The 72,089-nt window shown below is 42.9% G+C and overlaps 2 protein-coding genes across 3 annotated transcripts in view; both read right to left on the bottom strand.

The window, feature by feature from the left end:
• zgc:193593 (uncharacterized protein LOC564090 homolog) overlaps nt 1-1,890 on the bottom strand; it is a 2,004-nt gene extending 114 nt beyond the window's left edge. The window contains exons 1-2 of the mRNA XM_064926954.1: nt 1,715-1,890; nt 1-240 (exon numbers count right to left, since the gene is read on the bottom strand). The exon at nt 1-240 is cut by the window's left edge and continues 114 nt beyond it. Coding sequence (XP_064783026.1) covers nt 1-240; nt 1,715-1,765 — 291 coding nt within the window. The 5' untranslated portion in view covers nt 1,766-1,890. The remainder of the gene's footprint in view (nt 241-1,714) is intronic.
• A 13,885-nt stretch (nt 1,891-15,775) lies between these two features.
• Nucleotides 15,776-42,668, bottom strand: LOC135508355 (glutamate-rich protein 1). Of its 2 annotated transcripts, XR_010450784.1 has the most exons (7): nt 42,257-42,668; nt 41,662-41,802; nt 41,288-41,434; nt 23,696-24,076; nt 22,865-23,059; nt 17,127-17,206; nt 16,899-16,984 (listed from the first exon to the last, which is right to left on the bottom strand). XR_010450784.1 is itself a non-coding variant. In XM_064928479.1 (6 exons), the coding sequence occupies exons 1-6, from the start codon at nt 42,273-42,275 to the stop codon at nt 16,857-16,859; spliced, it is 1,011 nt and encodes a 336-aa protein (XP_064784551.1). In that variant the 5' UTR covers nt 42,276-42,667; the 3' UTR covers nt 15,776-16,856. The 2 variants fall into 2 exon arrangements, 1 of the variants encoding a protein (XP_064784551.1); XM_064928479.1 differs by lacking the exon at nt 17,127-17,206 and having other exon boundaries at nt 15,776-16,984; nt 42,257-42,667.
• Between the last annotated feature and the right edge of the window lie 29,421 nt (nt 42,669-72,089).

Raw genomic sequence — 72,089 nt, 5'->3', positions numbered from 1 at the left:
TGGAGGTGGGATGTCCTGACAGATGCTGTGGCTTTGAGACAGGTCCATGAAGGAAGGGGCTCTCCCCTTCACTGGGGTGCTCCCAACGTCTATCCAGGTCAGCACGCGGGCAGAGGGCCGGTGGTGCAGTGCCAGCTGCCTGGAGCTGTAGCCACACACCCCGATCCCCAAGGCCCCCAGGAGCATGGCCAGACGGGGTAGGTCCCCAGATCTCTGGGTCTCACTCGCCGTAGCCTGGGTCTGATGGGGAGACAAAGCAACATGACATGATGTGGTTCAAGGGGAAAGCAATCTTATTCATGAATAATGGTTTGGGAGATGGCATGGCATTGGCATCCATAGGATAATCATAATAGGCTTTCTAAACGGGCTCAACATTAACCACTGAGACTACGGCACTGACCAATGTCTGTGCATTGTGCTATATACTGATAGATAAGGGGATGTAGTGGGCTGCAGTCACATAAACAGAACATAACTCAAAAACAAAACCTTCCAGTCTCTTGCAACAAAATTCCCAATTTCCCAAAGTACCAAGTCAGCCACATTATGACCCTTCACCCCCACACCCCAATTGAAGAGATTAAAAACCCATCTTGCCACATTTGCCAAATTACCGTCTGTGACAAACAAAGGCTGTTATTTTGTGAGATGGACAATTTCCTCGCAGGCCCCTAGAGAATAATAAAGAGCAGAGAAGAGGAAATAATAGATCCCCAGCTATAATGGGGCTGGGACTCAGGCTGTTAAGCAGCCCTTCCTGATGCTCCCTCAGAGTTATTTTAATCATAATTCAACAAACCATGTCATGGATTTCTCCCTCACTAGCTAGCAGTAAACACTACTGAATAAGTCCAATAAAGTTGAGCTAAAACAAAAGACTTCCTCAAACTTGCAGCTGAGGAGTAAGACCGAGAATATATATTTTTTTTATGCAAGTAGAAGCGTAAACTGCACTGTGGTCTATCACACATTACAACACCACTGTGTTCTCGGTCATTCATAGCCTGCAGACACTCAAGTTTGAATAGAAAGGGGAACGGCAATCTTAACAAGCTGGCCACTGGTGTTAGTGAGAAACAGACACACAAACTGCCCAATGTTCTATCAAATTGCAAGGCCGCTGCACTTTCTTACAAGGACCTAAACATGAAACCATTTGAGACAAACTGCCCTACTTCAAGGTGCAATAGGTTAGTAATAAATGATAACATTAGGCTCAGTAAAGCAATGTCTGGCCAACGGGCATTAACCTGGAAGACATGCAGTACCTGTCCATCCATTCACAACTACAGGCAATACAGCATACATCAACACACTATCTCAAGTCCCAGGGACTCCCTCGAGACTCCTAAAGCCACAGAATGCCAAGGACCAAGTCATCTATACTAGAACATCAGCAGATATTGCAGGGCATTTATGTTTGAAAGGTCCTCAATCAAGGCAAGATCAGGCCAAACAAAGCAGAATCCACTGCCTCATGCTGACCAGTGTTGAAGACATACAGTTTCCAGTGATTTAGCCAGAATATAACTAATTTGGACCAGAGCTACTTGAGGTAGCAGACAGTTGAAACACCACTAATCCCCTTAGAGTAAGGAATGGCACAGAATAACATGCAGTACTTTGTGTACTCATAAGATTTGTCTAAAAGGACAAGCAAAAAAGGACAAGACTAAACAGTACAATTTTGTACACATCACTGGCCACTCACCTGTAGATACCGTAGGTATCCAGGAGATAGACTTGGGAGTCTGAACAACATCTTGCTGCGGGTCTCCAGGGTTTCAAACTTTTCCTTAGAGACTGATAGTGAAAATACAGCTCAGTTCCTCTCAAACTGTTTGCTCGCAGTCTTCCTAGACTCTCTTTCTCTCCAGTGAGAACCCCACTGTAAGAGGGCTCGTCAGAGGACCTGGACGTGGGGACCTGCTGTTGTCAACCTGGTGCGTGTCAGCCTCTGAAGCTCTTATATATCCTCTCCTCTTTACACAACTACAGTACAATATAGAACACAGGTGGTGTGTGAGTGGATTATGGGAGTTGCTGGCACAGAGACAATGACCTAGGAGTAAGACAGGGAGGAGGGGGGATTATACACAAGGTCATCAACAGGGAGACAAGTCAATCACTAGAGAGCCAGAAGAGAAGTCACATTGCTGAGATCAAGTATGTAAACACAGCATACATAGTAGCTGTACAGTAGTAATACATGGTTAGAAGTAACGCTATATGGTCAAGAATACTAACTGGTAGGCTACCTCCAATAAGATGAGCATTAGGACACATCAACACCAGTTGGTTAACTGCTCTCCACTTCCCAAAGGTAGAGCGAGTATTGTTAGTTGTGAGTTGAACCCGCAACAATAGACTCCTTCAAATCGGCCGAGTTGGGAGATCTGGATGTTTTTCTGATTATGTTGGCAGCAGTGTCTCCACTCTTTTTGCTAAGTCAGCACCTTCCTTGAGGTTTAATATCATTTTGTGTCATTGGGTCCATACTTGCCAGGGGGTGGTCTCCAGCTCAGAAGAATATTAATAATAAGGTTGTACGGTTGATAACATCATCAGTGGATAGGGAGAGAAGGAACAGTGTCACAGAGGAACCAGTAATGACCCTCCACTCAACAGAACCTCTGAACAGTGACTTGAACATTTCATACTCCCTCAACTAGGCAACTGAGCTTTCAGAGCATCCTTTCCCCAAAGTTAGTCCAAGTAGATTGTTACTCACAAAAAAAGGTATTTAATAAGATACGATGCATGTCCACATCACCCCAAAATATGACTGTCATAGTATGCAGGACAGTGTTAAGGCATGTCGTAAAGCAGTATGTAAGGCAGTGCGTGAGTTGAGGCATTCTTGTGAGACGTGCATTTAAAAACAACTTACCGAGAAAGATACTCCTGACTGGACATTCACATTGTATTACATGGTGTCAGAAGTGCGTGACAGGCTAACATCCTACTAAGAAAGTAGACTTCGGCGAAGTTTGAAGCGCCGCATAAATTTAACTTTGATAAACCGACGGAATGGAAACATTTTATGGGGTTCAGAACAACGACCAAGTTGGATCAGGAAGATAGCGATGTGCAAGTCCCTCATACATGACATGTGCAGCAAGGCAGAGGACGTTTTCAAATCGTTCACCTTTGCATCAGAGAATGAGAAAGTAGATTTTGGTATTGTCATGTGGAAATATGCTGAACAAAAATAACACATGTAAAGTGTTGGTCCCATGTTTCATGAGCTGAAATACGTTATCCCAGAAATGTTCCTATGCACAAAAAGCTTATTTCTCTCAAATTCTGCTAAAAAATGTGATATCATCTGTTAATGAGCATTTCTCCTTTGCCAAGATAATATACCCACATAGCAGGTGTGGCAAATCAAGAAGCTGATTAAACAGCATGATCATTACACAGGTGCACCTTGTACTGGGGACAAAATGTGCAGTTTTGTCAAACAACATCATTCCACAATTGTCTCAAGTTTTGAGGGAGTGTGCAATTGGTATGCTGGCTGCAGGCATGTCTACCAAAACTGTTGCCAGAAAATTTGTTAATTTCTCCGCCATAAATTCACTAATATGACGTTGCAGGCGGTTCGGCAGTACTTCCAACTGGCCTCACAACCGCAGACCATGTTTAACCACGCCAGCTCAGGACCTCTACATCAGACTTCTTCACCTACGGGATCGTCTGAGACCAGCCACCCGGACAGCAGATGAAACTGAAGAGTATTTTGGTCTGTAAAAACCCCTTTTGTGGGGAAAGAAATGTATTCTGATTGAAGAATACAGCTACCTGGGGAAAAGGAAGAGACATTTATCAGAGCACTTTATTCACAGCAGTCACAATGCTCTGAAAGCTCGTAGAGATTAGCATATTCAGGACTGGATAAAGGACGGTCTCGCAAACTGCAGTTGATGTCAGATCTCACATTAGCAACTACTATACAAACAGTCCTTCAGTCAGAGGTTAGCATGTGAGTAAGAGATTGCAAAATGGGGCACAAAACACAATGAGAACAGAGATTCAAGGGACACGGAGCGTGCAGAAGGAAAACGCAGCCGGTGTGGGAAAATGCAACACAAAAAGCAGGAAAGATGAACAGAAAACAGGACATTGGGAGAGAATGTGTCACACAAAATTGATTAGTGAAGTTACAGAAAATGACCAGGCGTCATATTTCTTGGGATCCGTTAGCAATGCCGATAAGAGTAATGACCAATGGACAGTGCAAATCCTCATTGGGGCAACACCTGGAAATAATGTATTGACACTGGAGCAGAAGCTAGTGTAATGTGTGAAAAGAGATTTGATATACACATTCCAGAGAGAACATTGCAGCCATCTACCATTACTCTGTGAAGTACCGGGGGCCACGAATTGTTTAGGGCAATTTCAAGCAAGCACCACTTACAACGAAAAACACTACTCCTTCCCACTATATGTCTTTCAGGGACAGCATGAACAACCTCGTCAGCCGGTCAACAGCAGCTAAGATGGGCCTGGTGAAACACATCGAAGAGTTCATGAGCGCATTAGAACATGGCTTGTTCAAAACAGAACCAGTGAGAACACAGCCATATGCAGTGCACACAGTGTCCAGAATCCCAATACCACTTATGCAGAAGGTGAAATAGGAGCTGTGCAGGATGGACGAAAATTACATTGTGGAGGTGACGCAGTCAACAGATCAGTGTGCACCCATGGTGCCCTGAAGAAAAATATATACACGCATATATACGCACGCACGCACGCACGCACGCACGCACGCACACACACACACGCATATATATATATATATATATATACACATATACGCATATATATACACATATACGCATATATATACACACACATATATATACACACATATACGCATATATATACACACATATATATATACACACATATATATACGCATATATATACACACATATATATACACATATACATACACATATATACACACACATTATATATATATATATATATATTTATTTGAAAAAGCTTAATTAAGCGGTGAAAAGAGAATGGTTCATCCTACCCTCCTCGGAAGAGATATTCACAAAGCTGAGTGGAACCAAAGTATTCTCACAATTTGATGTGTCAAGTGGGTTCTAGCAAATACCCCGCCTGCCGTTTGGGATCTCGAGCACTCCCAGGTGAAAATTACGGAGACTTCGCATTTTTTATGGATGACATTTTGGTATATCAAATCCAATTTTAATGTCACATACACGTTATTGCTGGGGTAGCAAAATGCTTGGGTTTCTAGCTCAAACAGTGCAGCAATATCTAACAATTCACAACAATAAGGAAGTAAGGAATATATAAATATTAGGATGAGCAATGTTGGAGCTGCATAGACTAAAATACAGTAGAATAGAATACAGTATATACACAGTGGCTTGCGAAAGTATTCATCCCCTTGGCATTTTTCATATTTTGTTGCCTTGCAACCTGGAATTAAAATAGATTTTTGGGGGGTTTGTATCATTTGATTTACACAACATGCCTACCACTTTGAAGATGCAAAAATAATTGCTCTTGTGAAACAAACAAGAAATAAGACAAAAAAACAGAACTTGACCGTGCAGAACTATTCACACTCCAAAGTCAATAAGCTTGGCACATCTAGCCACTGTTACCTTTGACCATTCAAGGCGAAACTGCTCCAGCCCCTTCAAGTTGGATGGGTTCTGTTAGTGTACAGCAATCTAAGTCATACCACAGATTCTCAATTGGATTGAGGTCTGGGCTTTGACTAGGCCATTCCAAGATATTTAAAAGTTTCCCCTTAAACCCCTTGAGTGTTGCTTTAGTAGCATGCTTAGGGTCATTGTCCTGCTGGAAGGTGAACCTCCATCCCAGTCTCAAATCTCTGGAAGACTGAAAACAGGTTTCCCCTCAATAATGTCCATGTATTTAGCGCCATCCATCATTTCTTAAATTCTGACCAGTTTCCCAGTCCCTGCCGATGAAAAACTTCCACCACCATGCTTCACTGTGGGGGATGGTGTTCTCGGGGTGATGAGAGGTGTTGGGTTTGCGCCAGACATAGCGTTTTCCTTGATGGCCAAAAAGCTCAATTTTAGTCACATCTTCCATATGTTTGGAGAGTCTCACACATGCCTTTTGGCAAACACCAAACGTGTTTGCATTTTTTTTTCTTTTAGCAATTGCTTTTTTCCAGACACTATTCCGTAATTCCCAGCTCTGTGGAGTTTACGGCTTAAAGTGGTCCCATGGACAGATACTCCAAACTCTGCTGTGGAGCTTTGCAGCTCCTTCAGGGATATCTTTGGTCTCTTTGTTGCCTCTCTGATTAATGCCCTCCTTGCCTGGTCCGTGAATTTTGGTGGGCGGCCCTCTCTTGGCAGGTTTGTTGTGGTGCCATATTCTTTCCAGTTTTTAATAATGGATTTAATGGTGCTCAGTGGGATGTTCAAAGTTTGACATTTTTTTATTACTCAATCCTGATCTGTACTTCTCCACAACTTTGTCCCTGACCTGTTTTGAGAGCTCCTTGGTCATCATGGTGCCGCTTGCTTGTCAGTTCCCCTTGCTTAGTGGTGTTCCAGACTCTGGGGCCTTTCAGAACAGGTGTATTATTTTTTTTTCACCTTTATTTAACCAGGTAGGCTAGTTGAGAACAAGTTCTCATTTGCAACTGCGACCTGGCCAAGATAAAGCATAGCAGTGTGAACAGACAACAGAGTCTATATACATTGTGTGCAAAAGGCATGAGGTAGGCGAATAATAAAAATTTGGCAGATTAACACTGGAGTGATAAATGATCAGATGGTCATGTACAGGTAGAGATATTGGTGTGCAAAAAAGCAGAAAAGTAAATAAATATAAACAGTATGGGGATGAGGTAGGTAAAATTGGGTTTGCTATTTACCGATAGACTATGTACAGCTGCAGCGATCGGTTAGCTGCTTAGATAGCACATGTTTGAAGTTGGTGAGGGAGATAAAAGTCTCCAACTTCAGCGGTTTTTGCAATTCGTTCCAGTTCTCTGCTGCCTGTGACTGGAACGAATTGCAAAAAAAAAAAAATCGCTTAAGTTGCAGACTTTTATCTCCCTCACCAACTTCAGGTGGCCAAATGAGGTGTTGGCTTTAGGGATGATCAGTGAGATACACCTGCTGGAGCGCGTGCTACGGGTGGGTGTTGCCATTGTGACCAGTGAACTGAGATAAGGCGGAGCTTTACCTAGCATGGACTTGTAGATGACCTGGAGCCAGTGGGTCTGGCGACGAATATGTAGCGAGGGCCAGCCGACTAGAGCATACAAGTCGCAGTGGTGGGTGGTATAAGGTGCTTTAGTGACAAAACGGATGGCACTGTGATAAACTGCATCCAGTTTGCTGAGTAGAGTGTTGGAAGCTATTTTGTAGATGACATCGCCGAAGTCGAGGATCCGTAGGATAGTCAGTTTTACTAGGGTAAGTTTGGCGGCGTGAGTGAAGGAGGCTTTGTTGCGGAATAGAAAGCCGACTCTAGATTTGATTTTAGATTGGAGATGTTTGATATGAGTCTGGAAGGAGAGTTTACAGTCTAGCCAGAAACCTAGGTACTTATAGATGTCCACATATTCTAGGTCGGAACCATCCAGGGTGGTGATGCTAGTCGGGCGTGCTGTTGCCGGCAGCAAACGTTTGAAAGGCATGCATTTGGTTTTACTAGCGTTTAAGAGCAGTTGGAGGCCAAGGAAGTAGTGCTGTATGGCATTGAAGCTCGTTTGGAGGTTAGATAGCACAGTGTCCAAGGACAGGCCGGAAGTATACAGAATGGTGTCGTCTGCGTAGAGGTGGATCAGGGAATCGCCCGCAGCAAGAGCAACATGATTGATATATACAGAGAAAAGAGTCGGCCCGAGAATTGAACCCTGTGGCACCCCCATAGAGACTGCCAGAGGACACACTGAACTCTGTCTGCAAAGTAGTTGGTGAACCAGGCAAGGCAGTCATCAGAAAAACCGAGGCTACTGAGTCTGCCGATAAGAATATGGTGATTGACAGAGTCGAAAGCCTTGGCAAGGTCGATGAAAACGGCTGCACAGTACTGTCTTTTATCGATGGCGGTTATGATATCGTTTAATACCTTGAGCGTGGCTGAGGTGCACCCGTGACCGGCTCGGAAACCAGATTGCACAGTGGAGAAAGTACGGTGGGATTCGAGATGGTCAGTGACCTGGCAGGGCAGGATGGATATAGGTCTGTAACAGTTTGGGTCCAGGGTGTCTCCCCCTTTGAAGAGGGGGATGACTGCGGCAGCTTTCCAATCCTTGGGGATCTCAGACGATATGAAAGAGAGGTTGAACAGGCTGGTAATAGGGGTTGCGACAATGGCGGCAGATAGTTTCAGAAATAGAGGGTCCAGATTGTCAAGCCCAGCTGGTTTGTACGGGTCCAGGTTTTGCAGCTCTTTCAGAACATCTGCTATCTGGATTTGGGTAAAGGAGAACCTGGAGAGGCTTGGGCGAGTAGCTGCGGGGGGGGGGGAGCTGTTGGCCGAGGTTGGAGTAGCCAGGAGGAAGGCATGGCCAGCCGTTGAGAAATGCTTGTTGAAGTTTTCGATAATCATGGATTTATCGGTGGTGACCGTGTTACCTTGCCTCAGTGCAGTGGGCAGCTGGGAGGTGGTGGTCTTGTTCTCCATGGACTTCACAGTGTCCCAGAACTTTTTGGAGTTAGAGCTACAGGATGCAAATTTCTGCCTGAAGAAGCTGGCCTTTGCTTCCCTGACTGACTGCGTGTATTGGTTCCTGACTTCCCTTAACAGTTGCATATCGCGGGGACTATTCGATGCTATTGCAGTCCGCCACAGAATGTTTTTGTGCTGGTCGAGGGCAGTCAGGTCTGGAGTGAACCAAGGGCTATATCTGTTCTTAGTTCTGCATTTTTTGAACGGAGCATGCTTATCTAAAATGGTGAGGAAGTTACTTTTAAAGAATGACCAGGCATCCTCAACTGACGGGATGAGGTCAATGTCCTTCCAGGATACCCGGGCCAGGTCAATTAGAAAGGCCTGCTCACAGAAATGTTTTAGGGAGTGTTTGACACTGATGAGGGGTGGTCGTTTGACTGCGGGTCCGTAGCGGATACAGGCAATGAGGCAGTGATCGCTGAGATCCTGGTTGAAGACAGCGGAGGTGTATTTGGAGGGCCAGTTGGTCAGGATGACTGCTATGAGGGTGCCCTTGTTTACAGATTTAGGGTTGTCCCTGGTGGGTTCCTTGATTTGTGTGAGATTGAGGGAATCTAGCTTAGATTGTAGGACTGCCGGGGTGTTAAGCATATCCCAGTTTAGGTCACCTAACAGAACCAACTCTGAAGCTAGATGGGGGGCAATCAATTCACAAATGGTGTCCAGGGCACAGCTGGGAGCTGAGGCGGGTCGATAGCAGGCGGCAACAGTGAGAGACTTATTTCTGGAGAGAGTAATTTTTAAAATTAGTAGTTTGAACTGTTTGGGTATGGACCTGGAAAGTATGACATTACTTTGCAGGCTATCTCTGCAACTCCGCCCCCTTTGGCAGTTCTATCTTGACGGAGAATGTTATAGTTGGGTATGGAAATCTCAGAATTTTTGGTGGCCTTCCTGAGCCAGGATTCAGACACGGCAAGGACATCAGGGTTAGCAGAGTGTGCTAAAGCAGTGAGTAAAACAAACTTAGGGAGGAGGCTTCTGATGTTGACCATGCATGAAACCAAGGCTTTTTCGATCACAGAAGTCAACAAATGAGGGTGCCTGGGGACATGCAGGGCCTGGGTTTACCTCCACATCACCCGCGGAACAGAGGAGGAGTAGTATGAGGGTGCGGCTAAAGGCTATCAAAACTGGTCGCTTGGAGCGTTGGCGACAAAGAATAAGAGGAGCAGATTTCTGGGCATGGTAGAATATATTCAGGGCATAATACGCAGACAGGGGTATGGTGGGGTGCGGGTACAGCGGAGGTAAGCCCAGACACTGGGTGATGATAAGAGAGGTTGTATCTCTGGACATGCTGGTTGTAATGGGTGAGGTCACCGCATGTGTGGGAGGTGGGAGAAAGGAGGTATTAGGGGTATGAAGAGTGGAACTAGGGGCTCCATTGTAAGCTAAAACAATGATAACTAACCTGAACAACAGTATACAAGGCATATTGACATTTGAGAGAGACATACAGCGAGGCATACAACCAGTAGGTGAGACAACAGCTAATCAGCTAGCACAACAACAGCAGGTAAAATGGTGTTGACTATGCAGGGAGGGTCAGATTAACTACACACAGAGCCTGAGTGCGGCCGACAGATAAAACAAACAAACAGAATGGAGTATCGTGATTAATGGACAGTGCAGAAGGCATCAGCTATGTAGCCAAGTGATCACTGTATCCAGGGGGCAGCGGTGGATGGGACAGGGAAGCTAGACTGGCGAGTATTATCCAGGCTAAAAATAAATAAAAACTGGCTGGCTGTGCAGAAGGTAAAAGCCGCTTGTAGTGCCTAACAATGACTAAATAGCTTGTAGCTAGTTAGCTGGTTGGCTTCTGGAGGTTCTTGAATGTGTTCTAAAAATTATAGCTATTCCGTATCACATTGGGTGAGGCAGGTTACCAGAAGGTATAATCTAATTAAAAATCAAAGAGAGATTGAAAGTAAATATGGGTCCAGTGAGTGGATTGGCTGGCTGGGGACGCGGCGATTCAGACAATTAGCAGGCCTGTGCTAACAAGCTAACAGTTAGTAGGCCGGGGCTAAACAAGCTAGCAGTTAGCAGGCCGAATTAGCAAGCAAGCAGATAGCAAGGGCTAGAAAGTTAGCCTTTGGGGGACGTCGCGATGGGGGTTGAGTCTGTTTATGCCTCTTCATGTGGTGACATCGATAGACCGGTCTAGGGGGCCGAATACTTTCGCAAGGCACTTTATCTCTGAGATCCCCGGCCACCATACTGAGGCGTTGGCCTTCTCTCTGCATTTAGTCAGACCTTGATGTCCATCGTGTATGACGGACATGTCTGCCCTCTGTCTGGTACTAGAATGCCTTTTCTCCAAGTGACTATACCGTTGTACTCTGACAGTTCACTTTTCACTGGGAGAAACTGACTGTGACTCTGGTTTTACTCACATGTTCAAGCCAGCCTTACGTGAAGTACTTGATCACTGTCTATAGTTTATCTGCTGCAGTGGCAACTCTGATGCTCTTCATTTTTGTCTGTATCAGGTATGTCGTTGATTACGGCTGTGATGCAACACTCCACGTCCGTGTGCGTGTGAACTGACTCCTTGACACACTGTCTGCCACAACCAAGGTTTTTGTCTTGTGCGAACTCCCACTGTGGCTTTGAACCTCACAAGCCGCATTATTATCCACGTTTTTTTTCCTTTCATTAGTGGGACCAAGGGCTTGTGGTCTGTCAGTAACTTGAAGTCCTCCAGGCCGTACAGATATTTCTTGATCTTCTAACACTCGCCAGACACTCCTTTTCGATCTGTGCGTATCTGGTTTCTGCCTTAGTGAGCCATCTGGAGCAGACCGCCACTGGCTTCCAGTCCTCTCCATGGAGCTGTAGTGTTACACCACCAAGCCCAAGCTGCTTGTGTCTGCTGAGACTGCAGTGGCTCTTTTGCTGTCATAGAACTTCAGGACTGGGGAAGTCGTCAGGAGTTCTTTGAGGCACCGGTCCCATGTCCATGCTGTCTTTGACTTGCAGTGGATGACCCACTGTGGAAAGGTTGGGGATGGTTAACTACCTAGGGAAGTATATCTCAAGAACTATCCTCAGTTCCTGCATTTTCTCTGGTGGGGAAAGCTGCCTGATGGCCTCTACTTTCTCTGGATCAGGCCTGACTCCTGAGGGGTAGATGAGGTATCCCACTAATTGTAGCTGTGTTTGCCTTAGGGGACACTTTCCTCTTTTCAACTTTAGTCCGGTTGACCGTGATCATCTGCAAGACTCTTTAGTTGCTTGTCGTGCTCCTCCAGGACACCTACAGCAACCAATGTCACAGGAAGGCCAAAAAGATCATTATTTTATTTACAGTGCCTTGCGAAAGTATTCGGCCCCCTTGAACTTTGCGACCTTTTGCCACATTTCAGGCTTCAAACATAAAGATATAAAACTGTATTTTTTTGTGAAGAATCAACAACAAGTGGGACACAATCATGAAGTGGAACGACATTTATTGGATAATCCAAATCCGGCTTTAAACTTCTTCACAACAGTATCTCGGACCTGCCTGGTGTGTTCCTTGTTCTTCATGATGCTCTCTGCGCTTTTAACAGACCTCTGAGACTATCACAGTGCAGGTGCATTTATACGGAGACTTGATTACACACAGGTGGATTGTATTTATCATCATGTCATTTAGGTCAACATTGGATCATTCAGAGATCCTCACTGAACTTCTGGAGAGAGTTTGCTGCACTGAAAGTAAAGGGGCTGAATAATTTTGCACGCCCAATTTTTCAGTTTTTGATTTGTTAAAAAAGTTTGAAATATCCAATAAATGTCGTTCCACTTCATGATTGTGTCCCACTTGTTGTTGATTCTTCACAAAAAAATAGTTTTATATCTTTATGTTTGAAGCCTGAAATGTGGCAAATGGTCGCAAAGTTCAAGGGGGCCGAATACTTTGTGAGCTTAGAAACACACAGCAAAAGGAGACTAATCTCAACACCGCTCCATCAGGCCATGGAAAATAATTGCTTTGGACCTATGTAAGCATAAAAAAAATACAAAAATCATAGACTATTACTCAAGGTTCATCGAGACACTACACATGCATACATATCTCAATTATATAGATCCGAGTTCCAAGAACTGGTGTTGAAGACCTGCTGGTTGCTCTCAAGTGCTACAGGTCAACCCCATGCACAACAGAAGCGAACCCAGCAGAGCTCCTTATGGGTAGAAAAATCAGAACTACACTCCCAACCTTGGAGAGAAACCTGCCACCTAAGTGACCTAACACAAAAACACACATCAGGTTAAAGGATGAAGCAGAAAAGAGGAAACAAGCCTTCTACTCCAACTAACATCATGGCGCGAGACTATTACAGTTGCTACTGCTGGGAGAAACCATGCTCACCAAGCCCGATCACCAAAAGGAGTGGATGACACCTGCAGTGGTACCAGGTGAAAGCACCACATCCAGGTCTTACGTCATCGAGATGCAGAAAGGAGGAACACTGATGAAACCGTTGCCACCTCCAGCAGTGCCTCACCCAACTAAAGGGTAGGAAAAGGTGGATACCTAGTCAGTTGTACAACTGAATGCATTCAACTGAAATGTGTCTTCAGAGGTGCGGGGGGCTGCCATACTCAACATTCACGTCTTCGGCACCCAGGGAACAGTGAGTTAACTGCCTTGCTCAGGGGCAGAACAACAGATTTTTTACATTGTCAGCTCGGGGATTCAATCCACCAACCTTTCAGTTACTGGCCCAACGCTCTAAGGCACTGCCTCTTCTGAAAGAAGATAAAACATTTCCACCAACCTCGAGTGACAGCACACAGGCTGCTGGTCAAGGACTTTTACTGTACCAGGTCTGGTAGGGTTAGCAAACCAGTTGTCAGACAGGACCTGTAAAGAACAACTATAGAAACAGAGGCATTGAAATGAGACACTACAGGTCAAGAGACTTCAGGGGAAAGTAGTGATAAAAAAGAAATGTTGCGTTGCTTGGTGCTTTCAAAACCTTTACAGTAACATTGTTACTGCTATTCGTTAGTACAGTTGTTTTCATTATGTTTACCATAATTTGTAGACATTAAAAAGAAAATGTGTATAAGTTAAAGGGGGAGATGTCACGACTGTTACAGAATGTCATAAAGCCGTGCGTGAGTTGAGGCATTCTTGTGAGACGGGCATTAAAAACAACTTACCTAAAAAGATACTCCTCTGAATGGACATTTACGTTATATTACAATGACATGTATGAATCTAAGTTGCTTGTAACTCATAAAAGTCTTACAAGACTTAAGATAATTTGTGATAGCCTATCCATGTCACATCCTCAAAAAGATGACAAGGCTGAATAAAAGTTTGAATTTTAGCAGAACCACCAGTCAAAGTGCTAATGGTGTGCCTCTAAAATTCACTGTTACAGCATGATGAGAATGTAGTGTTTGACCTCATCATCCCCTCTGGCTAATGACTCCAGAATGGGCTTTTTATGAATAGGGGCTACAGATGGTGGCCCTTGTGTTAATGGTTCACAACTGCTATGGTAGCTAGTTACTGATCCAGCCAGGACTATGCCTGATAAAGCCACTCATTTCTAAAATCAGCATCTAGAATGAAATTCATTCTAGATTAGAACGCTCAGTGCTAAAGTAAGATGCTGTGATGTCAGTGGATAATCTGTTGGCTCAGGGACAGTAGGTGATTATCAACTGAACTTCACTCACAAACAGAATGTCAGCAACATTGTGGGCGCATTCCTCTGCCCAGGCATTGCCGACGCAAGCCAGATCTTACAATGCATGGATAGGTATTTTACGGATCAGCAAACCAAATTATGTAATTGAAATCTGGTGCCCTACGGCACAGAACCATTGGTTGATGCATGCAGGAGAACGCAACCTGTGCATGAATGGAGACTATACACATGTAGATTTAGGGTGACTACCAATGTCTAAACAGGTCTTTGTCCCAAGGGCCAGGAATTTTTCCTATGTTCTGAACAGCAAGGGCTAGGGCTCAGTTCTCCTGGTCAGGTCTGATGAGCAAGAAAAAACACCTAGCCCGAAACCTATTACATGCTGAAGAATATCTCCCTTCCAAAACTTCGTTCGGACGTGATTAGTGAAGTAAATTGTCGCCAAGTTAGTTTAGTCAAACAGTGTATGTTCATTACATTGTACAGTAATCAAAAATATATCAAAACATTTTAATACACACAGACACTAATTGGTTTCCATTCATATCCACTCCTAATTAACAGCTTCACGTGTGCATTACATTTTTTTTAAATAAATGAAAGAGAAAAAAGTTTTATTTTTTAAAAGTGCTACGCACTAGGCTGCATTCAAAACAAACCCTGCACCGCATCCATTTACCCATAACATGGCAGACTCGCGCTTGAGCCTTTTACTTTGTTTTGGTCCACTAGCTTCAAACAGCTATAAAACATTTCTTGTTATTGAAAATGCATTTCACTGCAATTTAGATGGTATAATGATTCCTTACACTATTCAGTGCTTGTTTTATCTTAAACTGAAATTGAGAGTATAACTTTAGCGACCAAAAAATGAGTTATTTTTACATTGGCCGCATGATCCAATTTCCACTAGATATCACAGCCAAAGTCAGAACAGCTTTCCTGTTTTGACAGATGCCAGCCCGGCAGGATAAATCAATAGGCCGAATATCACAACCAGTCACAAGGTGGGACAGTAATACTATCATTCCACTACTACTGCAGATATTAGGGACATTTTCCAGAAATTACAATGCAAAAATTCTACAGGTATATCATGTCTTTACTATCATTAAATTGAAGACTTAGTTTTTATCCAAGATTCTCTGTAATTAGTATTACGCGATCAAACTGATTAATGTAACTGTAATTAACTAGGAAGTCAGGGCACCAAGGAAAATATTCAGATTACAAAACTATAATTTCCTAAAATAACTTTTCAAATATTTTATATCTGATCAAATAGTCTTGTGATTAATGAATTATTTACTTTACCTCACGTTAGTCGCATTCCAAATGTTGGTTATCTGCACGAACCCAGTCTTCACGATGAGTCATCCATACATCAATTGTCTTAAAAAAATGATTTATTACTAACTAAGTCAGAAATGCATAAACAAACAAAGTCAATATGATTACAAGAAATGATAAGGGAATGTGCCCTAGTGGGCTAAACCAGCATCGCGGCTTGGTGGACAAAACGGGGAGTCAGCTGAGAAGTCACCACAGAGTTGATCATTATAACAATTGAAATGCTAATCCTTTGCACATGAACGCTCACTCATTCGGGAACAATTGCAATCAATATATATCGAAGAATTCCTAGCTGCAGGCTAGTAATTAATAAAGACTTGTTCTTATTCTGTTGGTATCGATAGTCAGAGTTTAACCACGTGGTATGGTTAAAAGATTCAGCAATGGTCTACAACCTTTGTACCCTCGTAATGGAGGAAAACATGGTCTGGTGATAATTTCTCAAAGTTGGGTTTTATTTGAAATTGCAGAAAAGAGCTGCCCCAGGATGCCTGACCCTAACTGGGCTCAGGGGAAGTCCTCAGATTTAGTTAAACTCAAAAGGGAATTGGAGTTTCCTTCATTAAACAGTCCAAAATCACATCACACAATTTTACAAACAGTATCATACTCACTCATTCATCTTATACAACAATTAGATGTAAAACCTCATATCTGAGGCTATTCTATAAAGAGCGTTATGGCAATGTGGCCACACCGTCTCCCATGAGCTTCCCCAAAATGTAACAAACGGACTAGTTCGTAACTGGAATCTTCACCGATCTTTTATACCTTGTCCAGAACATGAAATTTGTTTCAGACCTCAAGTTCTGTGAGGTGGAAGAAATTCCTCTGTTCTCTATGAAAATTCACTCTGTCTCTTATACTGTGGCCATGAGGCAGGGACTTCAGGAATTTACCACCTCTCTCTGACCACAGCAGCCTAGTTGAAGGAGGCAGGGAGAGGGGGATGGGCTTGCTGTGCCCAAAGAGGGCAACGTCATGACAGGTAGCACCTTTAAGAACATTTTTATGCAGTGGTCTAATCAAACAGTTGTGGTTGTGGGCACACAATGTATGATTCAGATACATTTTCCATCAGTAGTATTGTTTAAAACCTTGAACGCCTAGGAAAGTCTAAGCTGTGTTGTTGGTTGGTTCAACTAGGAAGGTTGTGTTGTTGGTTGGCCTGACTTCCAGTCTCTGCAGGGGCAGGATGTCTGTGATCCAGTACTGAAATAAGGACACAACTGCAGTGGCCTCACCTGGAAAGACGAAACACACGTCACATTAGTTTGTTTGCAATTAGGAACAGTGAGTGGATTAACAGTTATTTAATGAGATCATTACTGTCATTCCATAGTGATGAGGACAACTAATTATCCTGGTCTTGGTCTAGTACTGTACCTGTCTTGACATTTTGCATACCACCCCAACGGGTCCACAAATGACACAATCTCATTGCATTTCACACTGCCATCTCCCACCTGGACAAGATGAGAAATAACAATGTGAGAATGCTGTTCATTGACTACAGCTCAGCGTTCAACACCATAGTCCCCCATAAGCTCATCACCAAGCGCGAGACTGAACATCTCCCTCTGCAACTGGATCCTGGACTTCCTAACAGGCCTGCCCGAGGTTGCGAGAGTAGCCAACAACACCTCCGCCACACTGACCTTCAACACGGGAGCCCCTCAGGGGTGTTTGCTTAGTCCCCTCCTGTAATCCCCGTTCACCCAAGACTGCGTGGCCATGCATGACTCCAACACCAAGTTAGCTGACGGTGGTAGGCCTGATCACGTACGTTGAGGAGACAGCCTACAGGGTGGAGGTCAGACAGTTGGCAGTGTGGTGACAGGAGAACAACCTCTCCCTCAATATCAGTAAGACAAAGGAGCTGATCGTAGACTACAGGTGAGAGGGGAGAGCACTTCCCCATTCACATCAGCAGGGGTGTAGTGGAGCAGGTCGAGAGCTTCAAGTTCCTTGGCGTCCACATCCCTAAGGACTTAACATGGTCCACACACACACGCAGAGTCGTGTAGAGGGCACGACAGCACCTCTTCCCCCTTAAGGAGGCTGAAAAGATTTGGCACGGGCCCTCAGATCCTCAAATTCTACAGCTGCACCATCAAGAGCATCTTGTCTGACGGCATCACTATTTGGTATGGCAAATGCACCGCCCTCGACCGTACTTGGTGCGGATGGCCCTGCACATCACTGGGGCGGAGCTCCCTGCCACCGAGGACATCCATGAGGCAGTGTTAGAGGAAGGCCTGAAAAAAATTGCAGAAGACTTCAGCCAACCAAGACTGTTCATTTTGCTACTGTCCATCAAACAGTACCGGAGCACCCGCTCTCAAACCAATAGGCTCTGAGACGGCTCCTATGCCCAAGCCATAAGACTTATATAACTATTTAGCAATGGTTACACGGACTATGCACACTCCAGACTATATCCATTGAGTAGACGCCGTTAGAAGAGCCTCAATTTGTCGAGGCATGAAATCTACAAGGTGTCAAAAGCATTCCACAGGGATGCTGGCCCATTTTGACTCCACTGTTGTGCCATGCTGGCTGGGTGGTGGACCATTCTTGATACACACGGGAAACTGCTGAGTGTGAAAAACCCAGCAGCATCGCAATTCTTGACACAAACCGGTGCGCCTGGCACCTACTGCCATACCCGTTTAAAGGAAATTAGATATTTTGTCCTCACCCTTTCAGGCTCTGAATGACACATACACAATCCATGTCTCAAGGCTTAAAAATTCTTCTTTAAACCGGCCTCCTCCCTTTCACCTACACTGATTGAAGTGGATTTAACAAGTGACATCAATAAGGGATCATAGCTTTCACGTGGACAGTCTGTCACGGACAGAGCAGGTGCTTTTAATGTTTTGTATATTAAGTGTATACACACAAAACCCACACAGAAAAGATTAGGCATGGGTCCTCAGATCCTCAAAAAGTTAAACAGCTGCACCATCGAGAGCATCCTGACTGGTTGCATCACATCCTGGGGCCAAGCTGCCTGCCATCCAGGACCTCTATACCAGACGTTGTCAGAGGAAAGCCCAAAAAATGACCAAAGACTCCAGTCACTCTAGTCACAGACTAGCGGTACCGGAGCGCCGAAGTCTTGGTAAAAAAGGTTTCTTACCAGCTTCTACCCCAAGCAATAAGACTCCTGCTAATCAAATGGCTAACCGGACTATTTGCATTGCCCCACCCTTCTACATTGCTGCTACTCTGTTATCTATGTGTAGGTTACTTTCTCTCCCTACATGTACATATTACCTGGACTAACCTGTGCCCCCGCACATTGGCTCCGTAACAGTACCCCCTGTATGCAGCCCTGCTACTGTTATTTTATTGTTGCTCCTTAAATTGTTTTCTATTTTTCTTTTACTTCACTTACTTTTTTGTAAATACTTGAACACTTGCTTTTTTATTAACTGCATTGTTGGTTAAGGGCTTGTAAGTAAGCATTTCACGGTAAGGTATCTGTTGTAGTCGGCGCATGCGACAGACATTTTTTGATTTGACACACACTTTCACACTAAGAATATCCTGCCGCTACTCTGTTCTTTATTCTGATGCCAAGTCACTTTATCCTGCCTTCATGTACACATACACATACCCCATGCACATTGATCTGGTACACCCTGTATACAACTCCAGTGATCTAGTACTCACTGTATATAGCTCCACATTGATCTGGTACTGGTACTCCCTGTATATAGCTCCACAGTGATCTGTACTGGTACGCCCTGGAAATGGTCTGCCTACACATGTGAGAGATGCACTCTCAACCTTTAAGTCTTTATTGAAGACTCATCTCTTCAGTAGGTCCTATGATGGAGTGTAGTCTGGCCCAGGAGTGTGAAGGTGAACGGAAAGGCACTGGAGCAACAAACAGCCCTTGCGGTGTCTGCCTGGCAGGTTCCCCTCTCTCCACTGGGATTCTCTGCCTCTAACCCTATTACAGGGGCTGAGTCACTGGCTTACTGGTGCTCTTCCATGCCGTCTCTAGGAGGGGTGCGTCACTTGAGTGGGTTGAGTCACTGACGTGATCTTCCTGTCCGGATTGCGCCGTGGCGGAGATCTTCGTGGGCTACACTCGGCCTCGTCTCAGGATGGTAAGTTGGTGGTTGAAGATATCCCTCTAGTGGTGTGGGGGCTGTGCTTTGGCTAAGTGGGTGTGGTTATATCCTGCCTGTTCGGCCCTGTCCGTGGTTATCATCGGATCGGGCCACAGTGTCTCCTGACCCCTTCGGTCTCAGCCTCCAGTATTTATGCTGCAGTAGTTTATGTGTCGGGGGGCTAGGGTCAGTCTGTCCTATCTGCATGAAAGTCATCAAATAAAACTGGAAACAGGCAAGCAGCAGACGTCGTCGCCGACAGTTTTACATTCTGTTTAATGGACATTTACCTTTAGCAAAATAAAACAGGTGTGAATAGATTAGTTAACAGACTGGATGGCTATTAGACTACTTTATTTGCTCTTTAAAAAGGCCCAGTGCAGTCAAAAAAAGTGATTTATATACATTTCCACAATACGAGGTTGGAATAATACTGGGAAAATGATAAATGTCCTTTTAGTGAATGCACTGTTTGAGAACACCACCTAAAATGTCAGCCTGTTTTTGTAGGATGGAGTTTTGGCCAGCGTGGGGACATCACCAGGCAGTAAATTAATTAATAGATTAATAACAAAAGAGTTCCAAACCTCTCTGCCAATAACAGCTAGTTTTCAGATTTCCCCTCCCACTCAGACCACTCCCAGACAGTCCGTGAAAAATTGCGTGAACAACTGCTCTTTGCTAAGAAGTTATTTCTGACACTCAATTCATAACCATCACAGTAAGGTACATAATTGTTACCCAGAAATGATTTGATATTGAGATAAAAACGGCAGCATTGGACCTTTAATGACTAATTATGTTTTGGGGGAATCCACAAAGCTTGGCCACATCTGAGGAGCAGGTGGAGGGATCAGCAGGAATAAGCTGTGTGGTTTTAGTTTATAGTCTATACTAGGGTTCACAAACTGGTGGCGTTATTTGACCACCCAAGTGTTATATTTTTATTGTTGGACAGAAGTCTAAAAACACCAGGAAATCAGCTCCAAGTGACTTTCATTTTGGAAATCCGTTCCCAAGTATTCACACACAAACACGTGATCATATACAAAAGCAAGCAAGTTGAAATGATTATGTTCTAGTCAAATATATCTTCTTGCAGTCAATTTGCAGTCTACAAATTATGTTTTGATCCCGACCATCAACCCCCCCCCCAAAAAGAAAGAAATCGGCCTGCATCTGAATTTAGTTGATGATCCCTGGTTTTTATAGAGTCCACTGTGGGAACTGATCACAGGTCTGGACTGCTGTTTGTTTTCCTCTTCAGCGTTGCCTTGGCAGAGAGTTGAGCATCACTATGACCACCTGCTCAGCCGTGCCCTGAATCCCCTGGACAGGACAGTCGTATAATATATTGCAGTAGTATACTCTGCATGAGGGCCAACCAGGTCACCACTGATCTTATCAGTTAGATTTGAACTGACCCAACACACACACACCTGAGACAATGTCATTCACAATTTCCAGACCTGTACAAAGTCTGCTCTCCTGGCAGCTCTTGAGTAAAACACCCGGTGGCAGGAGATACTGGGGACTGTCAAACTGGTTTGTGTTTGGATAGGGGAGAGCATGCATGTCTAGGTAAGGCATGCTAGTATGGCCAGACGAGGGCAGGTATGATTAGGCGACTGGTAGTATGGACTAGAGGTCGACCGATTGATTTTTCAACGCCGATACTGATTGGAGGATTTAAAAAAAAGCCGATACCGATTAAATTGGCCGATTTTTATTTATTTATATAGTGAAAATACAACAATACTGAATGAACAATGAACACTTATTTTTAACTTAATATAATACGCAAATAAAATCCATTTCGTCTGAAATAAATAAACACGCTCAATTTGGTTTTAATAATGCAAAAACACAGTGATGGAGAAGTAAAAGTGCAATACATGCCATGTAAAAAAGCTAACGTTTAAGTTCTTTGCTCAGAACATGAGAAAATATGGAAGCTGGTGGTCCTCAATATTCCCAGTTAAGAAATTTTAGGTTCTAGTTATTATAGGAATTATGGACGCGTCGACTATTTCTCTCTATACCACTGGTATTTTATATACCCTTGACTATTGGATGTTCTTAAAGGCACTATAGTATTTCCAGCCTAATCTCGGCAGTTGAAAGGCTTGAAGTCATAAACAGAGCTGTGCATCAAGCATTGCTAAGAGCTGCGGCAAACGCAGTAAAGTGCTGTTTGAATAAATGCTTACGAGCCAGCTGCTGCCTACCACCGCTCAGTCAGACTGCTCTATCAAATCATCATTAAATATAATAAACACACAAATACGAGCCTTTGGTCATTAATATGGTCAAATCTGGAAAATATAATTTAGAAAGGAAAACGCTTATTCTTTCAGTGAATTACGGAACCGTTCGCAACGAGCCAGACAGCCCAAACTGGTGCATACACCCTGACTCTGCTTGCACAGAACGCAAGAGAAGAGACAGTTTCCCTAGTTAATATTGCCCGCAAACATGAATTTGCTGTGTATTGATTTTAAGAAAGGCATTGAGGTTGATGGTTAGGTATATTTGCGCAACAATTGTGTTTTTTCCCCCGCAAATGCGCTTTGGTTAAATCGTCACCCGTTTGGGGACGTTGGCGGTGATTCGATGATAAATGAACAGGCACCGCATTGATTATATGCAATGCAGGACAAGCTAGCCAACCTAGTAATATCAACCATGTGTAGTTAACTAGTGATTATGTGAAGATTGATGTTTTTTTTACTAGATAAGTTTAATGCTAGCTAGCAACTTACCGTGGCTCCTTGCAGCCAAAGTCATTTTATTGCTGCACTCGCGTAACAGGTGGTCAGCCTGCTATGCAGTCTCCTCGTGGATTGCAATGTAATCAGCATCCAAAAAGGCCAATTACCGATTGTTATGAAAACTTGAAATCAACCCTAATTAAAATCAGCCATGTGGTCAACCTCTAGTATGGACAGGTGAGCTCAGACAAGAATAGTTAAGGCAAAACCAGATAAGACTACTCACTAGGAGACATGGTAGAGCTGTTCTGGAGCTCTTGCAGAGCCTTGGCAAGCCTCTCCATGTCCTGTTGCTGCACCAGGGACTTGAGGCTGTGGAGGTGGGCCAAAACAGGAGGGGGGAATGTTCCATTGGACAGGCTGGTCAGAAGGCCCTCCACTACCCCTGAGGACACACGGAGCCTGTCCGCAGGCAATGAGCCTGGAGAGTGTGAGGAAAGAAGAGATGCTCTTACTCCACCAACCTTTCAAATATCCATTACTGAATGGGAATGTGCTAAGCAGGATGTGGGAAATTCAGTCATATGATAACAGCAAAATGTCTAATACCTTAACAATCGTCAGGTCTATGTTGAGACTGAGGTGCATAATAAGGACAGGAGAATTTCTTCCGAAGGCAAGTCAGGGGGGGGATTATGCCAGACCAGACAACAGAGCCTATACATTAGGAAGTGACCTAAACACCTCATGAGGAAGTAACCTAAACACCTCAGACCTTAAAATCCCCCATGGTCCTCAAGTTGGGACCATTTTTTGGGTTGTGCTCTACACACTACAACTATATACTGCACTACATTTGGCCAGCTCTTAGGAAGACTGAGCCAGACTAACCCCATTCCTGGAGACTACCGACCTGTAGGTTTCCAGTCCCCAACCCAATCTATCACACCTGATTGTAATAATTAGCTGGTTGATCATCTGAACCATGTTAGTTACAACTGGGGTTGGAGACAAAACCTACAGGAGGATAAATCTACAGGAACAGGGTTGGAGAGCTCTGGCCTAGGCTGTGTGTGACCGTATCTGGGTTGATTAGCAGCCCTGGTATGATACCCACGATCAGACACGTAGATCTCCTGTGTGGTCCTTAGGAAGTCCATCACTTCAGCTGCTCTTCTCTGCCTCATCTCTTCATCCTCCTCCTCCCCATTCCCCTCTCTCTGGTAGGTGAACTCCAGAGCTGCAGCGCGGGGCATCAGACCCAGAGACAGGAGCTTTTCTTTGTGGCGTTTCTTCTTTAGCTTCCTCCTCTTGTTCTTGCTAAGCCGCTCTCCTTTCTCCTCCGTGGGGGTCGGAGCCATGGTTGGATCCCCAGGGTTGGAGTCTGTAGCCTGTCCTGTGACTGTCCCTCCTTCTGGAGCTGTTTTTCCCTTCCTCTTTCTTCTTCTTCTCAGTCGTTGTCTTTCTCCTTCTCCTTCAGACTCATGAGTGTTCTCATCTGAAGGGAACAAGAAAAAGTGAGAGCTTGTTTACTTCACAAGCTAGTCTAATCTAGCTGTGGTGCCGCGCTATGGTAAGTCAGTCCCTGTGATCCATATTCATAACTAATATCCATTTCATAGCACTTGGAATCAGCCACCTTCAAACACCATGCCTATCCCATCTTTGACATAAGACTGTTTATTTGGTAGCAGATAAAGTTTATTCAGCCAGCATATTCAGCCAAGCAGCACCGCTTGGATTGATGCTCAAGGATGGATGGCTCTCCGGGGCTCAGAGAGCACTGAAGTCAAAAGCTGACTGCATCACCTTCCCCCGTAGGAAAGCTGGGCCCTTGTACACACACAGAGTGTGGTGGCTGTTCCCCAGGGTAACTGGTGGGTGGAGAGGCTGTCTGGGATTTAGCAACCCAACCACAGCCTATACACTCCAGTACCCCCCCTACTGCAGAGCATGTATGCGCACACACACACACACACACACACCACTTTTTCTCTAGACTTTAAGGAATTTCAAGAGCTTTTTGGTCTTAAAACCTGTTAAGGATAGGGCTGTCTGCTGCCCCCTTTGGAGTAATTGCGTGCCCATATTAAACAGAAAAAAAATCTTTCAAAAATTGCTAATATATGCATATAAAAAAATATTATTGAATAGAAAACACTAAAGTTTCTAAAACCGTTGAAATTATGTCTGTATGTAAAGCAGAACTCTCAGGGCAGTCATTCTCCCAAACTCTCTCTTGTCATCATAAAAGTTGGCCCAACTTTGACGTCATCGCCCCCACCCTTCCCAAGCGCCTACAGACCTGGGAACAGTTTCTATGTCTTCAGCGCGATGTCTGCTTTCAATGGGGCTTCTCATTGTGAGAATAGCGCGGTCACGAGAGTTTTGACCGCCCGAAACCTTTCGGTCACGCGAAAAAAAGGTCACATTCATGCGCGCTCTCCGCCGATGTTCACTCTTTTCCTAGACTAATTAAACGACGCGTGTTTCTGTTCGTCCTGAGAATTGCTGTGCACCTTTATAACATGCTAAAGCTTGGTTATGAACATAGTTTGACAAGTTTAGTCGACATATAATATGTAAATTCGACGTTTTGGTGCGCATCCGCTTGACTTTTGGCTGCATTTCAACAGAAATATGCCGTGTTTGATAACCAAAAGACACAGACTTCACAACTAAACAATGTTTTTGGTGAGTATAATTCCTTCCAGGCCTTCTGATGGAAGAACAGCAAAGGGAATATTTGTGTTAAATTTGGGTTTCTGTGGACTCCAAGATAGAGGAGCCATCATGCTAATTTCTGAGTGCCGACTCATATTATAGCCTAGTGAACGAATTCTGTAACGTTAAAAATAAATGTAACACAGCGATTGCATTTAGAAGAAGTGTATCTTTCTATATATATGTAGAACATGCATATTTAGTTAAAGTTTATGATGTGTATTGCTTGTTATCTGCCGGAGCTATCATCATTTCTCCGGACATTCGAGTAGCATTTTTTGAACAATGCGTAATTGTAAACAGAGGTTTATGGATATATATAGCATATTATTGAAAAAAACAAATGTACTGTGTAACATGTTATATTACTGTCATCTGATGAAGATTTCAAAAGGTTAGTGATTTATTTTTCTTTTAATCCTGCGTTTGTTGATTGCATATTTTGTTCAACTTGGCTATGCAAATTAGCTGTGTCTTTGGTGGTGGTTTGACATAAATATGTGCTATGTTTTCGCCGTAAAACATTTTAGAAATCTGACTTGCTGGGTAGATAAACAAGGTGTTTATCTTTCATTTAAGCTATTGGACTTGTTAATGTGTGGAGGTTAAATATTTTTAAGAATATTTTTTGCGTTCCATGCGCCACATTCCAGCTGAGGGTGTTAGGGAAAGTTCCCAAGTGGGGATCAACATCCACATGAAGTTTTAAAAGAGAAACTGCCACCATATGGCCAGCTGTGCAGAGAGAGCGAGTGAGAGAGTGTCTTTAAAAAAAGGTTGTGTTATGTATCAATTTTCAGCTGTGAAAGAGAAATTGGAAACATCACAAATAAACAACCGGTGATGATTATTCACAGCATTTCCATAAAACGAATCATAATAAGCATGTAGGAAGCGATTTACTGTTGGTGGCAATAAGTGAATGCTGCAACAGATGTGGGGCAAAGCGGACATGGCTTGATAAAAGGTGCATAATGCAGCAAATGTGATTCAGCAAGGTCCAGCTCAATAAATAGTCTCTCAAAGACACAGGACGTCCTGAAGGAGGATGGACATGCGCACACAGTCCATTTTATCATGACTTGGACTGTTCAACAGGTAAACCTGCAGTCAAAGGAATGCGAGTCAGTGTTCCCTCTAGTGGTCAGGTAGTCTGATGGTTAGGGATCAAACCAGAGCCGTTTTCTGTTTACCATCAAATGTCGTTAGAGGGATGCACTCGTATCCCGACATCAAAAAGCTCTGTAGCTAATGTAGCTAATAGCTAATGCTGGTATCAGGACCTTGACAAATTGAAGAGTGAGTGAACCATGAAAACACGCAAGACTGATGGCTTTAGCCATGTTCAACAACTATTCTTAGTCTGGATTGATCAAGCACCATTTACCTTGCCTCGCTAACTTACTAGGTAATAAATCCTGAGACCACTGCACCACTCGGGAGGCTAAGGCACTGCATCGCAGTGCTAGCTGTGCCACTAAGAGATTCTGGGTTCGAGTCCAGATTCTTTCGCAGCCGGCCACGACTGGGAGATCCATGGGGTGGCGCACAATTGGCCCAGCGTCGTGCAGGTTAGGGGAGGATTTGGCCTGCAGGGATGTCCTTGTCCCATCACGCACCAGTGACTCCTGTGGCAGGCTGAGCACAGTGTACGCTGACACGGTCGCCAGGTGTAGGGTGTTTCCTCTGACACATTGGTGCGGCTGGCTTCAGGGTTAAGTGGGCATTGTGTCAAGAACAGTGCGGCTTGGTTGGGTTGTGTTTCGGAGGACGCACGGATCTCAACCGTCGCCTCTCGAGTCCGTACGGGAGTTGCAGTGATGAGACAAGACTGTCATTACCAATTGGATACTACAAAATTGGGGAGAAAAACAGATTAAAAAATATATATCCTCTGATGAAATCTGTGATAACCATCTGATTACTTGTTTGTTAAATTGCACGTAAACAAAAGAGGTTTCTGATGACGGATTACGCACATAACTTTAATGACATGGCTGGGAAATGGGTCTAGGGCTGTCTCAAACAAAATATCTTGGTGGACTGAGTTTTTTTTTTAAAACATGTATATTTTCATTTAGGACACACCCTATGTGTTTGAATAAAATCCACTATATGCACTGATGCTTCACAAGCACTGTTTGACTAAATAATTAAGACACAAATAACTCAAGGAGCCTGATGGCCATGCTGTGTTAAAAACAAAATGACAGGGAACGCCTGTGTGACTGGTGAATGTGGTCTTACTCTTCTCCCTGCTGCAGCGAAAAAGGCACCAGAGCACTGCAAGTGTTTTTTCGCACTGTCTGTGCTGAAGCTGCAACATATCAGCTATTTCATTTCTTACTTGATTCACTGACAAAAGTAGTTACTGAAATCCCTGATTTGTTTTAGGAAAAACATGACCTATTTCCTCAATCCTTGCACTCTTTACATGAAACATGTAAGCATCTCATGCATGTGACCAATAGGGCCTGATCTATAGCCTATCAATCACATCAATAAATTGATTCAAACACCGAACTTGACAGCAAAATGTATGCAGAGGTGGTGAAAAATAAACTCTAACCTGGAGAATGTTTACAAGTTGCTCAGAACAGAAAGTCAGATGTGTGGAAGTCATTTGACTTAGTTGTGGAAACTATTGGAGATCAAGAAAAAGGAGGGTATAGGAACAAATGTTGTGAATAGTTTTACAATTACAATATTTCTGACCACTTGGAACAAAATGTTAACACTAAATAAATTAAGTACCAGTGTCTCTGTTCTAATGAAATATTACCCCCCCCCCCACAATTATTCTCTGCAGATCCTCTCAAGCCCTGTCAGGTTGGATGGGGAGCATCCAACCTGAGACTTGTCCCGAGGCCACTGCTGCGTTGTCTTGGCTGTGTGCTTAGGGTCATTGTCCTGTTGGAACTCTGGAGCAGGTTTTCAGAAGCCATCACACTTCACAGCAGTGATGGTGCCAGGTTTCCTCCAGACATAATACTTGGCATTCAGCTCAGTCTTCAATCTTGGTTTCATCATGGTCTGAGAGTCTTTAGGTGCCTTTTGGCAAACTCCAAGTGGGCTGTTATATGCCTCTTACTAAGATTTTATTGGTCACATACATGTGTTTGGCAGATATTATTGCAGGTGTAGTGAAATGCTTGTCTCTAGCTCCAACAGCGCAGTAATATCTAACAAAGATGGTTGTCCTTCTGGAAGGTTCTTGAAAATAAAAGAGAGCCGCACACTCTTGGAGCTCAGATGCAAAAATTTAATACCAACGTTTCGACAGCCAACCTGTCTTCATCAGGGTATAATCACAAACACTGCGGGATGACTCGTTTATATAGTGTCAAAGGACACAGGTGTCTGTAATCATGGCCAGGAGTGGCCTAATATCAGTGGTTAATAATCAAATATTAAAATGTCATACAAAGAACAGCAAACAAACAAATGGATAGCATACGATCATAGATTAATTTGACTATACAAGTTTACACACAATTACAATGGCAAAGTCACAATAATCACAAGAATGGCTTCAGATCAAAGTCTACGTTGAGACCGAAGGGCGCAAGGGTCTTTAAATTAAAGATCCAGGTAGCCTCTCGTTTTAATAAATTATCAAGGTCACCCCCTCTCCTAGGGAGGGTGACATGTTCGATGCCAATATAACGCAGAGACGAAATCGAGTGGCCTGCCTCCAAGAAGTGGGCCGCAACTGGATAAGTCAAGTTTTTACACCTAATGGTGCTACGGTGCTCTGAGATACGTACTTTTAATTCGCGCTTTGTTTTACCTACAATTTTTACCACAAGGACAAGTTATAAGATAAATAACTGCCTTAGTGGAGCACGTAATAACACCTTTTATTGGGATCGATTTCCCTGTTTGTGGGTGTTTGAAGGATCTACATTTATAAGTGCCATTGCATTGAGCACAGCCATTACATTTGTAATTTCCATCCAGTAGGGGCGCAAATAGACGTTGCTCAGGAATATCTTGGGGTGGTAAATCAGAGTTTACCAATTGGTCTCTGAGATTTCTGCCCCGCGAGAATACGACCAAGATTTTAGGATGTGCCAATGTTTGTGAACAATTCCCTTAATTTGTTCAGAGCACTTTGAATAACGGGTAGTTAGAACGCAAGAATGCGTCTTTTTGCGAGATTTACCTTGAAAAAGGTCATGTCTCGTTTTGTTTTGAATTTTCTCAATGGCAATATTAATCTGATCATTCTTGTAGCCCCTCTCCTTGAACTTTCTTTGCGTCTCAGCCATATTTCTGTCGAAATCGGACTGTTTTTTGCAAATTCTTTTGATTCGACAGAATTGGCTGTAGGGCAAACTGTTTTTCAAGGGAAGTGGGTGACAACTATCAGCCCTCAGCAAACTGTTACGATCAGTAGGTTTCCTGGAAAGATCAGTGTATAAAACATTATCTTCACACAAGATCAGAAGATCAATAAAACTGATTTGACGTGTATCAAATTGCATAGTAAATCTCAGATGCTCAGAACAGGAGTTAAGAAAAGCATGGAACGCCTGGAGCTGTTTAGCATCACCCCTCCATAGAACAAAAAACATCAATATACCGTTTCCAAATAATGATGTGAGGCAAGAAAACATTTGAGAGGTTTGAAAATAGACTGTTTCTCCATGTAACCCACATACAAATTAGCATAGTTAGGAGCCATGGGGGATCCCATAGCAGTCCCTTTAATCTGAATAAAGAAGTCATTTAGAAACATGAAATAGTTATGCGTGAGTACTATTTCAGCCAATGTTACAATGCATGCACTGGAAGGTAGTTCATTAGGGTCACGTTGTAAAAGAAAATGTTCCATAGCTTCAATACCGCCCTCGTGTGGAATATTAGTGTATAATGACTCAACATCAAAAGTAACTAACAAGGTATTCTCAGGGAGAGGATCAAGAGATTCAATGATAGAGATCATACTGCTGGTGTCCTTTACAAAGGAGGGTAGCTGTTCTGCGAGTGGTCTAATAAAAAAGTCAACAAAAGTAAATAGAGGGGCCGTTACTGCATCAATGCCCGCTACAATAGGGCGCCCTGGAGGTTGTGTAACATTGTGTAATTTCGGCAAAGTAAAGGTGGCAATTTTAGGGTGTTGAATAGCCAAAAATGCATGTTCTTTTTTGGTTATCTGACCAGAACTTAAATACCCGTCTAGGACAGACAAGATAGTATTCTGAAATTGGGAAGTGGGATCAATTCTGAGTTTCTTGTAAAAGGTGTTGTCAAGCAGCTGTCTATGACACTCATGTACATAAGCTGTCCTATCCATGAGTACAACCGACCCACCCATTATTGCAGGTGTAGTGAAATGCTTGTCTCTAGCTCCAACAGCGCAGTAATATCTAACAAGATGGTTGTCCTTCTGGAAGGTTCTCCCATCTCCACAGAGGAACTCTGGAGCTCTGTCAGAGTGACCATCGGGTTCTCGGTCACTCCCCATGACCTAGGCCATTCTCCAATTGCCCAGGCAGCCAGCTCTAGGAAGAGTCCTGGTGGTTCCAAACTTGTTCCATTTAAGAATGATGGACGACACTGTTCTTGGGGATCTTCAATGTGGCATAATTTGTGGTACCCTTCCCCAGATCTGTGCCTTGACACAATCCTGTCTCGGAGCTCTACGGACAATTCCGTCGAGCTCATGGCTTGGTTTCTGCTCTGACATGTACTGTCAACTGTGGGACCATAGACAGGTGTCGTCTGCCTTTCCAAATCATGTCCAATCAATTGAACTTACCACAGGTGGACTCCAAGTTGTAGAAACATCAAGGATGATCAATGGAAACAGGATTTACCTAAGCTCACTTGAGTCTCATAGCAATGGGACTGTTACATTTGTAAATAAATACCTTATGTTTAGTTGTAATAAGTTAGCAAACATTTCTAAAATAACTTTGATGTGTGTGTAGATTGATGATTTGAAATTTTATTTAATACATTTTAGAAATTGGCTGTAATGTAACAAAATGTGGATAAAGTCAAGAGGTCCACACACAACCAGCCAAAAGTTTGGACACACCTACTCTTTTTTATTTGTATTTTATAACTATTCTCTACATTGTAGAATAACGAAGACATCAAAACTATGAAACACATATGGAATCATGTAGTAAGCTAAAAAAAAAAAAAAAAAAGTGAATCAAATCAATAGATTCTTCAAAGTAGCCACTCTTTGCCTTGACAGCTTTGCACACTCTTGGCATTCTCTCAACCAGCTTCATGAGGTAGTCACCTGGAAAGCAATTCAATTAACAGGTGTGCCTTAATTTGCAAAAAAAAAAAAATCCCTTTTAATGCGTTTGAGACAATCAGTTGTGGTATATAGAAGATAGCCCTATTTAGCAAAAGACCAAGTCCATATTATGGCAAGAACAGCTCAAATAAGCAAAGAGAAACAACAGTCCATCATTACTTTAAGACATGAAAGTCAGTCAATCCGGAAAATGTTAAGAACTTTGAAAGTTTCTTCAAGTGCAGTTGCAAAAACCATCAAGCACTAAGATGAAAATTCCTCTCATGAGGACCCCCACAGGAAAGGAAGAGCCAGAGTTACCTCTGCAGCAGCGGATAGTTTCATTACAGTTAACTGCCCCTCAGATTGCAGCTCAAATAAATGCTTCAGAGTTCAGGTAACAAAAACATCAGTTACGAGGAGACTGTGAATCAGGCCTTCATGGTCAAATTGCTGCAAATAAACCAATAAGCAGAGACTTGCGTCGGCCAAGAAACACAAGCAATGGACATTAGACTGCTCGAAATCTGTCCTTGGTGGTCTGATTAGCCCAAATTAGATTTTTGGTTCCAACCATGTCTTTGTAAGACCCAGAGTAGGTAAATGGATGATCTCTGCATGTGTGGTTCCCACCATGAAGCAGGTGTGAAGGGTGCTTTGCTGGTGACACAGTCAGTAATTTAATTAGGATTCAAGGCACACTTAACCAGCATGGCTACCAGAACATTCTGCAGTGATACGCAATCACATCTGGTTTGCGCTTAGTGGGACTATCATTTGTTTTTCCAATAGGACAATGACCCAACACACCTCCAGTCTATGTAAGGGCTATTGACCAAGGAGAGTGATGGAGTGCTGCATCAGATGACCTGGCCTCCACAACCACCCGATCATCAACCCAATTGTGGGAATGCCAAGAGTATGCAAAGCTGTCAAGGCAAAGGGTGGCTACATTGAAGCATCCAAAATAGGCCGACTTGTTTAACACTTTTTTTGGTTACTGCATGATTCCATGTGTTATTTCATAGATTTGATGTCGTCGCTATTATTCTACAATTTAGTAAAAATAAACAAAAACCCTAGAATGAGTAGGTGTCCAAACTGTTGACTGCATGCAAACTACCGTTCAAAAGTATGGGGTCACCTCGAAATTCCCCTGTTTTTGAAAGAAAAGCACATTTTGGCCATTAAAAATAACATCAAGTTGATCAGAAATACAGTGCAGACATTGCTAATGTTGTAAATTAATATTGTAGCCAGACTTAATGGAATATCTACATAGGCGTACAGAGGCCCATTATCAGCAACCATCACTCCTGTGTTCCAATTGCACGTTGTGTTAGCTAATCCAAGTATCATTTTAAAAGGCTAATTGATCATGAGAAAAAGCTTTTGCAATTATGGTAGCACAGCTGAAATTAAAGAAGCAATAAAACTGGCCTTCTTTAGACTAGTTCAGTATCAGCATGTGGGTTCAATTACAGGCTCAAAATGGCTAGAAACAAAGACCTTTCTTCTGAAACTCGTCAGTCTAGTCTTATTCAGAGAAATTAAGGTTATTCCATGCGAGAAATTGCCAAGAAACTGAAGATCTCGTACAACGCTATGTACTACTCCCTTCGCAGAACAGCACAAACGGGCTCTAACCAGATTAGAAAGAGTGGTAGGCCCCGGTGCACAACTAAGCAAGACGACAAGGACATTAGGGTGTCTAGTTTGAGAACCAGACACCTCACAAGTCCTCAACTGGCAGCTTCATGAAATAGTACCTGCAAAACACCAGTCTCAACATCAACAGGGATGAGGTGATTCCGGGATGCTGGCCTTCTAAGCAGAGTTCCTCTGTCCAGTGTCTGTGTTCTTTTGCCCAGCTTAATCTTTTATTATTATTGGCCAGTCTGATATGGCTTTTTCTTTGCAACTCTGCCTAGAAGGCCAGCATCCAGAAGTCACCTATAAAACTCTGCAAAAAAGGAAAAATGTCCTCACTGTCAACTACATTTATTTTCAGCAAACTTAACATGTGTAAATACTTGTATGAACATAAGAAGATTCAACAACTGAGACAAAACAGGTCCCAGACGTGCTCAATGGGATTGAGATCCGGGCTCTTCGTTGGCCATGGCAGAACACGGAAATTCCTGTCTTGCAGGAAATCACGCACAGAACGAGCAGTATGGCTGGTGGCATTGTCATGCTGGTGGGTCATGTCAGGATGAGCCTGCAGGAAGGGTACCACATGAGGGAGGAGGATGTCTTCCCTGTAACGCTCAGGGTTCAGATTGCCTGCAATGACGATAAACGTGAATCCGACCATCACCCCTGGTAAGACAAAACCACGACTCGTCGGTGAAGAGCACTTTTTGCCAGTCCTGTCTGGTCCAACGATGGTGGGTTTGTGCCCATAGGCGACATTGTTGCAGGTGATGTCTGGTGAAGACCTGCCTTACAACAGGCCTACAAGCACTCAGTCCAGCCTCTCTCAGCCTATTGCGAACAGTCTGAACACTGATGGAGGGATTGTGCGTTCCTGGGGCAACTCTGGCAGTTGTTGTTGCCATCCTGTACCGGTCCCGCAAGTGTGATGTTCGGCTGTACCGATCCTGTGCAGGTGTTACACGTGGTCTGCCACGCCGAGGATGATCAACTGTCCGTTCTATCTCCCTGTAGCGCTGTTTTAGGCGCCTCACAGTACGGACATTGCAATTTATTGCCCTGGCCACATCTGTAGTCCTCATGCCTCCTTGCAGCATGCCTTAGGCACATTCACACAGATGAGCAGGGACCCTGGCCATCTTTCTTATGGTGTTTTTCAGAGTCAGTAGAAAGGCCACTTTGGTGTCCTCTAAGTTGTCATAACTGTGACCTTAATTGCCTACCGTCTGTAAGCTGTTAATGTCTTAATGACCATTCCACAGGTGCATGTTCATTAATTGTTTATGGTTCACTGAACAAGCATGGGACACAGTGTTTAAACCATTTACAATGAAGATCTGTGAAGTTATTTGGATTTTTTGAATTATCTTTGAAAGACAGGGTCCTCTTTTTTTTGCTGAGTGTATACACATACCCCCGCCCACCCAAGTATACAAAACAATAACAACACCTGCACTTTCCATGACTCACACTGACCAGGTGAAAGCTATGATCCCCATTTGATGTCACTTCAATCAGTGTAGATGACAGGGAGGAGACAGGTTAAAATTTGCAATTAAGACATGGATTGCGTATGTGTGCCATTCAGAGGCTAAATGGGCAAGACAAAATATTTTATTTCCTTTGAACGGGGTATCATAGTAGGTACCAGGGTTTCCCGTGTGCATCTAGAATAGTCCACCACCCAAAGGACATCCAGCCAACTTGGCACAACTGTGGGACGCATTGGAGTCAAAATGGGCCAGCATCCCAGTTGGAACATTTTCAACACTTTGTAGAGTCCATGCCCTGACAAATTGAGGCTGTTCTGAGGGCAAAAGGGGGAGGGGGGTGTAACTCAATATTAGGAAGGTGTTCCTAATGTTTGGTATACTCCGTGTATATAGCCTTTACATATAAAGACTTTAAAAAAGTTACATGCATTCGTGGACTGCGTTTTATTTACCGTTTAGGCTAATTACTCAAAGCTCACTTTGTTATTCAATTCTAAAACAAAAATGTTTGATTGCATTTCAAAGCATGAATGACTCATATGCTGTGTGACATGAACAAATGACAGAACAGCCTCACTGATTGATACAGTGCTTCCAGAAAGGATTCACACCTGTTGACGCTCAAATTTAAAACGGATTACATTTAGATTGTCTCTGGCCCACACACACACAGAGAATGTCAAATTGGAATTGTTCTTCAAATTCTTCCCAAATTAAAAACTGAAATGTCAAATATTCAACCCCTTTGTTATGGCAAGCCTAAATACACTGATTAGAAGATATTTGCTTAACAAGTCACATAACTTATATGAACTCTGTATGCAATAGTGTTATGACGACCTCATCTCTGTGCCCCACACAACTATCTTTGAGGTCCCTCAGTTTAGCAGTGAATTTCAAACACACAATTCAACCACAAAGACCAGGGAGGTTTCCAATGCCTCACTAAGAGAGGCACCCATTGGTAGATGGGTAAAAATTTAAAAAGCAGAAATTAAATATCCCTTTGAGCATGGTGAAGTTACACTATCCAAGTGAAATTAGTATCAATACACCCAGTCAGTTCAAAGATACAGGCATCCTTCCTAACTCAATTGTCGGAGAGGAAGGAAATCGCTCAGGGATTTCACTATGAAGCCAATGGTGACTTTTAAAACAGTTACATAATTTAAATGGCTGTGATAGGAGACTACTGAAGATGGATCAACAACATTGTACTTACTACACAATACTAACCTAATTGCCAGAACAAAAAGGAGGAAGTCTGTACATTAAAATATTCTAAAACATGCATCCTGTTTGCAACAAGACAAAGTAATACTGCAAAAAAATGTGGCTAAGCAATTCACTTTTTGTCCTGAAAATAAGTTATATGAGGAGTAAATCCAACACAACACATTAGTACCACACTCCATATTTTCAAGCATAGTGGTAGCGTCATCATGTTATGGGTATGCTTGTAATCGTTAAGGATTAAGGACTGGGGAGTTCAGGATAAAAAATAAACATAATGGAGCTACGCATCTCCCAGGGTCTGCTTTCCACCAGTCACTGAAAGATGAATTCACCTTACAAAAAGGACAATAACCTAAAATACAAGGCTAAATCTTCACTGGAGCTGCTTACTGTGAATGTTCCTGAGTGGCATTGTTAGTAGAGGTCGACCGATTATGATTTTTCAACGGCGATACCGATTATTGGAGGACCAAAAAAAAAACAACGATACGTCGGCCGATTTTTATTTATAATAATGACAATTACAACAATACTGAATGAACACTTATTTTAACTTAATATAATTCATAAATAAAATCAATTTAGCCTCAAGTAAATAATGAAACCTGTTCAATTTGGTTTAAATAATGCAAAAACAAAGTGTTGGAGAAGAAAGTAAAAGTGCAATATGTCCTATGCAAGAAAGCTAACGTTTCAGTACCTTGCTCAGAACATATGAAAGCTGGTGGTTCCTTTTACATGAGTCTTCAATATTCCCAGGTAAGACGTTTTAGGTTGTAGTTATTATAGGACTATTTCCCTCTATACCATTTGTATTTCATTAATCTTTGACTATTAGGATGTTCTTATAGGCACTTTAGTATTGCCAGTGTAACAGTATAGCTTCCGTCCCTCTCCTCGATCCTCCCTGGACTCGAGCCAGCAACACAACGACAACAGCCACCACCGAAGCAGCATTACCCATGCAGAGCAAGGGAAACTGCCACCCCAAGGCACAGAGCGAGTGACGTTTGAAACGCTACTAGCGCGCGCTAACTATCCATTTCACTTCGGTTACACTAGCCTCATCTCGGGAGTTGATAGGCTTGAAGTCATAAACAGTGCAATGCTTGACGCACAACACACAAAAGTGCTGTTTGAATGAACGTTTACGCGCCTGCTTCTGCCTACCACCGCTCAGTCAGATACTTGTATGCTCAGTCAGATTATATGCAATGCAGGACACGCTAGATAATATCAACCATGTGTAGTTAACCTGTTGAAACTCTAGGGGCGCAATTTCATTTTTGGATGAAAAACGTTCCCGTTTAAACAAGATATTTTGTCACAAAAAGATGCTTGACTATGCATATAATTGGTAGCTTTGGAAAGAAAACACTGACGTTTCCAGAACTGCAAAGATATTTTATGTGCGTGCCCTAGAACGTGAGCTTCAGGCAAAACCAAGATGAGACGGCATCCAGGAAATGAGCAGGATTTTTGAGGCTCTGTTTTCCATTGTCTCCTTATATGGCTGTGAATGCGAGAGGAGTAAGTCTGCCCTTTCTGTCGTTTCCCCAAGGTGTCTGCAGCATTGTGACGTATTTGTAGGCATATCATTGGAAGATTGACCATAAGAGACCACATTTACCAGGTGTCCGCCCGGTGTCCTGCGCAAAAGTCAGCTGCAAGTATTTTTCCATGGAATTTATAGAAGAATGCAGGCTTCCACGAACGATATATCAATGAAGAGATATGTGAAAAAACACCTTGAGGATTGATTCCAAACAACGTTTGCCATGTTTCGGTCGATATTATGGAGTTAATTCGGAAAAAGTTTGACGTTGTAGGTGACTGAATTTTCGGTTCGTTTCGGTAGCCATGTGATGTACAAAACGGAGCGATTTCTCCTACACACAGACGCTTTCAGGAAAAACTGCGCATTTGGTATGTAACTGAGAGTCTCCTCATTGAAAACATCCGAAGCTCTTCAAAGGTAAATGATTTTATTTATTTGGTTATCTGGTTTTTGTGAAAATGTTGCGTGCTAAATGCTACTCAAAATGCTAAGCTAGCTTAGCATACTCTTACACAAATTAGTCAATTGCTATGGTTCAAAAGCATATTTTGAAAATCTGAGATGACAGTGTTGTTAAGAAAAGGCTAAGCTTGAGAGCAGGCGCATTATTTTCATTTTATTTGCGATTTTCAGAAATCGTTAACGTTGCGTTATGCTAATGAGCCTGAGGCTTTAGTCACGATCCCGGATCCGGGATGGGGAGTTTCAAGAAGTTAACTATGTAACTAAATGTAAATGTAACTAGTGATTATGACTGATTGTTTTTTTATAAGATACATTTAATGCTAGCAAGCAACTTATCTTGGCTTACTGCATTTGCGTAACAGGCAGCCTCCTTGTGTGGTGCAACGAGAGAGAGGCAGGTCATTATTGCGATGGACTAGTTAACTGTACGGTTGCAAGATTGGATCCCCTGAGCTGACCAGGGGCAGAACGACAGATTTTCACCTTAACGATGCAGTTAACCCACCGTTCCTAGGCCGTCATTGAAAATAAGAATGTGTTCTTAATTAACTGACTTGCCTAGTTAAATAAATCCGATTGTTAAGAGAACTTGAAATCGGCCCTAAATAATTGGCCATTCCGATTAAATAAAAAAATAAAAATTGGTCGACCTGTAATTGTTAGTTTTGACCTAACGCTACTTGAATTTTTTTCTCGTCTTCTCACGCCGCTGCTGTCCGCCGCATTGTTTTCAACACCAATATGCTGGTTAACTTGGCTATTATGCACATAGCAACATGATCTAGGAAAAGGTGACAATTCAACAACAAAATGCTAGTTAACTTTGCTATTATGTCCATAGAAACATAGGGAAAGGAGCCATTTCAACGACACAGATGTTTCAGTACCACGGACAGTGACTGCTATCCAACGCGAGAAAGCATACACACTTGTGTTGCCCCATTATTTTTTACATAATATAACCATATACAATTTCAGTATACCACGTCTAGTGATGGACTGTGCCTTCAATGGATAAGTCTACTGAGACAGGCGTGAATAAGACAGGTGTCTTGTGCACCATGGAAAAAATATCAATTTGCGACTCTGTCACTAAAGAAATCTTGGTCGACTAACAGCCTATCGACCAAACAATCGACTTAATGCGTTCAGCCCTACGTGAGTCTATAGTAATGTTGGCAGGAGGGATCAATAGTAAGGTCATCCACTGTCTTTCTGAGTACATCAAAGCCACTGCTAAGATATCAGTCTTGGCTAGTTTAGTCACTTCACACTTTCTAATAAATGCAAGGCCTTGGGAGAGGGTTGAAGGAATTTGAAACAAATTCCTTGTGACATGAACACAGGCCCAAAACTACTCACACAGTAGCTGGAAAAGACAGCATCGTTAACTCTATTACTATCTTCTTAATAGAGGCCATCAATTGGTTCTCTAACGCAATTCGATAGACTACAGAAATGTTGTGCAACATGAGCTTTCATGAAGTGTTTGATTCGATTTGTGATTACATTTGCATTGGTGTCAGAGTGATTAGTGGGACAATAGAGTGCTGAGTACCGGGCAGTTAGCAGGTTTGGTAGGCCTACTAATGACCATCAGCAGCATCAGAGCTTGGAGAAGCCTAATTACCGCGACTAAATGGTCATGTCAGATTTTCCCATCAGTTGGCCTTTTAAAATATGCAATATTTATGATGACTTAATTTGTTTCTTATGCCTAGATGGTAATTAGGGCAGAACTGCTTCATGTGTACAGACCTAGCAGCTGATCTACATGAAAGCATTTTAAGACATTATTCAAGGTAGACACCTTGCCCAGCTAAATGTTAAAGGACTTGTAACCAAAAAATAAAAACATTTATGACTATGAGGTTGTCATGGTGTACTTTGCTTTCTCCATGGTAACAGATACCTCCTGCAAGTGGAGCACAGAGCCGCGAATATTTGCTCACACAGACCATTTCAGGACTGCAGAAAGAAGCTAAAAACCACCCCTATTCCACCTGTACTGCTACAAGACTAGGTCTAATGGCTAACTTGTACTACTTCTAAAATAATCTAAATGTGTTTAGAAAGCCTTTTTTACATCAGCAGATGTCACAAAGTGCATATACATGAACCCAGTTATCTGATGACCAAGTATGTAAGAGAAAGCACTAATAGGCCTAAATTGCTGACTAGTCCATTATAACAGGCAAATATAGCTGCATTGAGTTTACTTCGAATTCATAAATTCTTGAGTTTCTAGAAAAACATACATTGTCTTCCAATTAATGAGACATTTTCTGCAGGTAAAGTGGAAATACCGGTACAACCTACTCAGTGTACATGAATGAAGGTGTTGCCCAAGACTAATTTCTCTACTGTCAACTATTAATATAATCGGTTTCTGTCAGGTAGCCTAAACCCATTTACCTCTCTGGCAGGCAGATGCTGACTGAATGAAATGGACTGGGTTAGTAGTGTGGATATCCGGTCAGGACGGCATAGAGCAGGTTGTTCAGCCAGCTGCTTGATGCCAGGGAAACACTCACTAAAACAAATGGAATGTGCTCCATTACATCTTAATGTTGCAATATGTAACTTTTGGATGATACTAACAAATTCTTATGGAAATGTGAGTTATAGATCTTTCATTCTCATTGAAAGCAAGTCAGAGGAAGATATGTTCTATATGCACTATTTTTATGCTTCCCGTTCATACGTTTAGTTTTCGCATCTTTTACCTTTGTACACCAGCTTCAAACAGCTGAAAATACAATATTTTTGGTTATTTCAAAGATATTTCAGAGGTTTAGATGGTACAATGATTTGCTACACATTGCTTGTCACATAACCTTCTGCATATTGCACCTTTAAGTTTACTGATCATATAACACAAAATGATCAGTTCTGTTGTGAATCAATGTCAACTGTTGAGCCTAAAATGGTTTCAATGAGTGCTCACATAAGCCATATACCTTTAGATAATGACCACGTATCTGTAATAGTAACATTTGACCTTGAAAAAAACACAGCATCAAATGTGAATAACAGTGGGTGGTCTGATCCATTTGGCACAGATTGCATTCAGATGGGATTTGATCATCGGTACACTCAACACAACCATCTCACATTTTTCAACTAAGGTCTTGGATAAAAAAATATTTGTTCCTGCTTTAATCTCCCCACAACTGGACTGGAAAAGACAATAAAGGAGAGTGATAGTAACACTGAGCTGGACAGAGGAACTGAGGAGAGCCCCTTCTAGTAAATCCCCTGCTTTATTGCACATCTCTGTCACCACAGTCCATAAATGTAAGATTATAGCCCTCTTACCAGCTGGGTCTTGCACAGTATTTATGTATGCTGGCTGAGAGAGCGTGACAGATCCCTCTGCACCCATCTTGTATTCTGCAGGGGGAGCTATGACTGTGTACATTCGTCTGCCTGGCTGGGTCGAGGATGGTATTATCCCTCCATCTCCTGAGACACAGAGCAAATGAGAAAGAAAGAACATTAGCTATACTGTAAGTGCTTGGCGATTGGTTTGGAGGTGATTGTATTGTAGGCTATATAATTTCCGGACTGTGACACCAACTTATTTGGAAGTAATAAAAAGTATGTGATGTCTCACTTCGCTTAGCTCCGTGGACAATATTTATAATTCAATTGAGCATAACTCAGTTAATGAAATATGTTACTCTACTTACCAGTGATAGTGCACTCCTCTAGGTCTACTTTCTGTTTCACAGAGGACTTGTCGAGAACAAACTCGGGGGGTGAAGAGCTGGGTTCTTTCTCAAGCTTGGGAGGTAAGGGGTACAGCCTCTGAAGAACTTTAGACTGGAATACTGAAACGTAGTTGACATTCTTAACTTTAATTCCACATTGGCAACAATGTCAAGTACAAGCTATCTAGGGTATAAATACATGTTTGGCTAATTACGCAATTTCAATTGAAATTTAATCACAACTAGTAGTTGGTAGATCAAAGTAAAATTCACAGAAAGCATAAATACTTTATTAATATCAGAAGCCTACAAAAACGAAACGGAAAACGAGTTGACCGATTAATCCCGCCTGTTTTTGTGATGTATAACGATACATCAGCGAAGGTATCACAAAAACACGCGGGATTGATCGGTCAACTTGGCGTTTGTTAGTTAATAACTCTCAAAGAGTTGCGCGACAGTAGCCTGCCCGGCTAGCGAGACAGGTAAACTAGCTATAAGTACAGACTAGTAAAAACTAGCTACATCTGGCGTTTAATGTTTCAGCAACGACAAGACGTAAAAAAGTACTTACCTACTTTCCTATGTGCCATATCACTATATTTAACTCGAATGTAACATTAGATAAAACACGCTTGTGAAAAATGCTAACGGTAATGTTACCAGCTAGCTAGTTAGCATTGCTAGCTACTGGCAGCCTGCTAGTTGATGTTTTGCAGCTTTGTTATGAACTTTTGTAACGACGCCCCATCATTTGCAACATTGCGTTGACAAATCATGCTTCGTTACGACTGAAATAATTTCGCTAAATATCATTATGTGCACAGCCGCGAAAGAAAACATCCAAACGAGCTGCAGCGCAGACCTCAATCATCCACACATGAGGAAGGAACCAAAGATGATCCATATTGACCAGATACTCAAGTGGCCGCTCTAACATCGTGAAACGTCTTCAACAATGGAAGGCAGTCGAGAGGAGGCAAGGTCAGGTGGGCCCATTCTAGCCAATGAGAGGGCAGATAAGCGTGCGAACCACAGGCACAACTCCGATATAAAATGTTTTTTTTCTCAGTTTCCGGAATGTCAAGTGTCCTACTTATATCAGTACACTCTTAACAACCTAACCATTACGAAACTTGTATTCGATCAAATAAGCCTCACGTAGCAAATAAGCCATTACATTTCTTGATTACCAAATTTGATACACTCGTTGATCTCCATACAAAATCAGATTTTGGGCCCAGTCATACCTCTAGCTTCGCTTCTTCCTCTCTGAAGGAACTGCCTGCATGACACCGTGGCTGTCTGTAGCCTGACCAACAGCTCCCCCTCTGGTCGCATCCAGTAACACCAACTCCATCGACATGCGCAAACTAAGCCAGCTGTGAAGAAGGGTTTGACAGCAGCGCATGGACACCGCGATGTGAATATCAAATAGCTCAGCATCAGGACCAGAGTGAGCCTAGTTTGGAATGCGCGCACCCTCTAAACTTCGCTGGGAACGTCAGTATGTGAACAGGATTTGAGGAGGAGGACTTAACTAGAATGTCAGTTCTGAAGAAGGTAATTGTTTTTTTTTATCATAATGTACCTCTCATGTCATAGTTATAGTCTATTAGAAAAGTCTAAGTGTGTTGGTTTAGCAATGTTGGCAGCTCATGGATTTGCGTGTTAAGCATACCCATAGATTAAGTCAGTTGGGAAATGGGTGGGACTCAGCATTTTACCTCGAATTTGCTGTATGACTGATCAGTCTAATTTCACATCCATTGTTGAGGAATTTAGATAGATGATTTTGTTAGGAAAGATAACCTATTACTTTTTGAATTATTAGCAATTACTCATTTTCCTCCGAATCATTCCGAGAAATAAACTAATTTGAATGATGTTGCACTGTAGTGCAGGTGTCAATTTGTTCACCAACACCACTGTTCTCTCTGGTTGCTGCTGCATGTGCACAACTTTGTCCTGGATTAGTATAGTGAGAGATGGGAACTTTCCAGGCAGAAAAAAACACCCTTTTTGTGAGGCATCAAACTCTGAAATGCATGCCAGGTTGATCTCTTACACTTACAGTGCATCACGATCACACACACTCCTGTGAGCAGCTGCCAGACATGCAATGTGCTGCTGCTATCTGTCTGTGTAGACTATACTCAGTGGTAGCGGTGGTGGTGGGCAGTGGTTTTACCCGCATGCCTTGCAAGCTGTCAAAGGAGAGCTTGGCTCAGCTAGGGAAGGGAGGCAGGTAGGCAGCAGTGTTTGAATAGTCCGTTTCAGTCTCTCAGTGAGAAGCTGAGAAGAAAACCTGGGTAAACATGTTAAGTAATGCTTGGGTGTTGAGGACACATTGAGAAAAGCCAAGTATTCACCAACACAATCTGGGACAATAATGATCTACAAGTGCACACTGTGAGGTTTGTTTGTTTGCCACTGATCGCTAGCAGCAAGACTAGATGTTTTCCCATGATGGGTGTATACACCCTTAAATTACATATAATTTGTGAATTAGGTTACATCACTTGGGCTGCGGCTGGCTTATTGAAAATGTATACAGTATGATATTTGCTATTGTCAGGTATGATGATGAGTCACTAAGGTGACAGTAGTTAGTATTCACAGTTTGCAGGTGCAAGTATTGACGCCCACAAAAAAGCTGTTCTGTTGTGCAAAATTGGGTGATTGAACAAAATGGGAAGAAGTGCTGTAACATTCCTGGAGTACCATTGGTACCATAAAGAGAGTTGTAAGTACCCCACATACCAATGAGCTTGTCTTCATTTATAGCTCATAGTAGCCCACGTGTCTTTTTTCAATGACAGCCAGCTGCGCACCAGTGAGGCAGAAACTAAGTGGCAGCATCCTGTGTTTGTCTCTAGATGAACAGGGAGGTCTGCTATAGTCACAACATGGAAACATTTCTAACATGTGGAAATATAGCTGAGAGAGAGGGAGAGAGAGAGAGGGGTTTGACAGAGCCCTGTAGTGACAGCCAGGGGGAAAGCTCTGTGTAATGAGATAAAGTGAATGGAAGAGGTGGGTGGACCTGGAGTCAAACAAGCTGGGAGTTATCAAGAGGTTGAGTGTGTGTGGTTGGGTGTGGCTGTGTGTCAAGTCACGAATTGCTTGTGCAAAAAGCTGGCAATCCGCCTGGACACTTTATCACTCTTCCAATCACCTGCTCTTTGACTTCAAATTAGCAGCTTTTCAATGAAACTGTAATTATTCAGATGAGATAGAGAATTTCAGGTACTTCATTTTTTATTTCTCTGTCCTAGCAGGCAATTGCCTCATTTCAAAGGAAGAGGGCCTAATTAAAAGCTACTGTATGAAAAATGGTAACTCATGGGACTTGTAGGTAGCTTGTTGTTTGAGGGAGTATTCTTAAGCAGATAGACTCAGTTACCAGACACTAGTGGGACTCCTGTTTGGGTCTTATAGGCAATGGTGTAATTAAGGAATGAGAGTTGATGCAGTAACAATGTGTGTGCAACGATTTCTGGTTAAACCCAAATGTTGTAATCCCTCTATCTCTCTTTCCCCAATTACTCCCTCTCTCTCTTTCTCCCTCTCTCTTTCTCCCTCTCTCTTTCTCTCTCTCTCTCGCTCTCTCGCTCTCTCTCTTTCTCGCTCTCGATCTGTCTTTCTCATAATTCTACCAGCATCTCCATTAGTCTGGCTTCAGTAGAGTGCTGCAGACAAATTTGAGAGCCCGGGACTGAGCTGTATGAATTTGGCCATGCATGATAGCTTAATTGTGTGTAAGTGTGTGTGCCGGCACCATTACTGCAGCTAGGTTTAAGTGAGTGACCCTCATTGCAGGCTTCTGGTGTAAGTTTAAGTAACTGTGAGTGTAAGTGCATGGCATGTCGCCCTAGGTCACAGCTGACTCATTACCACGTCCATTAACAGGCTGTCTTATCTGTAACATGTTCTTAATACTAATTGCACAGCCATTTATAAAGGCCGTTTGATCAGACCTCTTCATAATGATGAGGGTGTTATTACCCTTCTTGTCACTTCGCCCGTCATCATAAAGCCCCATGACACTGAAAATTATATAAGGACAATCTTCTCTTATTCACATTTGTGTTAGTCATCTCGATAGTTGACTTAAACCTGCAATATGTAACTTTTTGGGTGACCCGACCAAATTCACATAGAAATGTGAGTTATAGATCTGTCATTCTCCTTGAAAGCAAGTCTAAGAAGCGTTAGATATATTCAATATGGACTATTTCTTTGCTTCAGTTCTTAAGTTTGTTTTTGCATCTTTTACTTTCGGTTTTGTACATCAGCTGAAAATGCAATATTTGTTGTTATTGAAAATATATTTCACAAAGGTTTAGATGGTATGATGATTCTCTACATCAGTGGTTCCCAAACTTTTTATAGTCCCATACCACTTCAAACATTCAACCTCCAGCTACGTACCCCCTCTAGCAACAGGGTCAGCGCACTCTCAAATGTTGTTTTTTTTGCCATCATTGTAAGCCTGCCATACACACTATACGATGCATTTATTAAACAGCTTTTGTCACAATCTAGCTCGTGGAAAGTGACAAATAGCTCATATAGGACCAGGGCAGAAATAATAATATAATAATAATGAATACTTTTGCTCTTTATTTAGCCATCTTACATATAAAACTTGATTTGTTCATCGAAAATTGTGAATAACTCACCACAGGTTAATGAGAAGGGTGTGCTTGAAGGATGAACATAACTCTGCAATGTTGGGTTGTAGTGGAGTGAGTCTCAGTCTTAAATCATTTTCCACACGCAGTCTGTGCCTGTGTTTAGTTTTCATGCTAGTGAGGACCGAGAATCCACTCTCACATAGGTACGTGGTTGCAAAGGGCATCAGTGTCTTAACAGCACGATTTGACAAGGCAAGAAACTCTGAGCAAAGCCCAATCCAGAAATCTGGCATTGGCTTCTGATTAAATTACATTTTCACAGAACTGCTTGTTGCAATTTCGATGAGGCTCTCTTGTTCAGATTTTGGTAAGTGGACTGGAGGCAGGACATGAAAGGGATAACGAATCCAGTTGTTTGTGTCATCCATTTCGGGAAAGTACCTGCGTAATTGCGCACCCAGCTCACTCAGGTGCTTCGCTATATTACATTTGACATTGTCATTTTCACACAAAAAAATCATACAATGACAGAAATACCTGTGTGTTGTCCTTGTTAATGCAGACAGAGAAGAGCTCCAACTTCTTAATCATAGACTCAATTTTGTCCCGCACATTGAATGTTGTTGTGGAGAGTCCCTGTAATCCTAGATTCAGATCATTCAGGCGAGAAAAAACCTCACCCAGATAGGCCAGTCGTGTGTGAAACTCATCATCGTGCAAGCTGCCAGACAAGGGAAAATGATGGTCAGTGAAGAAAACTTTAAGCTCGTGTAAATACTTTGCCCCTTGATAACCAACACAGTTCTGAATGTTGTAAAATCGTTACATGGTTGCTGCCCATATCGTTACATAGTGCAGAAAATACACAAGAGTTCAGGGGCCTTGCTTTAACAAAGTTAACAATTTTAACTGTAGTGTCCAAAACAACTTTCAAGCTGTCAGACATTCTTTGGCAGTAAGAGCCTCTCGGTGGATGCTGCAGTGTGCCCAAGTGGAGTCGGGAGCAGCTGCTTACACGCGCGTTACCACTCCACTATGTCTCTCTGTCATGGATTTTGCGCCATCAGTACAAATAGCAACACATCTTGACCACCAAAGTCCATTTCATGTCACGAAGCTGTCCAGTACTTTAAAAAATATCCTCTCCTCTTGTCCTGGTATTCAGTGGTTTGCTGAAGAGGATGTCTTCCTTAATTGACCCCCCATAAATGTAATGGACATATACCAGGAGCTGTATTTGTATTTTGTATTTATTATGGATCCCCATTAGCTGATGCAAAATCAGCAGCGATTCTTCCTGGGATGCAGGAAAATTAAGGCAGTTTATACAATTTCAAAACATTACAATACATTCACAGATTTCACAACACACTGTGTGCCCTCAGGCCCCTACTCCACCACTACCACATATCTACATTACTAAATCCATGTGTATGTATAGTGCGTGTGTGTGTGTGTGTGTGTGTGTGTGTGTGTGTGTGTGTGTGTGTGTGTGTGTGTGTGTGTGTGTGTGTGTGTGTGCGCGTGTTCACAGTCCCCGCTGTTCCATAAGATGTTTTTTATAGATTTTTTAAAATCTAATTTTAATTCTTGCGCCAGTTAGTTGATGTGGAACACAGTTCCATGTAGTCATGGCTCTATGTAGTACTATGTGCCTCCCATAGCCTGTTCTGGACTTGGGGACTGTGAAGAGACCTCTTGTGGCATGTCTTGTGGGGTATGCATGGGTGTCTGAGCTGTGTGCCAGAAGTTTAGACAGACAGCTCGGTGCATTCAACATGTCAATACCTCTCATAAATAAAAGTAGTGATGAAGTCAATCTCCTCCACTTTCACCCAGGAAAGATTGACAAGCATGTTATTAACATTAGCTCTCTGTGTACATCTAAGGACCAGCCATGCTGCCCTGTTCTGAGCCAATTGCAATTTTCCTAAGTCCTTTTTTGTGGCACCTGACCACACGACTGAAGAGTAGTCAAGGTGTGACAAAACTAGGGCCTGTAGGACCTGCCTTGTTGACAGTGATGTTAAGAACATCGCTTTATTATACACAGACTTCTCCCCATCTTAGCTACTACTGCATCAATATGTTTTGACCATGACAGTTTACAATCTAGTGTTACTCCAAGCAATTTAGTGATCTCAATTTGCTCAATTTCCACATTATTTATTACAAGGTTTAGTTGAGGTTTTATTCCTTGCTGCCCACTCTGAAACTAACTGCAGCTCTTTGTTGAGTGTTGCAGTCAATACAGTCACTGTAGTAGCTGACATCTATAGTGTTGAGTCATTCACAACTCTGGCTTTACTTAAAGTCAGTGGCATGTTGTTAGTAAAACTTGAAAAAAGCAAGGGGCCTAAACAGCTACCCAGGAGAATTCCTGATTCTAACTGGATTTTATTTCATAGGCTTCTGTGTTCTGTTAGACAAGTAACTCTTTATCCACATTATAGCAGGGGGTGTAAAGCCAAAACACATACGTTTTCCAGCAGTAGACTATGATCAATAATGTCAAAAGCTCCACTGAAGTCTAACAAGACAGCCCTCACAATCCTTTTATCATCAATTTATCTCAGCCAATCATCAGTCATTTGTGTAAGTGCTGTGCTTGTTGAGTGTCCTTACCTATAAGCATGCTGAAATTCTGTTGTCAATTTGTTTACTGTTTAATAGCATTGTGTCTGGTCAAACACTATTTTTTTCCAGAAGTTTACTAAGGGTTGGTAACCGGCTGATTGGTCGGCTATTTGAGCCAGTAAAGGGGGCTTTACTATTCTTGGGTAGCGGAATGACTTTAGCTTCCCTCCAGGCCTGAAGGCACACACTCTCTAGTAGGCTTAAATTGAAGATGTGGCAAACAGGAGTGGCAATATCGTCTGCTATTATCCTCCGTAATTTTCCATCTATATTGTCAGACCCTGGTGGCTTGTCATTGTTGACAACAAACAATATATTTTTCACCTCTTCCACACTGACTTTACGGATTCAAAGTACAATTCTTGTCTTTCATAATTTGGTCCGATATACTTGGATGTATAGTGTCAGTGTTTGTTGCTGGCATGTCATCTCTAAGTTTGCTTATCTTGCCAATGAAAAAGGCATTAAGGCCGCCACATCTATTGACTCATCCAGCTGTAATGCATAGAATTGACTGGCTTGCATGCGAAGCAGTAATTGTTTCAAAACATCTCCTGCCATGTCACTGATGTGTTGTGAAACAGTGTTGTTTGTTGAAGGCTTTGTCTGTATAGTTTTTTTGGCCTTTTCCCCCAGCATTGTCCCAGCCATATCCGCGGCAGCAGGAAGAATTAAGTCCTCCACAATAGTATGTTGTTTGCCTGTCCGAGTCACTCGGTAGCTCACCATATAAGATGCTTCTAATCCCCTTCTTATTAACGGTATCTATTGCTTTTATACATGACTTACTACTCGAAGGTCATCTTAATTCTCACTCAAAAAACTCAGGTGACTTATAGTTCAAATTGGCATGTTTTGTTTCTAAATGTCTGTGCAAGAGTGAAGGTTTCATTGAGTTGATAGATAGTACTTTTACACAAATAACACACTGTGGTTGAGGAAAGGCACCACTCCCAGTATAAGTGAACCCCAAATCAATGTAGTTCTCATCATATTTGCGCCTCTTCGATGGTCCAACGTCCCTGTCTGTTGTTCGGTGCTTTCCTGGGTAAGGGGGCAGTAGCTCTTCAGCTGCATCAGATTCACAATTGTCATGTCCATGCTAGCTGGGCTAACAACAAATGTAGAATTAATGATGCTAGCATTGGATGTGCTCGTGGAAGCAGAACAACTTGTCATCGACAGGTGCAGGTGTAGTAGTGCTGGTAGTAGCAGTACTACCAGTAGAGCTGGTATGTGTCTTTATGGACGTGCAACGAGGCTACTCAGGCAAGAAAAAAACCTCACCCAAATGTATAGCCCAGTTGGAAAATTTAAATGGACTGTTTGAAAATGTGAATCACATTTATATTTGGCGTACCCCAGCATTGCGCATACACCAGTTTGGAAATTCCTGCTTTACACTGTACAGTATATTGCTTGTTTTTGTCACGTAACCTGAAATTAGGCGAACTATTCCAATTTTAGTAAGCAGGAAATTGTGGAGCCATTTCTGCATAGTGCATCTTTAATACTTTAGGTAGAGATAGAGGTCAGCGAAGGTCATTGTTTCTGTAACAAATTTGATTTGTGTCTTATTGGTAAGAATGCAATGTTAACACTTGGTCTATAGATTCGATGCCACTGCAACACTGAAACAAAAGCATGCTTGACTGCACTTCAGAATGATTGTTCTCTCTTTACTAGGCTGGTTATAGGTGTAATACCATTATCATTGGCTACAAGCCCAGTTCCTTTACAGCCAAGTCAATATATTTTAGTGTAAAAACACAGCCAGTACTGAAATTATTTAACTCTGTATAAACTTTTTACAAAATAGTTTTTTTATCAGGCACAGACTTAATGGGTCCAGTATGAGTTAAATTGGATTAAGATTCTGTAAAAACACAGAGCTCTGCCTCTGGCTGCTTTAGTCAACAAGCAGCTATTGTTTACATCTGATCATGCTGTTCAGTTGGACTTAATTGGCAATTGTTTTCCCTGTGGTATCACTTCTGCTGCTCATGTTCCCTCTAATTTCCACAGTTGAAGAACTAAACTGTACAGTACAGTAAAGTTCTTCAGCTACAGACCTGGTAGTCTCTCTTGCCTTTGTTTGTTGATGCAGAAGGTTAATGTGACAGTGCAGTTTACTTTAACAAACTGTGTTTCTCTACATGGCTCTGCTCTGCTTCGATAGGGAGAGATTAACAATCAGACAGATGTGAGTAAAACACTTCAACTCTACTGTGGGAACTTTATGGAGGTGTAATGATACTAGAGGCTGAGATGTGCCAATATCAAGTTACTAGGAACTAAACCGAACTTGAAAGATTAGAACATCTATATAGTGGCCTTTGATCGCTTTGAAGTCTAATGCATGCCATAGGTATGGGATTCGAAACCAGAATGTATTTTTCAGAAAATGTACTGCTGTACCTTATTTGTCATATTGTGTACGATAATGACTCGGAGGAGATGGACCAGTCTCATTTATCACCACTAGAACTAAGGACTAATAACACATGTACAAACTCAGTATTTCTACAGTTTTGTGAGAAGAGAGGCTACCATAGGGAATCCTGCCTAGGCCATTATTTAATCCTCTCCACTACCAAGCCTAAAGCCCTAGCCCAGACTTCATCTCATTTAACCAGCATTCATAAAGACTCTCTCTCTCTCTCTCTCTTTCTCTCTTTCTCTTTCTCTTTCTCTTTCTCTCTCTCTCTCTCTCTCTCTCTCTCTCTCTCTTGGTTTTTCGTAGGTATTTCGGTTTGAACCTTTGGGGACGATACAAACATGGCATAGGTGTTGTAAAATGTGCTATCTTAATTTATGAGTATACTAGTCCTATCCTCAAACTGTAAGCATCTACACATGAATTGGAGATATTCTACAGGTGTAGGATCTTAATTTGATCACCCTGTTGCAGGATAAATTTCCTCTAATGCTTGCAGGAGAAATGTCCTCTAATGCAGGAAATTTAAGACTTGTAGTGTAGCCCTATCCTGCAGTCAAATTACTTAGTGGCCTCATGGGTGGAATCTTATTCATATTTTTTAATAATTTCGTAATTAATAAACAAACAAAAATAAACACAGCAAATATGGTGTTTCTATGTCAAATAATTTTGTTATTTTTCAGTCTTCTGTGATATACAGTACCAGTCAAAGCTTGAACACACATACTCATTAAAGGGTTTTTCTTTATTTTTGACTTTTTTCTACATTGTAGAATAATAATGAAGATATCAAAACTATAAAGTAACACATGGAATCATGTAGTAACCAAAAAAGTGTTAAACAAATCAAAATATATTTTAGATTTGATATTCTTCAAAGTAGCCACCCGTTACCTTGATGACAACTTTGCACACTCTTTTTATTTTCTCAACCAGCTTCACCTGGAATTATTTTCCAAAAGTCTTGAAGGAGTTCCCACATTTGCTGAGCACTTGTTGGCTGCTTTTCCTTCACTTTGCGGTCCAACTCATCCCAAGCCAACTGGGTTGAGGTCGGGTGATTATGAAGGCCAGGTCATCTGATGTAGCACTCCAGCACTCTCCTTCTTGGTCAAATAGCCCTTACATGTCCTGGAGGTGTGTTGGGTCATTGTCTTGTTGAAAACAAAATGATTGTCCCACTAAGCTCAAACCAGATGGGATGGCGTATCTCTGCAGAATGCTGTGGTAGCCATGCTGGTAAGTGTGCCTTGAATTCTAAATAAATCACAGAGAGTGTCACCAGCAAAGCACCCCACACACCATCACACCTCCTCTTCCATGCTTCATGGTGGGAACCACACATGCAGAGATAATCTGTTCACAAAGATAACGACGGTTGGAACCAAAAATCTCAAATTTGGACTCCTCAGACCAAAGGACATTGCTCATGTTTCTTGGCCCAAGCAAGTCTTTTCTTCTTATTGGTGTCCTTTGGCAGTGGTTTCTTTGCAGCAGTTCGACCATGAAGGCCTGATTCACGCAGTCGCTCCTTTGAACAGTTGATGTTGTGGTGTTTCTGTTACTTGAACTCTTTGAATCATTTATTGGGCTGCAATCTGAGGCTGGTAACTCTAATTAACTTATCCCCTGCAGCAGAGGTAACTGGGTCTTCCTTTCCTGTGGCAGTCCTCATGAGAGCCAGGTTCATCATAGCGCTTGACATTTTTTGTGACTGCACTTGAAGAAACCTTCAAAATTCTTAAAAGGTTCCGTATTGACTGACCTTCATGTCTTAAAGTAATGATGGACTGTCATTTCTCTTTGCTTATTTGAGCTGTTCTTGCCATAATATGGATTTGGTCTTTTACAAAATAGGGATATCTTCTGTATACCACCCCTACCTTGTCACAACACAAAGGATTGGCTCAAAAACATTAAGAAGGAATTCAATTCCACAATTTAACTTTTAAGAAGGCACACCTGTTAATTGTAATGCATTCCAGGTGACTACCTCATGAAGCCGGTTGAGAGAATGCCTAGAGTGTGCAAAGCTGTCATCCATGCAAAGGGTGTGTTGGGGTTCGTTTCCTTGTTCCATGTCAATCATTGACTCATTGGTGAAATTATCATTATGACAATATCTTTAATTAAATAGTTCTAAAACCTTTATTAATGCAATTGCAGACAGAAGTTGACAACAGGAACATGTTGACAACACGCATGTTTCCGAGTAAGTTCTGCAAAATATAAAAGGTTCCAAGTTATTTGATTAAACCCCGAAGTCCAGCCCTTGTGATGTCACTGCATACGTCATTACCTTCTACTCATCAGACCAAGCCCATGCATACACAGCTATATAAACTGTCAAGAGAGCTACAATAGTTCCAGTGTTTTCTAAGGCCTAGGCAATAAATGTCCACTCCCCAAGTTGATTTATTGTGGAATGTCTGACTAGTCTCTTATCTCCTACACTCCCCTGCAGAGTTCTGTCTCAGTCACACATTTCTCAGACCGTTCCTTTTTAAGAAGCAGAGAGACTAGAAAACAACTGTGGAACAATACTAAACCTCTATAATGAATATATATATTGTTAACCTCTTGAAACTCCCCATCCCGGATCCGGGATCGTGACTAAAGCCTCAGGCTCATTAGCATAACGCAACGTTAACGATTTCTGAAAATCGCAAATAAAATTAAAATAATGCATTTGCTCTCAAGCTTAGCCTTTTCTTAACAACACTGTCATCTCAGATTTTCAAAATATGCTTTTGAACCATAGAAATGGACTAATTTGTGTAAGAGTATGCAAAGCTAGCATAGCATTTTGAGTAGCATTTAGCACGCAACATTTTCACAAAAACCAGATAACCAAATAAATAAAATCATTTACCTTTGAAGAGCTTCGGATGTTTTCAATGAGGAGACTCTCAGTTACATAGCAAATGTGCAGTTTTTCAAAAAAATATTATTTGTGTAGGACAAATCGCTCCGTTTTGTTCACGTTTGGCTATGAAAAAAACCTGTATACAGTTATAGCCTGAAGCTCATTAGCATAATGTAACGTTAACGATTTCTGAAAATCGCAAATAAAATGAAAATAATGCATCTGCTCTCAAGCTTAGCCTTTTCTTAACAACACTGTCATCTCAGATTTTCAAAATATGCTTTTGAACCATAGAAATGGACTAATTTGTGTAAGAGTATGCAAAGCTAGCATAGCATTTTGTGTAGCATGTAGCACGCAACATTTTCACAAAAGCCAGATAACCAAATAAATAAAATCATTTACCTTTGAAGAGCTTCTGATGTTTTCAATGAGGAGACTCTCAGTCACATGCCAAATGCGCAGTGTTTCCTGAAAGCGTCTGTGTGTAGGAGAAATCGTTCCGTTTTCTACATTGCGCCTGGCTACTGAAACGAACCGAAAATGCAGTCACCTACAACGTAAAACTTTTTCCGGATTAACTACATAATATCGACCGAAACATGGCAAACGTTGTTTGGAATCAGTCCTCAAGGTGTTTTTTCACATATCTCTTCATTGACATGCAGTTCGTGGAAGCTTGCTTTCCTCTCTGTATTCCTTGGAAAAATACTGGCAGGTGACTTTGCGCACCAATTTCGGCGCAGGACACCGGGCGGACACGTGGTAAATGTGGTCTCTTATGGTCAATCTTCCAATGATCTGCCTACAAATACGTCACAATGCTGCAGACACCTTGGGGAAACGACAGAGAGGGTTGATTCATTCCTCTTGCGTTCACAGCCATATAAGGAGATCATGACAAACAGAGCCTCAAAAATCCTTGTCATTTCCTGGATGCCATCTCATCTTGGTTTTGCCTGAAGCTCACGTTAAAGGGCACGCACAGAGAAGATCTTTGTATTTCTGGACACGTCAGAGTGTTTTCTTTCGAACAGTAGCAATTATATGCATAGTCGAGCATCTTTTTGTGACAAAATATCTTGTTTAAAACGGGAACGTTTTTCATCCAAAAATGAAATTGCGCCCCTAGAGTTCCAAGAAGTTAATCTGTAGTCTAGGACCCTATAAATGTAAGGAGGGCAGGGTCTTATAACCGCTCCCCTTCTATTAATACAACATAAGCATAATCAATTATTATAATACATCAAACATTTGGTACAGGCTCTATCATGACCCCTAGGTGAACCCCTGACAGGTATCTACTTTGACGAATCTCAAATAGAACATATATAACACTTTTTTGGTTACTACATGATTCCATATGTGTTATTTCATAGTTTCATGTCTTCACTTTAATTATACAATGCAGAAAATAGTAAAAATAAAGAAAAACCCTTGAATGAGTATGTGTGTCCAAACTTTTGACTGGTACTGTAAATGTCACTCTGGCTGAGAACATGATGTTTGTTTTCAACAAAAGAAGAAGATGTTAAATCCGCTTCGTGTTCTGTTTCCTTGCCACCATACTAAGATCAGAATCATGATACTGAGAATCAGAGAATCAGGATACTGGTATTGTCCCAGACCTAATAGGATGTACTCATACTTCTCGGAAACCTGCAAAGTGCACAATACATGATCTTTTCTCTCATCGTTCTTTTCTCTCTCTTCTGAGAAAAGGCTCCTGCTGTGATGCTTTGGCTTTGCCAGGAAACACAGGACACAGGTTTGTTGTGTGTTCTCCTTGGTTGCAGTGACCTCACAGTTAATTTAATGTGTGACCTCACAGTTCATTTAATGTGTCTCTCCACACATGGCAGATGAGGGTAGAGAAACAGACAGGCAGCATCCAGAAGGAGAATAATGAGACCTACTCTGATTCCTTTCTATTTAATCTGCAGCCCCGAAGATGAGTAGCCCTTTACACTTGTACCCATATACAGGTTGAAAATTGAAGATTTGGGCAATAATAAGCTCCTAAATTGGAACGTAGTGGCTGTACAGTTGCATGCTATCAATGCCGTCAGAGTTCTGGCTCTGCGCTTCACAGCGCTGTATGAGTTTTGATTGACAGTCGTCCTGAACTTCAGCAACACGCGCAACAAGAAGTTGCTCCCTTCCCTCACGCTAATTGGGCAACTTTTGTAATTTGTAGTTGTCTGAGTGAGGGAAATCCTGTAAGTTAAGAGGACTCTATGTATTTTGAAAGATGAGACATTGAGGATGAAAATAAATACCGCTTTGATGTCATACAAGTAAGCCAAATACCCATAGTCCAAATGTGCACATCTAATTTACAAATCATAAAACCCATGTCATATACAGTGTCAACATTTGTGATCACTATATTTGATGTATATTTATAAGATGACATGTTGTCATACCTTGGGTTGTTCTGAACAGAATGAGCCTATGGAAATTAGCTGCCGACACACACCTGAAAGCACTCAATGTGTTTCTCTGAATTGCATTATGAAAGCCTAACACTGTAAGATCATATTTTATAATTTAGCTAGTCATGTTGGCAATAAAACAAGCTTTCAAATCTTGCCCACCTGACCCAAATTGTTGTCTTATGTTGCACCTACCCCATATTTCCATGAATAGTCTTATCATGTTACTGAATGTATCTAGAGTATTTTCAGATTTTGTTGTCAACAAATGTGGCGAAAAGTACTGTAAATGCACATGAAATCAACCGTGTGATGTCTTGTGTCTGGTGAACTGTTGTGTACTCACCTTTGGTCTAATCATTTTCCCATTATCTCCAAACTGTTCCTTTGCTATCATGGTTATGCATATGCTTTTCATATTTCTTCTAAAATAAACGTTTCGATTTAGCCCTATCCATATAGGCCATTTCCCACGAGTGTAAAGGGTTAAGCCAAAACTATAACATAGATTAATATTGCCAGTAGCACCAAGGATTTGTAAGCACTGATATAGTTTTGCTTAATGGCACCTTTTAATAGCACACTGGCACAGTGGATTTAGACAGTTCATTCACAAGATCTGTCCTTAGTCCTAGAGGGTAATATACTAAACTCTCTTTTGCAATATTGCCTAACATGTTTCTATGAAATGAAGCTTAAAGGCAGACAGATGCTGAACATGTTTCTATGAAATGAAGCTTAAAGACAGACAGATGCCTAACATATTTATGTGAAATGAAGCTTAAAGACAGACAGATGCCTAACATGTTTCTATGAAATGAAGAATAAAGACAGACAGATGCCTAACATGTTTCTATGAAATGAAGCTTAAAGACAGACAGATGCCTAACATGTTTATATGAAATGAAGCTTAAAGACAGACAGATGCCTAACATGTTCATGTGAAATGAAGCTTAAAGACAGACAGGTGGCTAACATGTTTATATGAAATGAAGCTTAAATACAGAAATGAGACGATATGCCTTCAAGCCCTATGATCCCTTTAAAGCAGAAAACGAGAGGGTGAGAGTACTCCTCTTTCTGGGTCTGAAACATTGATGAGCATCCTAACAGTTTGTCTCTCCCCCTCCTAAAGCAGCTTCTACCAACCCAGTCAGCCAGCACTATTCAGCCATCCCTATCACCATGCAACCATCCCTATCACCATGCAACCATTCCCATCACCATGCAACCATTCCCATCACCATGCAACCATTCCCATACAGCCATCCTCATCACCATGCAGCCATCCCCACCCATGCAGCCATCCTCATCACCATGCAGCCATCCTCACCCCCATGCAGCCATCCTCATCACCATGCAGCCATCCCCACCCCCATGCAGCCATCCTCATCACTATTCAGCCATCCCATCACCATGCAGCCATCCCCATCACCATGCAACCATCCTCATCACTATACAGCCATCACCACCCCATGCAGCCATCCTCATCACTATGCAGCTATCTCCATCACTATGCAGCCATCCCATCACCACGCAGCCATCCCCATCACAATGCATCCATCCCATCACCATACCATCACCATGCAGCCATCCCCATCATCATCCCCATCCCTATCACCATGCAGCCATCCCCATTCCCATCACCAAGCAGCCATCCCCATCACCATCCCTATCACCATGAAGCTGTCCCAATTCCCATCACCAAGCAGCCATCCCCATTCCCATCACCAAGCAGCCATCCCCATTCCCATCACCAAGCAGCCATCCCCATTCCCATCACCAAGCAGCCATCCCCATTCCCATCACCAAGCAGCCATCACCATTCCCATCACCAAGCAGCCATCCCCATTCCCATCACCAAGCAGCCATCCCCATTCCCATCACCATGCAGCCATCCCCATCACCATCCCTATCACCATGCAGCTGTCCCGATTCCCATCACCAGGCAGCCGTCCCCATTCCCATCACCAAGCAGCCGTCCCCATTCCCATCACCAAGCAGCCGTCCCCATTCCCATCACCAAGCAGCCATCCCCATTCCCATCACCAAGCAGCCATCCCCATTCTCATCACTATGCAGCCATCCCCATTCCCATCACCAAGCAGCCATCACCATTCCCATCACCAAGCAGCCATCCCCATTCCCATCACCAAGCAGCCATCCCCATTCCCATCACTATGCAGCCATCCCCATTCCCATCACCAAGCAGCCATCCCCATTCCCATCACCAAGCAGCCATCCCTATTCCCATCACTATGCAGCCATCCCCATTCCCATCACCAAGCAGCCATCCCCATTCCCATCACCAAGCAGCCATCATCATTCCCATCACTATGCAGCCATCCCCATTCACATCACCATGCAGCCATCCCCATCCCCATCACCATGCAGCCATCACCATTTCCATCACCATGCAGCCATCCCCATTCCCATCACCAAGCAGCCATCCCCATTCCCATCACCAAGCAGCCATCCCCATTCCCATCACTACGCAGCCATCCCCATCACCATGCAGCCATCACCATTCCCATCACCATGCAGCCATCCCCATTCCCATCACCAAGCAGCCATCCCCATTCCCATCACTATGCAGTCATCCCCATTCCCATCACCAAGCAGCCATCCCCATTCCCATCACCAAGCAGCCATCCCCATTCCCATCACTATGCAGCCATCCCCATCACCATGCAGCCATCACCATTCCCATCACCATGCAGCCATCCCCCAGCACCATCTAGTCATCCCAATTGCTTAGCCCACTATGCTGAGTTTGATCCACACAGACCAAACTGTTTAGCATTCACTTTTGTGGAGTTTCTCATTTGGCTTCAACGCTACTCTCTTGCTTCTTATCCACTTAACCACGGCACGGCTTAGGTCATCTTTTAAAGGCCTGGCTGAGCCTGGTGGAGCAGCAGCCAATGACAGCTGCTAATTAAGAGGACGAATTGGGGTGCTTATAAAGCAGAGGTTAAACATAAACTGACATTAGGGGAATTATTAGAATTTTAGCAGCCACCTTTAATACAGTGGTGAGACAATGGAAAGTACATGTTATAGCACTTCTGGTAGGCTCGCGTACAGTGGCTTATTAGTAACCCCCAACAGAGAGGCCCCATGATTTAACTCATATTTATATTGCTTCTAAGGCATTTCAAAAGGATGATTGAGGACCTTTTTTCTGAGGAATGTGTTTGTTTTCTGTGATTGCGTTTTTTTTTGTGTATATTGATGTGAATATTTTGTATTTTTATTTTTACCTTAATTTAACTAGACAAGTCAGTTAAGAACAAATTCTTATTTTCAATGACATCTATTGATGTGTATATTGATTTGAATGTTGATGTGTATATGGATGTGTATGTATATTAGTGTGTATTGATGTGTATACAGGGCTCATCTGTAGAAGAGACCTTTGCTTGGTCTCAGCACAACTCCCTGTCAAAGTAAAGGTTAAATAAAATAAATATTCCTCCTAGACTCATGATCAGATAGGACCTTGATATATTTCAGTTTTAATTAAGAGAGGCCTATCCAATACCCAGTATTAGGACCTGAAATAACTCTGGAAGATTGACGTGTTGGAAGTTACGGAAGAGCAAATAAAGGAAATATGAATGCTTCCCTTCCCACTGGTCTTCCCATGGATAAATGAGAGAATGCAGAGCGCTCGTTATTGTAATATATGATGAAAGTCATTTGGATGACATTGAACCTGTAAATCAGTAGTCATGAAAAGGTTTGCTGTGACACCTGCTCTACCCTAGTCTCTCGTGGACAGGCGGCATAAGAACAGCCCTTATCCGTGGTATATTGGCCATATACCACACCCCCTATTGCTTAATTATATCATAGAAGTAATGTACGTGCATGTTCTATTTTTTTGTGCCATAACTTCCTGGCAAACTGTTGATGCAGAAAATGCTTCTAAATCAGGCTTCTTCAATCTTGTAGGGAACGCGTCTGATTAAATGATCAGATAGGCTTCCATTCCTTCATTGAACAGTATTTCTGTGCTACTACTGGTTCCCAGGGGCTAGATACTTGTTATCCTATCACATTCTCCTCTCCACACCACTACATACACCTCTGCCAATGTTTAGATAAAACTCTCTTAGAATGAAATAGTCCACCCACACACACATCTGTATCTGGACCACAATTTCATGGTTTACTACTTGAATCAAATTCTGCATAACAAATCTATTTAGATAAACATGAGGATGATTCTCAGCCCATACAAATGCGGTGAGAAATTTTCGCCTATTGCTGTAGTTGTAGGTCTTTAAGTGTGGCTGAATGCTCTCCCAGGACTCATTGCCATCCATTCTGTTGTGTGACACACCTGTTTAATTTTTGTCCCTCTCTGTCTCCCTCCACAGGTGCTGCCGAGCATCCTGCAGAAGCATTGCTGTATCTTACCTGACTCAAACACAGGTAAGAGCAGGTGCCCCACAACACATCATTCAGAGCAGAGGCAGATAGGGGAGTAGGACAGGGGGAGATCTATTGCCAGCCAGCCAGCCAGCATGGGATGAGGTGAGGATGAGGGGGTTCATATCTGTCCGCCTGGTCCCTGGAATGTCCCAGGGAAAGACCTGCTGTTTCTGTCACCTCTCGGCCGGGAGTGTAAATACACAGAGTGTACAAAACATTAAGAACAATGTTCTTTCCTTGACATAGACTGACCAGGTGAATGCAGGTGAAAGCTATGATCCCTTATTGATGTCACTTGATCCACATCAGTCCGTGTAGATGAAGGGGAGGAGACAGGTTAAAGAAGAATTTTTAAGCCTTGAGACAATTGAGACATGGATTGTGTGTGTTCCCATCGGTAAATGGGCAAGACAACATATTTAAGTGCCTTTGAACAAGGTATGGTAGTAGGTGCCAGGCGCACCGGTTTGAGTGTGTCAAGAACTGCAACGCTGCTGGGTTTTTCACGAGCAACAGTTTCCCGTGTGTATCAAGAATGGTCCAGCACCCAAAGGGCATTCAGCCAACTTGACACAAGTGTGGAAAGCATTGGATTCAACATGGTCCAGCATCCCTGTGGAACACTTTAGACACCCTGTAGAGTCTATGCTCCTACAAATTGAGTCTGTCCTGAGGGCAAAAGGGGATGCAACTCAATATTATGAAGGTGTTCTTAATGTTTTGTTCACTCAGTGTAAATGCTGATGGGTGTCGTCAGTGCTACTGCAGAAGCCGTCTGCTCATTTGAAACTGCAACAAGTATTTGCTTATGTTGTTCAGTTTGTGGTTAGGATGGGTGGTGATTTATAAAAGCAAATGATTCAATGTTACGGCTCCACTGAATGTTAACTGCTATATTACTGCCAGCCTCCTGCATGAAGGTCCTTGCCTTGACCAGTTTCAGGGCTGCTGTAACGTTGCTCTGCACATGACGGGCTTCTTCACATCATTGTTGCAGGTGTGAAGAGGTGGCTGATGAAATTGAAGAGCAGGGAGATATACTCAGGTACCTGGCCGGGGCTTTTCTCCAGTTTACTTTTACAGAGCTGCCCACTTTTTCTCTCTATGCTCTTGCTGTAGGGTAGGGCCCCATTATAACCTTGCATGAGGGTTCCACATACCATTCATTTCACAAAGCAATGCCGCAGTAGTGTTGTTTGCCCACAGCCATGTGTCGTGCTTACTCACCTGTTGCATCCTATTGGGAAGCATGGACACGACTGGATCATTGAGAAAACAGGATTAAGATGGATTAGTATGCTCACGAGATACAGAATCATTCTGTCCCAAGATATTTTATTTTGCTCATAAATAAAAAATGATGAGTTATTGAATGCTTTTGTGCCATAGGGCTACTAGCAGCATAGGCATATCCTTAAACAGTACCTGAAGGTTATTGCATTTAGTGATCTCTGATAGCCAATGTTTTCTGAAAGTTGACATTAGTATCTTGATATTTATAAGGGCGTATTATAATGTTTTTGTTGTTCTGGCTGTTAGTAATGACAAGCACCCTGTCATTACCCAGTGCCAGTCCTTGAGGTCCTGCCAACCCTCTACCAGTCCAGCCCAGCCACCTCCCCTCACTGCTGAGAACCACCATATCTCCAGAGCTGTGGTTCGCTACTATGACATTATTCCTGTCATCTATAGCGACGCCACTTGTATGGACAACTCTCTGCTCACTCCTCCATAGCAGAGAACCTGTAGTGTCATAGAGAAGAACAGAGTCTTCAGTAAACACAGCCACCCTGGGCCACTTCAGTTAGGGTTAGCCGCAGGTTCTCTGTCATCCACTCTATGGTCAGGATGTTCTGGACACCTTCCTCACAGTGGTCAGTCACAAATATCTGGCCCTCCAAAAGGCCTTCTGGCTGGAGGGTGAATAGTCTTTCCCCATCTCAGGTGTGGATGAAGATGCACCTGCATTCAGGATGCGCCAGGACCACCATGCACCCCAGACTGGATGCAGCCACAACCACAGGTGACGTTAGACACCCCCCAGAGGTCTGACCCCTTGTCTAGGAACGCAAAGGTGCCAGTCTGCTTCCCCAGAGAGTCCAGCCATCTTCACTGACTGATACCTGAGAAGGAGCCAGTCTGCTTCCCCAGAGAGTTCAGCCAGCTTTACTGACTGATACCTGAGAAGGAGCCAGTCTGCTTCCCCAGAGAGTTCAGCCAGCTTTACTGACTGATACCTGAGAAGGAGCCAGTCTGCTTCCCCAGAGAGTTCAGCCATCTTTACTGACTGATACCTGAGAAGGAGCCAGTCTGCTTCCCCAGAGAGTTCAGCCAGCTTTACTGACTGATACCTGAGAAGGAGCCAGTCTGCTTCCCCAGAGAGTTCAGCCAGCTTTACTGACTGATACCTGAGAAGGAGCCAGTCTGCTTCCCCAGAGAGTTCAGCCAGCTTTACTGACTGATACCCGAGAAGGAGCCAGTCTGCTTCCCCAGAGAGTTCAGCCATCTTCACTGACTGATACCTGAGAAGGAGCCAGTCTGCTTCCCCAGAGAGTTCAGCCATCTTCACTGCTTCCCCAGAGAGTTCAGCCATCTTCACTGACTGATACCTGAGAAGGAGCCAGTCTGCTTCCCCAGAGAGTTCAGCCAGATTTACTGACTGATACCTGAGAAGGAGCCAGTCTGCTTCCCCAGAGAGTTCAGCCAGATTTACTGACTGATACCTGAGAAGGAGCCAGTCTGCTTCCCCAGAGAGTTCAGCCAGCTTTACTGACTGATACCTGAGAAGGAGCCAGTCTGCTTCCCCAGAGAGTTCAGCCAGCTTTACTGACTGATACCTGAGAAGGAGCCAGTCTGCTTCCCCAGAGAGTTCAGCCAGATTTACTGACTGATACCTGAGAAGGAGCCAGTCTGCCATCTTTCCCCAGAGAGTTCAGCCAGCTTTACTGACTGATACCTGAGAAGGAGCCAGTCTGCTTCCCCAGAGAGTTCAGCCAGCTTTACTGACTGATACCTGAGAAGGAGCCAGTCTGCTTCCCCAGAGAGTTCAGCCAGCTTTACTGACTGATACCTGAGAAGGAGCCAGTCTGCTTCCCCAGAGAGTTCAGCCAGCTTTACTGACTGATACCTGAGAAGGGGAGTTCATAGAAGCTATTTCCTACACTCAGTTCTATACTGTCACCTCCAACTTCCAGAACCGCAGAGTCAGTGTTAGGGTTCTGTGGAGGAGCTGAGATTCTACAGCAACAATCTCTGTTGTTGTTGTTGTCTTCGTGGGACCAGCATGTTCAATTCCAGATCATTGGTAATGAGAGGAGACTGAGTGTGCCTCTGTGGGAGAGTGAAGTTGGCTAGTGGGTTGGCAGTGTCCCCACAGGAGGTGAGGCTCCTGTAGTGCCGTCAGTGTTCCTCTCTGGGACAGCAGCTTTGTGTCACATGTGTTGTTCAGCAGGTGCTTCAGAGACTGGGACAGGGCCTGCAGTTGGTGCCTCTCATCCAGTGAGTCTCATATGATCTGGTCCAGGAGCGTTTGCTTCTGCTGGCATTGATCTAAAGCAGAGTGTATCCTGCCTCTGTAGTGGGCTGCGGCTGACTCTGCATCCTCCACAGTGTGTGTGTGTGTGGGGGTGTGTGTACGAGGGGGTATGTAGGGGGTGTGGAGGGGTGTAAGAGGGGGTGAGGGGGTATGTAGGGGTGTGAGGGAGGGTGTGATGGGGTGTAAGAGAGTGTGAGGCGTTGTGTGGGGGGATGAGGGTGATGTGGGGGGTGTGGGGGGGTGAGGAGGTGTGAGGGGGGCGTGAGAGCACCAAGGGAACAGCAACCATGAGGAGAGATAAAAATAGTGTAGAGCTAAAGTGGTTAAAAGTTAAAGTCTGATTGAATATCTGTATCTGTCCTTAGTGAAACAAATTAGTATCTCTATTCTATTGTATTCTATTGACAGCTGTGAGTGCATATTTTAATCTTCATACCAGCAATCTCTAGGGAAATAGATGCCATCTCATACTGGTATTTGTTGAAGCAGGTGACAATGTGGAACAATGAATGTGGAGGAATGTGTCTTGGGTGTCCTGGTGCTGTTCAGAGAGGAGTAGTTATGACTGAGTGGACATTTATCCAAACAATGCCTTATGAATGTGGATGTCTTCCCTCTCCCTGGGACTAAAGCACACAGTGGCTGACTAGGAGAGAAGAGTTAGCTTGAAGTCCACCTGGCTCAGCTCTTACGATTCACAGTGTGTATGTGATTGTGTGTGTGTGTGTGTGTGTGTGTGTGTGTGTGTGTGTGTGTGTGTGTGTGTGTGTGTGTGTGTGTGTGTGTGTGTGTGTGTGTGTGTGTGTGTGTGTGTGTGTGTGTGTGTGTGTGTGTGTGTGTGGGCGCGCACATGTTGATTATTCCTTTTCCAAGCACAAACCTGTGGCACGATGTGCAGAAGATCTTCAGTTTCTAATCTGCATGTTTCTCACATTAGACGCCCACTTCTGACTCTTCTTGTCCTCTTGTCACCAAATCGACGATGGAGAAATGATCTGCTAGTTTAGCCACACCAGAATGCAGTACCTTGGTCTCCTGTCTGCATGAGGGGCATGGCAGCGCCCCCTCCTGGTGTGCCTGTCTATATCGCCCAGGCAGCTAAGACAGAAGGTGTTACCTCAGTGCAGCAGCTTGGGCCGACGCCGAGCCTCATCGTAGCACGAATTAGAATTTCAATGTAGTGTATTCACTCTCACCCACAGAGATAGGGGTTGTGAATACCCACAGTACTGACTACTGACCAAATCACTGACGCCTCACATCAGACACAGCCGTATGTGAGGTCACAGCCAGAGATCAAACTCTCTCTCTCTCTCTCTGGGTGCCAGCGGCCAGTCTTTATATAGAGCACAAGACAGAGCTAGCATGGCAACCTGTCTATTTGTTTGGCCGGTGTGATTGTAGAGGGACTGGAAGTTCTTATCAGAGTAGCTAAGACTATTACGCTCCCACAAATCCTGGGAAGATGTGACCGCAGGAGATGATACACAGTTTGCTGAAACTAATAGCTGCTGTGTGTGTTAGTGCTGTTACTAACGCCACAAATACACGCCAGGCCTGTCTCAAGTGGGTATTGTTATCAGAAACCTTGTCACTTATGGGGTGACAGAGGCAGTCTGAAGCTCAAGGATGACTTACTTTGATGTCAAACTCATGGTAAAATGACATTTCACACCCTCAGCAATTCTTTTTAACTAAAAAAAAATGTTAATTTCACCTTTATTTATATAAGGAGTGATGCCGGACAGGAGAAGCAGGTACAGGGAGTCAAACATTTAATAGGGAACAGACATAGAACAAGACAGGAACAGCGTCAGAACACGGGTAACACGGACATATGACAATCAATCCAGAAGCAGGGAACAGAGCTGGGGAACAGACAGACATAGGGAAGGTAATGACACAAGTAAGTCCACGTGAGTCCAATGATCGCTGATGTGCGTGACGTGGGGAAGGCAGGTGTGCGTACTGATGGTGGCTTGAGAGCGTAATGCTGTGTGTGCAAATGTAGAAGATTGGGGAGGTAAGGCAATAAATAGGCCCTAGAGGCAAAATAATTACAATTTAGCATCTAGCTTCTGATGGGTATAAAAATAGCAGATCCGTACCACATTGGGTGAGGCGTGTTGCAGGAAAGTATATTCAGTTCGTAGATGGAAAGTGAGATGAAAATATATACGAAATTTATAAGAAAAAAAACAAGGAAAGTGACTATGTACACAGGACAAAACGGGACAAGACAAACACACGTCCGCCGGCTACGCCATCTTGGAATGCGATGATTTGATTTTAAATCAATATGTGACTGTGTTCTGTCTTGCTGACTATTTAAAGAAGAGTTGAATGTCACCAGTGCCTCTTGTGAATATTCCAAGGGTCATTATTTCTCCAATTGAAATCTATGACAGTTCTTTTGTGTCTTACGTTAGTGAAGTAGGTACTGGAGTTGTTATTTCAGCTTAACAAACTTGAATAACCTCAACAATTTGAGAATATAATCACTATGGCCACATTCTGTTTCTATGGTGACAGAGCCACAGATGTCAGTGGAGGTTCTAAAATATGGTATTGTGCATCCTGTCAATTACATTCACTTGTCTGTTGATTCAATGATATAACCATGATGAAATTTGTCCTAAATTAACATGCACATTTGGAAATGGACACATTAGTATCATTCTTTTTTTTCAGAGAGTTAATGGCTGCTTTGATACATTAGCTGAGAAATTATGTTAATTTGATTTCATAACATAATGTAGATGAGAAGATGGAGCATATTTGGGACCCTGGCAGTTTTGTACTGTAAATTAAATTCCACTTTCAATTCCCAGCAAATAAATAAACGATGGCATTTCTGACATACCAATATCTAGTTCATCGCTCATGCCGAGCTCGATAAAGACAAACCCCCTTAGTGTGTGTGTGTATGTGTAAGTGTGTGTGTGTGTGTGTGTGTGCATGAGAGATTGTGTGTGTGTGTATGTGTGACAAGGAGTGCCACAACATTTGGGCTGCCTCCTCTCCTTGTATTGAGTTAATAGCGCCCTCTGCTGGCACTATGCTGTAGTGTGTGCATCTCTGTACACCAGCCATGCATTAACTAATAAAACATTAATCCACTCTTCCTCTCCCTCACCCACTCTCTCCCTCTTTCTTTACTTTTCTTCCTTTCTATCTCACTCCCCTTTACTGTCAATGCACCCCCATCCCCCCACACGCACACTTTTCCCATTACTTTAAGTTGTACCTTATCAAAGAGGCTGTAGTAGTACTGTATATTCATTGGATCTACATATTAACCATGGAGATGAGTTTTCCTTACATTACTGTGTGTCTGTTACCAGTGTGTCCCTCCTCTCCCACTGTACTCAGAGAGAGGCCTGGGGAACCAGCATGTGTAAGGCATGGACTCAACGCTTCTGCTGACTATTTTTACCTATTCATTAGAGTATTAATATTTCACCATTGTATCACCATTTTTTACTTCCATGCCTAGTTTATGGTGCCCCATCATCATCTCCTATCCCAGCTCCTAGCCTCTCTGCTGGTTTGGAAGGAGGGAGGGAAGGAAAGGGGAGGAGAGAGAGAGAGAGAGATGGTGAAAGGAGCTGGGAGAGAGACAGAGAGGGAGAAGGATTAGGAGCATGGAAGAGGGAGTGGACCAAGGAAGAATAGAGCAAGAAACAGAGAGACAGAATGAGAGAAAGACAGAGACAGAGAGAGCTTTTTGCAGGGTAATGCTTAAATGCTGACAATGTTAATCTAGACATGCCGACTGTACTCTAGACACACCGAATGTAATCTAGACACATATACTGTAATTTAGACACAACTACTGTAATCTAGACACATCTACTGTATGAAGCTGCAGTCGTTTTGTGCTTAGAGCATTTCTACAATGCATTACGTTGAGAGTATCAAGTCTGATATAAGCTAAATGTGGAGGTAGGTGCCCTTGAAACCAATTGTCAAATGGTAGTTATGTTACTTTTTAAGGACTGGGTCTGTCAGGTATTGTCTCATTTTACAGTTTAGTAAATTAGCAGATGCTCTTATCCAAAGCAAGTGATTTACAGTAGTGAGTTCATACATTTTCGTACCGGTTCCCCATGGAAATAGAAACCACAACCTGGATGTTGCAAGCACCATGCTCTACCAACTGAGCCACACGGGGTCTCCTCTGACAGAGTGATGTAAATAAATATTACCCTGTCTAGTCTAATGGCTCTGTCCTTACCTCACCTCATAATAACTGTACTCTGTATGGGAGGAGCATGTGAGGGGGAGAGGTGGCGCCGGAGAAGAAGCTGACATTTTATGTGTTCCTATCAAGTTGTTTTTTTGTTTGTTTCTTTGCGTTGTTTGTCACTTATTTTTTAACTTATTTTGTACATAACGTTGCTGCTACTGTCTCTTATGGGCGAAAATAACTGTGAATATTGATTACTCACCATGAACTGGCAGAATCCTTTTTTTCCTTTAACGAATCCAACGAGCCCGATGTGAATGACATACTGTTTTCTCGGGAACAGGCCCAGATCCCCGTCATTTGCGTGAAGAAAAGGCGGAGAAAAAGGCGGGCTGCCTTCTGAGAATTCGTAGGCGATCTAATAAACCCCCACTGCCTTCCATTCTGCTAGAAAACGTGCAGTATTTGGAAAATAAAATTGATGACCTACGTGGAAGATTAAACTATCAACGGGACATTAAAAACTGTAACATCTTATGCTTCACGGAGTCGTGGCTGAATAATGACATTATCAACATACAGCTGGCTGGTTATACGTTGTACCAGCAGGATAGAACAGCGCTGTCTGGTAAGACAAGGAGCAGTGGACTATATATTTTTGTAAATAACAGCTGGTGCACAATATCTAATGAAGTCTCAAAGTTTTGCTCGACTGAGGTAGAGTATTTCATGATAAACTGTAGACCACACTATCTACAGTTGAAGTCGGAAGTTTAGGTACACCTTAGCCAAAGACATTTAAACTCAGTTTTTTACAATTCCTGACATTTAATTCAAGTAAAAAATCCCTGTCTTAGGTCAGTTAGGATCACCACTTTATTTTAAGAATGTGAAATTTTTGAATAATAGTAGAGAGAATGATTTATTTCAGCTTTTATTTCTTTCATCACATTCCCAGTGGGTCAGAAGTTTAAATACACTCAAGTATTTAGTATTTGGTAGCATTGCCTTTAAATTGTTTAACTTGGGTCAAACTTTTCGGGTAGCCTTCCACAACCTTCCCACAATAAGTTGGGTGAATTTTGGCCCATTCCTCATTGCAGAGCTGGTGTAACTGAATCAGGTTTGTAGGCCTCCTTGCTCGCACACGCTTTTTCAGTTCTGCCCACAAATATTCTATAGGATTGAGGTCAGGGTTTTGTGATTGCCACTCCAATACCTTGCCTTTGTTGTCCATAAGCCATTTTGCCACAACTTTGGAAGTATGCTTGGGGTCATTGTCCATTTGGAAGACCCATTTGCGACCAAGCTTTAACTTCCTGACTGATGTCTTGAGATGTTGCTTCAATATTTCCACATAATTGTTCTACCTCATGATGCAATCTATTTTGTGAAGTGCACCAGTCCCTCCTGCAGCAAAGCACCACCACAACACGATGTTGCCACCCCCATGCTTCACGGTTGAGATGGTGAAAAATTCTGACACACTTGACAGTGAATTATAAGTGAAATGTGGCTGTATTCAATTGTTGGAAAAATTACTCGTGTCATGCACAAAGTAGATGTCTGTCACGGCCGTCGTTGAAGGAAGACCAAAGTGCAGCGTCGTGAGCTTACATTTTCTTATTATTTAAAAATGTTGCCAACAAAACAACAAACGAAAGACACAACCGTGAAGATTACAGGGCTTTAGTGCCACAAACAAAGTTAACTACCCACACTGAAAGGAGGGGAAAAGGGCTACCTAAGTATGATTCCCAATTAGAGACAACGAAAGACAGCTGTCCCTGATTGAGAACCATACCCTGCCAAAACATAGAACTAAAGAAACATAGAAAACAAAAAATAGAATGCCCACATCACACCTTGACCTAACCAAATAGAGAAATAAAAGGTCAGGGCGTGACAATGTCCTAATCGACTTGCCAAAACTATAGTTTGTTTTAACAAGAAATTTGTGGAGTGGTTGAAAAGTGAGTTTTCATGACTCCAACCTAAGTGTATGTAAACTTCTGACTTCAACTGTACCTACAGATTTTTCATCTGTATTTTTTGTAGCTGTCTACATACCACCACAGACTGAGGCTGGCACTAAGACCAGCTGTATTCTGCCATAAACAAACAGGAAAACTCTCACCCAGAATCGGCACTCCTAGTGGCCGGGGACTTTAAACCAGGGAAACTTCTATCAGCATGTTAAATGTGCAACCAGACAGAAATAAACTCTGGACCACCTTTACTCCACGCACAGAGATGCATATAAAGTTCTCCCTCGCCCTCCATTTGGCAAATCTGACCATAATTCTATCCTCCTGATTCCTGCTTACAAGCAAGAATTAAAGCAGGAAGCACCAGTGACTAGATCAATAAAAAAGTGGTCAGATGAAGCAGATGCTAAGCTACAGGACTGTTTAATAGCACTTACTGGAATATGTTCCGGGATTCCTCCAATGGCATTGAGGAGTACACCATATCTGTCATTGGCTTCATCAATAAGTGCATCGATGACATCATCCCCACAGTGATTGTACGTATATACCCCAAACAGAAGCCATGGATTACAGGCAACATCCGCAATGAGCTAAAGGCTAGATTTGCCTCTTTCAAGGAGCGGGACCCAGAAGCTTATAAGAAATCCCGCTATTCCCTCCGACAAACCATCAAACAGGCAAAGCATCAATACAGGACTAAGATCGAGTCGTACTACACCGGCTCTGACACTCGCCGGATGTGGCAGGGCCTGCAAACCATTACAGACTACAAAGGGAAGCACAGCCGAGAGCTGCCCAGTGATACAAGCCTACCAGACGAGCTAAACTACTTCTATGCTCACTTCAAGGCAAATAACACAGAAACATGCACCAGCTTTTCCAGAAGACGGTGCGAGACGGTGTGATCACACTCTCTGCAGCCGATGTGAGTAAGTCCTTTAAACATGTCAACATTCGCAAGGCCGCAGGGCGGGGACGTATTACCAGGACATATACTGCGAGCATGCGCTGACCAACTGCAAAGTGTCTTCTCTGACAATTTCAACCTCTCCCTGTCCGAGTCTGTAATACCAACATGTTTTAAGCAAACCCAGGTGGTTAGACACATCCGCCACGCTGATCCTCAACACAGGTTGCCCCTCAGGGGTGCGTGCTCAGTCCCTTCCTGCACTCCCTGTTCACTCATGACTGCTCTGGGCAGGCTCCAACACCATCATTAAGTTTGCTGATGACA

Source organism: Oncorhynchus masou, chromosome 21 (genome assembly GCF_036934945.1).
Source record: "Oncorhynchus masou masou isolate Uvic2021 chromosome 21, UVic_Omas_1.1, whole genome shotgun sequence".
In the NCBI taxonomy this organism is placed as follows: domain Eukaryota; kingdom Metazoa; phylum Chordata; class Actinopteri; order Salmoniformes; family Salmonidae; genus Oncorhynchus; species Oncorhynchus masou.
Note: the sequence above shows the minus strand (reverse complement) of the source record. Positions and strands in the feature narration are given on the sequence as shown.

Coding starts and splice junctions, on each gene's coding strand:
- LOC135508355 (XM_064928479.1), bottom strand. Junction 24,077..41,287: donor TACTGTGCAAGACCCAGCTG/GTAAGAGGGCTA, acceptor TGTTCCCTTCAG/ATGAGAACACTCATGAGTCT. Junction 23,060..23,695: donor GGAGATCTACGTGTCTGATC/GTGGGTATCATA, acceptor CACACTCTCCAG/GCTCATTGCCTGCGGACAGG.